At 42.4% G+C, this 72,089-nt stretch overlaps 3 protein-coding genes across 3 annotated transcripts in view; 2 read left to right on the forward strand and 1 right to left on the reverse strand.

The window, feature by feature from the left end:
• The window catches only part of LOC122005441 (LIMR family protein Os06g0128200-like), a 9,493-nt gene extending 7,348 nt beyond the window's left edge, over positions 1-2,145 (forward strand). The window contains exons 10-14 of the mRNA XM_042560475.1: positions 59-173; positions 275-340; positions 1,509-1,619; positions 1,702-1,768; positions 1,853-2,145. Of these exons, the coding sequence (XP_042416409.1) occupies positions 59-173; positions 275-340; positions 1,509-1,619; positions 1,702-1,768; positions 1,853-1,900 (407 nt within the window). The 3' untranslated portion in view covers positions 1,901-2,145. The remainder of the gene's footprint in view (positions 1-58; positions 174-274; positions 341-1,508; positions 1,620-1,701; positions 1,769-1,852) is intronic.
• A 38,632-nt stretch (positions 2,146-40,777) lies between these two features.
• Positions 40,778-43,154, forward strand: LOC122005443 (zinc transporter 6, chloroplastic-like). The gene is made up of 2 exons (XM_042560476.1): positions 40,778-41,546; positions 42,750-43,154. Exons 1-2 carry the CDS (start codon positions 40,803-40,805, stop codon positions 43,062-43,064), a joined length of 1,059 nt encoding a protein of 352 aa, XP_042416410.1. The 5' UTR covers positions 40,778-40,802; the 3' UTR covers positions 43,065-43,154.
• Positions 43,155-47,730: 4,576 nt separating this feature from the next.
• LOC122004214 (mitogen-activated protein kinase kinase kinase 17-like) lies at positions 47,731-48,962 on the reverse strand. The gene has a single exon (XM_042559135.1). The coding sequence runs from the start codon at positions 48,940-48,942 to the stop codon at positions 47,731-47,733; it is 1,212 nt and encodes a 403-aa protein (XP_042415069.1). The 5' UTR covers positions 48,943-48,962.
• Between the last annotated feature and the right edge of the window lie 23,127 nt (positions 48,963-72,089).

Genomic DNA, 72,089 nt, shown 5'->3' on the forward strand with positions numbered 1-72,089 from the left:
TTACACTTTGTTTCACTATTTTACTTGTGCATTGTGAAACACTTTCCTTCCACACCAGGCCTGCTAGGTACTGCAGCATTTGCTTTTTTCTGCTTCTACCTACTCCTCGCGGTGATTGCCGGGGAGACAATGCTTGGACTTAAGTTGGTTTTTATCACTATCCATCCAATGAGGTAATTAACCATATTTCATTATTTCCCATTTCTCTTTATCTCATTCTGAACCTTATGCCCATTTTGTTCATCTTTCTTACATTGATATTAACCTTGTTCAGGTGGGGAGCTACTTTGATGAACTCCTTTCTCTTTAATGTTGGCCTCATTCTGCTTTGCTCCATCAGGTTTGTATCTTAGGATTTAGTGAAGCTAACCGTAATTCAGCTACATCTTGATTACTGATAACAAAAAAAATGTCCCTTTTTCTTTCCATCTTAATCATTAGGAAATTTTAAAAGTGCTTGAGCTCCTAGATTAACTTCCAGATTCGAAGATATTCTCTTGAATTCTTGTTAATTGGCAACATAGTAGATTGTCAGCTTCAAAATAGGCTGCTTATTGAGTCAATTAGGTCATGTTTTACTGATGTGCTCTCTTCAGCGATGAAATATTAATGAGTTTTGTTGTAAATCAAAGAAGATGGGTTTGCAAATTTGACATTATTGTGCTGATTCTGTATTTCCCCAATCTGTCGTACTGAGGGCAATACTTAAGTCAAGCTAGATGACATTATTGAGCCGAACAGTAAGAACTTGACTTGGTTATATATATATATATATATATATATATATATATATATATATATATATATATATATAAACGAGTCTTTAAACAAACATGTTTGCGAGTTTGCACCAAATATTGTTAAGCTCGAGCTCGGCTCGATAATGTTTTCGAGCTCGAAATCAGACTCGAGCTCGACTCGTTATCAATAGAACTCAAATAAATTTTTTTTCGAACCAAGACTCGAATAGCTCATGAGCGGCTTGACTCGTTTACACCCTTATATTTATGTAAAGCAAACTTCAGTCAAAACAGATGATATATTGTTAGAAACCAATAGTCGTTTTGTTTCTTGCTAAAACTTCAGGTTGATTGTCATAATTTGTATGGATGATCAAGTTGGTATCCCGAGAGACACGTTTAAGATGGTACGGACATGTACAGACGACCAATAAATGTTCCAGTTATACAATGTGAAATTATGACAAGCACGCATATCAAATGAGAAAGATGAAAACCAAAAAAAGACTTGGTTATCAACAATAAAACAAGATAAAATTTATTTAAGTATAGATGATATAGTAGGAGATAGAGCTCAATGGTGTAAAAGGATCCATATAGTCGATCCCACCTAGTAGGATAAAGCTTGGTTGTTGTTATTGGTCAAGTTGGTATCCCCATTTTACTTGAGATTCACTTCAAAATTATACAACATCCCTTTTACTCGGGCGGCAGCTGGTGTAGTGAGCATTTCTTCTGGTTTTAAACTTCTAATGACTACTTTTGCAGTGTCATCCAATTCTGCGCCACTGCGTTTGCATACTATTCACAAGCAACTGCTGCACAAGAAATTTTCGGACACACATTGCAATCTTTACGAGGAATCAAGTACCTATACAAGTGAGTCGAATCGTATTATTTCATTAAACTAACGCTGCTTCTCTGGACGTTATTAACATATCTCATGGTTCAACTTTGGCAGGTACAACGTGTTTCAGTATGGTTTTGTTATCCTGGCACTAATCACACTTTTCTCTTATGCCGCATTCGTAAGTTATACTGTGATACAACATATAGAATGATCTTGAATCTTACATTCGCCCTAGTTTTGAATCCTTGTTTTGGTTCGTCAGGGATGGAAAAAGAGGAAACCTAGCGGCCGATTCCAACTTTCAAGTTGATATGCTTTCGCTTCAGACCTTTGCATAGACCTTTCAATTTGTGAAACTGCCCTGCTTTGTCAGAGATGTATGAGATTGATGCTGCATGTATATGAAGCGACCCGCTGATGTTGTAAAAATAGCTGGAGAAGGTTTTGAATTACGTTATGATTAAATTGATTGCCTTTGGGGGTTCTTGTGATCATTTTATATATACATATTCTTGTATCCTTTGTATTCCTCGATCTGAATTTGCATGTTTGATATGGCTAGATTTGCGAAACGAGTCCAATACCATGCTCACTTGTTGCGGTTGTCATAGAGCAGGCACGCATATATTGCATTTACTCATAGAAGAAAACTTAACCAACTTGACACTTTTTGCAAATAGTCGAACAAATTTTGGCTCAAAGATTAGCTAGCCATCATTTCCTCATACTCATCGTGGAGATTATTGGAATATCATCTGATGCGGGGATAAGGGACCTATTCCAAGGTGGGGCAAGGTTATGGTGGAAATCAAAGTCAAGGTGTGGTTAATTCCCTTACATCATCGGTCGGTCGGGTGATCTCCTTTGCATGATTGGGATAAAGAATATCTGGTCCAATATCATCATAGCTCGGCCAAGAACTGAGCTTCTGATGCTCAGAAAAGCATGTGTCAATGAAGCACGGGTCGAGCGGCCAGCCTATTCGAACTTACATCAAACCATGGAACCAGCAAAGCGGGGTCGCGACCGAGTAGACTACATTCAGACACAGCTCCACTCGGCACAATAGCAGAGCTCGGATAGTGGAAGGTCGGCCGAGCGGTCATCCCGCTCGGCCCGAGAACGATAGCGTCCAGACGGCTAATGGTTGGCCGAACGGCTTACTCGCTCGGCCCAGTAACGTACAAAAGGAGGATCTGACGATATCCTTCTAAGAGCCCGTGCCCCCGACAGACGGCATGGTTGGTGACATGGTGAGGCAAAGGATCGTATGACGGAAGCTTCCACTGTCATATCAGAGATGTGCTCAACTCGTTGAGGTATTGTGTCAGGGACACTTTACTGATACATCTTCTCAGGGGAAGCCTCGAGAAACGTGCATGCACGCTACAGGAGCCCTATATAAAGGGGTCTAAGCTTCGCCGGAGGTACGCGCACATTCCTGTTGCTATTGTTCTTCTACTTCTTCGTTCCACTGCTTCCACATTGCTGGTGACTGACTTGAGCGTCGGAGGGCCAACGTCGTGGGACCCTTCCTTGGCTCGGCGCTGACATAGTTGTGGTTGCAGGTCCATTTCGCTCGGAGTCTTCGCACAGTCAGCAGGAGCGCCACATCCCCAGCATCCGTCGACTCGACTTTCGGAAAGGATCTGTGAGAACGCAACCTGCATCCAAGTCGAGAAGATGGAGGACGTTGGACGACTTCACACCGTGGTGCTCACCCAAGAAGAGCTCAATCTGCTTGTACAAGCTCGAGCAGCAAAGATAGGCGAGTAGCAGCAGCAGAAGGCGCTGGCCGATCGGCTGTCCCAGTAGGCAACGTTGGCATCGGGCGGTCGAGCGGCACATGAGGACCGGCCGGAACAACTCTCCATCTGGGGACAGAATAGAGCACCGACCGGTACGCATGGGGAGGCACCACCAGCGTCGATACCTTTCCACCGGGCTCTGTTCCAAACTCCCTCGGAAATCGCTCAGGTGAATCAAGAGCAGTGATCCTCTTCGGATGAAGTGTCCGTTCGGGACGCGCGGAAAGGGAAGGCACCCCGAGGCGATGCGTCTCCCGAATAGATTAACCGCCAGTTCTCCGAAGCAATATTGCAGGACCGACTGCCAAGACACTATGCTCCACTAGCGATCGGAGAGTACAACGAGTCGACTGACCCGAACGATCATTTGGGTAAGTTCGATAACGCGACTACACTTCACCAATACACAAATGAGATTAAGTGTCGAGTCTTCCTCACCACGCTCTCCTTCTTGGCACAATGTTGATTCAGGAGACTGCCGGATGGATCGATACAAAGCTTCAAGGATTTCTGAGCGACCTTCCTACACTATTTCACGAGCAGTAGACGCTACCAAAAAATGAGCGTCAGTTTGTTTTCTTTAAAGCAAGGACCAAGATAGGCTCTCCAGGCGTACATCTAGCGCTTCAACTAGGTAGCCACTGATATCCTTTCGGTCTCATCTGAGACCATGATGAATGTGTTCACTCAGGGGCTCGTCGAAGAAGACTTCTTCCGACCGCTCATCAGGAAGCTGCCCCGGGACTCCGACCACATGCTCAAGAAAGCTAACGAGTACATAAATGTGGAAGAAGCCTAATCAACAAGAATGAAGGAGGCACCAGCCGAACCCTCGGTGCCAACCGAACGTCGGCTGCCAAGCAACCAACAGCCACCAAGGGGACCCAGAGCCGAAGGAATGCGGCCACACCAGGAAGCGAGGGCGCATGCCGTGCAACATGTGGCTCCCGAACGGCAAAAGGTGTCAAAGGGCAAGGTATGGACACCTATGTTCTGTTCCTTCCACCAGTCGGCATCGCACAACACACTCGACTAACACGGCCTGACGCTGATCGCCAGACCGGTTCCAAGAGGATATCGTCGCCGATCTCCCTCTCCCGACCAACGACGCAGGCATCAATCTGTCGGGTGATGGGAAGATGCAAGAAGATCTCCCGAACGACAACAACATCATTAGCGAAGGGAAAATGCTGATCATCCCCAAGCCTTGCTCGAACAAAACAGGCCATCCATTCGGGAGGAGGAAAATAGAAGTAATGTCGCTCGGGGAGAAATAAACATCATCGTCGGCGGACCAACTAGCGGTGACTCCAATCGAGCTAGGAAGACATACGCTCGATGGCTAGAAATTCATGCAGTATGTTGCAGCCAGGAGAAGGTGAGCGGGCCTGAAATCAGCTTCAGACCCTGGGACCTAGAGGGAGTAGAAGTCCCTCACTATGACACCCTCATCATCCGAGCGATAATCGCAAATTATACCATTCACCAAATTTTTGTTGACACAGAGAGCTCGGTAAACATAATCTCCAAGAAGGCTTTCAATCAGCTCCAGATTGATTGAGGCGAGCTACTGCCAATGACGACCCCACTGTACGGGTTCATGGGCAACGAGGTTTTGCCGATCGGCCAAACCAAGTTGGCCATATCGCTTGGAGAAGAGCCGCTCAGGAGGACCAAGATCACGAATTTCATTGTGGTAGACACCCCCTCAGCTTACAACGTCATACTGGGCCAACCAACCCTCAATGAGTTCCGGGCAGTAGTTTCAACCTACTGCCAAAAGATCAAATTCCCGGTAGACGACCGGGTCGGGGAAGTTAAAGGTGACCAGTTGGCCGCCCGGCGTTGCTTTGTCGAGATGGTCAAGACCGAGGCCAAGTCCGCCCGGAAAACTCCCCGGCTAGAGGTAAGCGACATCACCGAAAAACCCTCTACCCAAGCCTATGAAGAAAAAGAGGAAGTCCAAATCCATCCCGACCGAGTGGAGGCAACAACTTTCATAGCGTCTGATCTGGAAGCCGAGCAGAAGGCGGAGCTGATCACATGTCTACAGCAAAACCACGATGTATTCGCGTGGTCGACGCACGAGCTTCCTGGGATTTCCCTGAGCGTCCCGCAACATGAACTTCACGTCCGACTGACCCTCGGCCGGTAAAGCAGAGAAAGAGAGACTTCAGCGCCGAACAAAACCTGATCATCCGGGCAGAAATAGAAAAGTTGCTGGAGGCCGGCCATATACGGGAAGTTCAATTCCCGTGCTGGCTCGCAAATGTCGTGCTGATCTCCAAGCCGGGCAACAAGTGGTGAGTCTGCATCGACTTCCGGGACCTCAACAAAGCGTGCCCGAAGGACTTTTACCCGCTACCTCGGATTGATAAGATGGTAGACTCCACTGCAGGGTGTGAGCTGATATGCATGTTGGACACATATTAAGGATACCACTAAGTGTCGCTCGCCCGGGCAGACCAAGAAAAGGTCAGCTTCATTACGGCCGATGAGATGTACTGTTACAATGTTCTACCGTTCGGACTAAAGAACGACAGAGCTACTTACCAGAGACTGATGAATAAAGTGTTCCGATGGTAGATCAGTCGTAATGTGGAGGTATACGTCGATGACATATTAATCAAATCCCTCCGAGCTGTTGACATGTGTGCGGATATCAAAGAGACCTCCTAGAAACTCATGGCATACAGGATCAAGCTGAATCCAAACAAGTGTCTATTCAACGTAAAAAGCGGGCGATTCTTGGGCTACGTCGTCACCGAGCGGGGCATCGAGGCAAACCCCAGCAAAGTAAAAGCACTACAAGACATGCCGCCGCCTAGAAATTTGAGGGAAGTACAGCATCTCAAAGGCCGGATAACCGCACTATCTTGGTTCATCTCCAAATCATCCGACCGGAGCTTGCCATTCTTCAAAATACTGCATTGAGCCACCAAATTCCAGTGGGATGAGGAGTGTGATAGGGCATTCAATGATCTCAAGGCATATCTCAATTCTCTGCCTGTATTGGCTAAGACACTTGTCAGTGAGCCCCTCCGAATTTACCTGTCGTCGACTAAGCATGCGGTCGACTCGGCCCTAGTTAAGCAGGATGGTGAGGAACAGTCGGTGTATTTCCTAAGTCATATATTGAAAGACTCTGAGTCCCGCTACACTAGTCTCGAGAAGTTGACCTATGCGTTGGTACTCGCCGCTCGGAGGCTTCGCCCATACTTCCTCGCTCACTCCATCATTGTGATGACCAATATTCCCTTGGGGAGAGTGCTCCTCAATCCAGAGGCGTTTGGACGGCTGATCAAATGGACAACGGAGCTTAGTGAGTTTGACATCCAGTACCAACCCCGAACGACCATCAAAGCGCAGTCCTTGGTGGATTTCATCACCGAGGTACAAAATCCTGAGCCAGAAGTCGTTTGGAGGGTATATGTGGATGGTTCATCTACTCGGTAGGGGAGCAGGATCGGCGTATTACTCATCTCCCCCCAAGAAGAGTGGATTCAGTTGTCCGTTCGGTTGAACTACAAGGCAACAAATAATGAAGTCGAGTACGAGGCACTAATAGCCGACCTACAAGCCGCCCGGCACGCAAAGCCATCAAAGTCCTCATCCACTCAGACTCCCAATTGGCCGCTCAGCAGCTGACCGAGACGTTCGATATAAGTAATGCCCAACTCAAGCTCTACGTCGAAGGCTTCGAGAAGCTTTAGGCCCACTTCTTGGAGGTCGACATACAGAAGATCCCCCGGTCGGAGAGCCAGGCTGCAGACGAGTTGGCCAAATTGGTCAGCTCAATATCGTCAATCGTTATAGCACAGTCGATCAAACAAGTCTCTTTGGTGGCACACATCGATCGGATGGAAGGGCTCGCATTCCCGAACGTCTGGAGGACTGCGCTGGTAGAATTCTTGCGGTCGGGAGTGACCCCCGTCCGACTAGGAGGAGGCTCGGTTATTAAGAAAAAGGGTCGGCCGATTCACATTAATCGGGGACCAATTATACAAGAAAGCCTTCTCCCGACCTTTGCTCAAGTGTGTTGGATCGGAGGACGCCGACTACATACTACAAGAAGTGCACCAAGGATCCTATGGAGGACATCTAGGCGGCCGCTCATTAGCAAGAAAGATTCTGCCAGCGGGATATTTTTGGTCGACCCTCCAGGAAGATGCCGCTCGGACGGTGTCCACCTGCCTATCATGCCAAAAATATCATAGCTTCTCGCACCAAACGACCGAAGAAATGAAAACATCCATGATCTCTTGCCCGTTCGACCAGTGGGGCATGGACATTGTGGGGTCTTTCCCCATGGTGATCGGCCAGCAGAAGTTTCTACTCGTGGTCATAGATTACTTCTCAAAGTGGGTGGAGGGCGAGCCGCTTGCAAGGATAACCGAGCAGATGGCCATAAAATTCATATGGCAGAACATTATCTGCCAGTTCGACATCCCTCGCCGGCTCATCTTGGATAATGGAAGACAATTTACCGGCCAAAGGCTCAGAGAGTGGTGTGAAGGATATGGTTGTTGGCCCGCGTTGGCCGGCTAGAAGGGGGTTGGATAGCCATGCAAAAGTAAAAGAAAACTACCCTTCTCAAACTCTCAAAATAATACTTGCATAAAATAAATAAACAGAAAATAACAAAAAGAAGAGGCATCAGATTTGACTTGTTTATAACCGGGGAGGTTGTTAATCCAAGGAATGTGTCGCACTAGTATCTCTTTCAGGCGGAAAAGCCTCTTATAGCAATGACACACAGAAAAATAGAAGCTAAACTCTAAAGAAAGCGTACAAGTGTTGGAAATCCTAATTGCTTGAGTTGTTCAGCTTCTTGGACCAAGGCTATATTTATAGCCTTGGTCGGGACGCCTGGAAGGGTTTCCGGCGCCTAGGAGGGGATAAAACTTTATCCCTTCTCGCATAGATCGCGTTTGACCATGATCTTGATAAACTCTAAGTTCGGGCGCCCGGAAGGTTTCAGGTGCCTCGGACTGGTCCGAGCGGCAGAATGGTTCCGGGTGCCCGGACCAAGAAAGTCAACAGAGTTGGCTTTTTATGGTCCAGGCTCTCTGTTCTGATTCTGTTCACCTCAGTCCAGATTTTCCACTCCGTTTCACTTGGGTGATTTCAACCAACTGAAATAAGGCTCACTCGAACCTAATTTCGGACATCTCGAGCAAGCTTCCGCTTCGACTTCTCGTCCCTCGGAATCATCGCATGCTTCTTTCTCGTCCGCCAACGTACTCATCCGCAGCTCTTCGTCCCTTGGTTGCACCCGGTGCCGACCTTCTCGCTAGTTGCGTCTCTTGCTCCTCGAGCAATCTTCCGCTCCGGCTTCTCGTCCCTCAGAAACAACGCACGCTTCCTTCTCATCCGCTGGTGTACTCTTTCGCAGTGCCTCATCCCTCAGACACACTCTCCCGTGCCGTCCTTCTCGCTAGCTGCGTCTTCCGCTCGACTCCCTGTGCTCCTAAGCACCTCCACACTTAGACACAAGGTTAAAATACCACAGGACCTAACTTAACTTGTTGATTACACCAAAACAACCTTGGGGTTCCAACAATCTCCCCCTTGTTGATGTGAGCAACCCAAGTTAAGTTAGGGTAACTAAACATAAAAATAAAATAACTAATTTTGCAATAAAGTGCAAAAAGAAAGAAAAATAGTAGAAAAATTTGGTCTACCTCCCCCTAGACTTATACTTTTCCTTCTCCCCCTTTGATCACATAAAAAATGGGGTTCCAACAAAAATCTAAGGGTTAAAACTTAGAAAATTTTGAAAATTATTTCAATTATTTTTAGAAAACATTTCTAAGTGAAAGAAAATCTCAAAAAAAAAATTTCTAAGTTAGAAAAAAAACTAAGTTAAACAAGTTTGTATGAAAAAATATTTTGAAAAAATTCTAAGTTTTTACAATCAAAATTATTTTTGAGAATTTTCTAATCAGGAAACTTAAGCAAGAAAATTTTTCTAAGCAATTTTTTTTTAATTTAAAAAAATATTTGAAAGACTTTCTAAAGCATTATTTAATTTTAACTTTAATGCTTTATCAGAAAGTTAATTAAACATTTCATTTCAATATTTTGGCTTCTAGGCAGTGGCGAGACACTAGGCCTTCTTGGTTATTGGAGCAACAACCACTTTCTTAGACAAATCCTCATAAAGAAATTAAATGTTATTTTCTCGTTGAAATTGCTAAATCTAATTAATAGTTCAGGTTAGTGATGCTTAAATTTCCATTTTAGTTTGTCATAATTTCTCAAATTTAAAACAGGAAATTTTGTGTTGGGACCGAAAAGTAGCTAGAGGGGGGGGGGGGTGAATAGCTCGTCGCGTGCTTGTTTCTTCAGAGATATGCAGCGGAAATACAAGAAACAAACACACGCAACGCTAACAAGGATGGTTTACTTGGTATCCATCTCACAAGAGGTGACTAGTCCAAGGATCCACACTTACTCACACACCCTCCACTATAAAACACTCATTTATGGTAACTACCAAAGGCGGAGAAGCCCTACAAGACTCTCAATACAAGAAGAAAGGGAAAGGTAATGAAATACAAGCACAAGCTTACAATGAGTACAAAAGCCCTAACCCTAGCTTCTTCTTCTTGCTTTTGATCCGCCTCTTGACTTGGAAGAACCTTCAAGAACTGACGATCTGGAGCTTAGTGAGAGCTGTGGAGTTGCTGGTGAAGATCGTGATAGAAACAGTAGAAGTTCTACCGAAGAAGATGCACGCCAACGACCTTTATCTGCGCCAACGGTCGGATCCCGATTGATTGGATTGCTCCCAATTGATCGGGGAGGCTTTGGATCGATCCACGGATCGATCCAGAGCGCCTCTGTGCTCTGGAAATACGCCTGGATCGATCGGCTGATCGATCCAGGGCTTATCGCGACATACAACACCTTCCCAATCGATCAACTGATCGATTGAGACCTCTGGATTGATCGGCTGATCGATCCAGAGGCATTCTGTGCGCTCGCAACTTCCTCCCAATCGATCCACTGATCGATTGGGATGAAGGCTTCTCGCAGGGACACCCCAATCGATCGACCGATCGATTCGGCTTCTGGTTTTTGCCCAAAACCAAGTCCCAAGCCTCCCAAACAAATATCCGGTCAACCTTGACATGTTGGTTTATCATGCCTAGCATTCGGTCACCCTTGACCTGCTAGGACTCCCTCACCAAGTGTCCGGTCACTCCCTTTGACCCACTTGGACTTTTCTTCATCTTGCCAAGTATCTGGTCACTACCTTGACCTACTTGGACTTTCACCAGATGTCTGGTCAACCTTGACCCATCTGGATCTCCTTGTGCCTGACTTCACCCACCAAGACTTCCAATCTGCCTAGCTTCACTCACTAGGACTTCTCTTCTGCCTGGCTTCACTCACCAGGTCTTTCACTTAGCTTCACTCACTAGGATTTTCACCTGGCTTCACTCACAGGACTTTCACCTATCTTCACTCACTAGGATTTTCACCTGGCTTCACTCACCAGGATTTTCTTCTGCCTGGCTTCACTCACCAGGACTTTCACCTAACTTCACTTACTAGGATTTTCCTCACTGCCTAGCTTCACTCACTAGGTCTTTCCTTCTGCCTAACATCCCAGTTAGGACTTCCCAGTCAAGTATCTGGTCATCCTTGACTTACTTGACTCTTCTTCAATCAACCTTGTATTGTCAACCATCGAAACCCAAACCAAGACTCAAGCTTGGTCAACCAAGTCAACCTTGACCTGAGGGATGTTGCACCAACAATCTCCCCCTTTTTGATGTTTGACAATACCAACACTATCACTTACAATACTACATGTAAGTTAGGCTAATCCCATAGCCTAAACCTTCTTCATGCCACTAGGTAATGAATACATAAGTTAAGCCCTTCATTCTCCCCCTAAGAGGGCAAACTCCCTCTAGGTAATGAAAGTCTAACTTACTCCCTTTCATTCTCCCCCTATTGGCACACATCAAACCATGCCCCATTTTTGGGCACACATCAACAAATTCACTTGTTGAAAACTCTCCCCCTGAAGAGTTGCTCATCGTTGTTCACAACTTCACTCGTTGTGATCAACACGATAATGAAGGTCCCATACCCTTCATTATCATTAACCCTACATTCTCCCCCAATGTAGGCAAATGCCCATCCTTGAGCATTATCCACTGGAAACCACTTGAACAATGAGGATATCCACTCCCCATTAAAGTTCAAACGCTCAACCTTGAGCATGTTCTTAACGGAAGGTTAACCACCTTCCAAGGTTCATGAAAAATAATTTTCATGTCTTTAAAGAGTCCCTCCCCCTAAAGACATGGTGGTAACTTCTGTCATTGCACCAACAATGACTTGGAATCCCTAAAACTTTAGGAAACCCAATTTTAGAAGTTTTGAGGTTCAAATATTCAAAATTTGAAACAAACCTCAACTTAAACTTCAACTTAGCCTTCCTTAACCAATCCATCCTTGTTTTCCACATGAAAACACCTTTTTTATGTATACAAATATATTTTCAGGGGTTTGGAATGGTTACCTAGACTAAAATAGGTTCAAAGATGCTGAAATCAGGCCTTCCCAGCCAAAATCAGCAACTTGGATCGATTGGAGTTGGGTTCCAATCGATTGAACCTTGCTGAATCGATCCACTGATCGATTCAGGAGGGATGGATCGATCGGTGGATCGATCCAGGAAGCTTCCGTTCGCGAGAAGCTTGCTCTCAATTGATCGCCCGATCGATTGAGACCCTTCAATCGATCGGGTGATCGATTGGGGTCTGATAATTGCTGAAATTCACTTTCTGTGAATTTGAGAAGCCCCTAGAAAAATCTACAAAATTTCAAAAATCGTAAAAATTTGTGTAGACATTATTTAGGGTATATACTATCAAGGAAAAATAGTTTTCTAAGAAAATACTTCATATTTTCAAAGATTGACACAAACTTGAAACCTTGCAAAAACTTTAGTGTTTTCTTCAAGTTTGTGTTTAACTATTGAATGGTGATTACTCTCAAAAGATAGCCTTCACCAAGGTTTTCCAAAATTATTTTAAAAACATTTTCAAAACCAATATCCCACCATATTCCTTGGGCTTAATGCACATGACTTGTACATTAGCTTTCCCAATGATGGGAAAACACATAACTATGTATTTTGATGAACTTAAAACTCAAAAGAATGCACTAAATCAACATCTTGAGTTTTGTTCATCATCCTAACATCTCACTTGTATCTAATGTACACTAAAACACATACAAGTCATCTTATTGGTCTTTGTGAGATGTAAAGTTTGGTTTTGCCCTAATCTAGGGATCATGCATATCTATCTAGACATTTTGTGGATATTGAACATCCGCTTAGGATGTTACTTGTTAATACCACTTGTTGACAACACTTGTTGAACACACTTGTTGATAAATGCCATTTGTCCTTGCTTTTAAGGAATTAAACATAAATTATGATAATGTTATGGCATACATCAAAATGAAATAGTTTTCAAAAGAAAGATTCCTATAATTACATGATGTATGTATGACATGACATGATATTTTTACATTTTTCATAATAAGTCATGAATGGAAAATACAAAACTAAATATGGTGTCATGGCATGTGATGGGCAAACATAACATGGCAAGGTTTAGCATAAATAAAATTACCTAGATTACCTATCTAAGTATCCTTAATCTTAGCTAACTTAAAAATTAAACCTAGATTGCCCAAAAGTGCTTCAAGAAAATGCCAAAACCTATATTGGCATTTCTAATTCTCTTGATTAATTTTTGCCAATTGAAATTAAGCATATTCCTCAAATATTGGCAAATTTCATTTTTTCACAAGAGTAGCACTTTAAATTAAGGCTTAGCTTGCCTTTAATTTCCTAAGAACATACCAAAATCCCAACTTGGTAGTTCTTATGTTTTCTCAAATTGTGCCAATTTAAAATAAAATCAATACTTCTCCAATTTGGCACATTTTACTCTTTCAAAGAGTAAATCATAAATCCATTTCATTTTCAAAGGTTAATAATAACCTTGAAAATGCTCCTTGAGTGTCAATTTCTTCAAAGTCGGGTTAACTGCCCTTCTTCTTAGAGTTGACACTCTCTAGCCCATCTATAGGGTAGAGAAGATGCTCCTAGGAACCCAAAACCTATTGGTGCTCCTTGGATGCTCTAGGTATTCATTAGGGATAACTTCCCTAGATACCTTCCTAGTGACCTTGTTTGGCTTCTTAGAAGCCTTGGTCACTTTTTCTAGGTCAACTCTAGGGATTGCTTCCCTTGTGACCTTGTTTGTGGCTTTCTTAGACTTCTTAGAAGCCTTAGTCACATTTATTGTAAAAATACTCTTAGGGATGACCTCCCTAGTATTTTTGGCTTGCCCACTAGACCTAGGATTGATTCCATAACTATATGGAACCCTATGATAGGAAATTACATCCTTCTTGGCCTTTGATTTGTATCCCAGACCTCTATGGTAATTGAATGACTTTGATACTCCTAGCCCTAGATTTTTACCCTTAGACCCTTGTGTCATATTTGTGATTTTTCTAAGGGTCTTCTCTAAATTATCAAGTCTTGACCTCAAGACTTGATTTTCCTGCCATAATTCTTCAACCTTAGGTTTTTCACTAAAACCTTGATTTTTCTTCTTAGTAGGCAAATACCTAGAATCCTTAGGGTTCTTGCCTAAATTTCTATCTACCTTTTTAAACCTAGGTTGAGAGGTTTTAGCATGATAAGCTATATGTTTTTCCTTAATGCTATCATGCTTCCTATTTTCATGGTAAATAGCATTAAAATGATATAGATTAGAATTAGCATGATTTTTACCATAATTTAAAGGGGTAGGCTCAATGAAAGTTACCTTTCTTTTTACCTTGGAGGCTCCCCCTTGAATTGAGCTTCCTCCTTGAGCCTTGACCACCTTCTTCCCTTTTGGGCATTGACTTCGGTAATGCCCCTTTTGATTGCAAGAGAAGCACACAATGTGCTCCTTGCTCTTCTTTATTGTGGGGATGATCTCCTTGGGCTTTATCTTGCCCTTTAGTGCCACTTGACCCTTTTTCTTGGCCAATTTAGAGCACTTGCTCTTGTAGTGCCCTTTTTCCCTACACTCAAAACAAATAATATGATCTTTATTATTTATTGAAATGTTTATACCTTCATGTGTAGGGACGACACTTGCTCCTCCATTTGACTTGGAAGTAGAGGCTTCCTCTTGATCCGAGGATAATACTCCACCATTTGATTTTACTTGACTTGTGGAGGTGGAAGCCTCTTCCTCCTCTTCTTCTCTTGACCCGGATGTAGAAGCTTCTCCTTCTTCTTGATCCGGCGTCACCAATGATTGCTCCCCCTCAATCCTAGAGATGGAGGCTTCATCATCTTGTACATGGAATAAGGAGTATGCTCCCTCCTTGTTCCCTTCATTGCATTCCCTCGAAGATGAAACTTCTTCTTGGACTTCTTCTTCTTCAGAAGTTGAGCATCTCTCAACTTCGGAATCCTCCTCTTGGTCTTGCTCCAATGAGTCGCCCTCTTTGGATTCCTCTTGATTCGGTACAGTGGAGGGGATCTCATGAATAGTTGCCAACTTGCTCCAAAGCTCCTTGGCATCTTCAAATTGTCCAATTTGAGCCAAAATGTGGCTAGGCAATAAGTTGACCAAAAGCTTGATCACTTTATCATTTGCCTTGCTCCTTTGAATTTGCTCCGAGCTCCATTTGCTTTTCTTGAGGACTTTTCCCTTGGAGTTCTTTGGAGCTTCGAAACCTTCCATAAGAGCAAACCATTTCTCTATCTCCACCATCAAGAAATTCTCGATCCTTGATCTCCAAAGATCGAAGCTTGTAGATGTGTATGGTGGAGCCACCCTCGTGTCAAATCCAAATCCATCTTGGAATTGCATCTTGAAGTTGAGCTTCTTGAATTCTTTGACTTTTGATGAGGTTGCTCCAACTTCTTCACCCTCTAGCTTTGCTTGTTTTGTTTACCCCTTTCCGGCGATGATTCCGGTGAAGAGCGACCTGGCTCTGATACCACTTGTTGGGACCGAAAAGTAGCTAGAGGGGGGGGTGAATAGCTCGTCGCGTGCTTGTTTCTTCAGAGATTTGCAGCGGAAATACAAGAAACAAACACACGCAACGCTAACAAGGATGGTTTACTTGGTATCCACCTCACAAGAGGTGACTAGTCCAAGGATCCACACCTACTCACGCACCCTCCACTATGAAACACTCCTTTATGGTAACTACCAAAGGCGGAGAAGCCCTACAAGACTCTCAATACAAGAAGAAAGGGAAAGGTAATGAAATACAAGCACAAGCTTACAATGAGTACAAAAGCCCTAACCCTAGCTTCTTCTTCTTTCTTTTGATCCGCCTCTTGACTTGGAAGAACCTCCAAGAACCTTCAAGAACTGGCGATCTGGAGCTTAGTGAGAGCTGTGGAGTTGCTGGTGAAGATCGTGATAGAAACAGTAGAAGTTCTACCGAAGAAAACGCACGCCAACGGCCTTTATCTGCGCCAACGGTCGGATCCCGATCGATTGGATTGCTCCCAATCGATCGGGGAGGCTTTAGATCGATCCACGGATCGATCCAGAGTGCCTATGTGCTCTGGAAATTCGCCTAGATCGATCCAGGGCTTATCGCGAATTACAACACTTTCCCAATCGATCAACTGATCGATTGGGACCTCTGGATCGATCGGCTGATCGATCCAGAGGCATTCTGTGCGCTCGCGACTTCCTCCCAATCGATCCACTGATCGATTGGGATGAAGGCTTCTCGCAGGGACACCCCAATCGATCGACCGATCGATTCGGCTTCTGGTTTTTACCCAAAACCAAGTCCCAAGCCTCCCAAACAAACATCCGGTCAACCTTGACATGTTGGTTTATCATGCCTAGCATCCGGTCACCCTTGACCTGCTAGGACTCCCTCACCAAGTGTCCGGTCACTCCATTTGACCCACTTGGACTTTTCTTCATCTTGCCAAGTATCCGGTCACTACCTTGACCTACTTGGACTTTCACCAGATGTCTAGTTAACCTTGACCCATCTGGATCTCCTTGTGCCTGGCTTCACCCACCAAGACTTCCAATCTGCCTAGCTTCACTCACTAGGACTTCTCTTCTGCCTGGCTTCACTCACCAGGTCTTTCACTTAGCTTCACTCACTAGGATTTTCACCTGGCTTCACTCACCAGGACTTTCACCTAGCTTCACTCACTAGGATTTTCACCTGGCTTCACTCGCCAGGCTTTTCTTCTACCTGGCTTCACTCACCAGGACTTTCACCTAGCTTCACTTACTAGGATTTTCCTCACTGCCTAGCTTCACTCACTAGGTCTTTCCTTCTGCCTAACATCCCAGTTAGGACTTCCCAGTCAAGTATCTGGTCATCCTTGACCTACTTGACTCTTCTTCAATCAACCTTGTATTGTCAAACATCGAAACTCAAACCAAGACTCAAGCTTGGTCAACCAGGTCAACCTTAACCTGAGGGATGTTGCACCAATATTTTGAACATGCAGAAAATTATATTTGTTTCTTTAACATGTCATTTTCTCTTGTTAGTTTGTCGAAATTATTTAATCGACTATCTGTTACTAGAGTTTCTTTAAACTCACTATACTTTGCTTTATTTTTAATTGCTAATTCACAAAAATACTTTGATAATATAATTTTTAACTCGAAAAAAATCTTTCGACAGTATTTTAACCGAATTAAGCAATTAGTCAGGAGGTGGAGACCGTACATAACTTACCTTATCGACTTTTAATGCTCCCCTGTTGAGTTACTTTCTTCCGAAGACTCTCCCCCTTCATCAATGCTTATCTGGGATGAGTTTTCTGTATCCTTGGGATGGAATTCGGCTGTTAGGGTTGTCCCGACAATTTCCTCTGTCTCAGATTCTTCTGATGACGACTCGGTGTCCATCGAGGAGTCGACTTCAAATGGTTCTTCGTAGAGCTTCAAGAACTTTTCCCAAAGTTCTTTTACGCTTCTGTATTTTCCGATTCTTTCAAGATCCTGGGTAGGTAGTACACTCAGAAGGCGAGATTCAGCCTTATCGTTTGTCATGAATTCATCGCGCTGCTCGTCAGTCCATTGATGCTCCTCAAGTTCTTCTCCTTTTGTATCCTTTAGAGCTTCATAACCATACGCCATTATTAATAACATATTAAAATCAGTTTTAAAATAAACCTGCATTCGTCGCTTCCAAAAACCAAACTCCCCCTCGAACGTTGGTGGGTAGATGTTCGTTCTGGCCATCTCGTTCCTTCAGTCGGCTATTAGTCCTCTTGAGGCGTCTTTGATCTGATACCACTTGTTGGCCCGCGTTGTTCGACTAGAAGGGGGTTGGATATCCCTGTAAAAGTATAAGAAAACTACCATTCTCGAACTCTCAGAATAACACTTGTATAAAATAAATAAACAGAAAATAACAAAAAGAAGAGGCACCAAATTTGATTTGTTTACAACCGGGGAGGTTGTTAATCCAAGGAATATGTCGTACTAGTATCTCATTCAGGCGGAGAAGCCTCTTACAACAATGACGCATAGAAAAATAGAAGTTAAACTCTAAAGAAAACGTGCAAGTGTTGAAAATGCTAATTGCTTCATTTGTTCAGCTTCTTGGACCAAGGCTATATTTATAGCCTTGGTTGGGGCGCCTGGAAGGATTTCAGGTGTCTGGAGGGGATAAAACTTTATCCCTTCTCGCATAGATCGCGTTTGACCGCGATCTTGATAAACTCTAGGTCTGGGCGCCCGGAAGGGTTTCGGACGCCTCAGACCAAGAAAGTCGACATAGTTGACTTTTTCTGGTCCAGGCCCTCTGCTCCAGTTCCGTTCGCCTTGGTCCAGATCTTCCGCTCCGGCTCGCTTGGGTGATTGCAACCAACCGAAATAAGGCTCACCCAAATCCAATTTCGGCCTTCTCGAGCATGCTTCCACTCCAACTTGTCATCCCTCGGAATCGTCGCGTGCTTCCTTCTCGTCCGCCAGCGTACTCATCCGCAACTCTTCGTCCCTCGGTCGCACCCCGTGCTGACCTTTTCGCTAGCTGCGTCTCTTGCTCCCCGAGCAATCATCCGCTCCGATTTCTCGTCCCTCGGAAACACCACACACTTCCTTCTCGTCCGTCGGTGTAAACTTCCGCAGCGCCTCGTCGTCCCTTAGACACACTCTCCTGTGCCGTCCTTCTAGCTAGCTGCGTCTTCCTCTCGACTCCCTGTGATCCTAAGCTTCTGCACACTTAGACACAAGGTTAAAATACCACAGGACCTAATTTACTTGTTGATCACACCAAAATAACCTTGGGGTTCCAACAATCTCTCCCTTTTAGATGTGAGCAACCCAAGTTAAGCTAGGGTAACTAAACATAAAAATGAAATAACTAATTTTGCAATAAAGTGCAAAAAGATAGAAAAATAGTAGAAAAATTTGGTTTACCTCCCCCTGGACTTATACTTTTTCTTCTCCCCCTTTGATCACATAAAAAATGGAGTTCCAAGAAAAATCTAAGGGTTAAAACTTAGAAAATTTTGAAAATTATTTCAATGATTTTTAGAAAACATTTCTAAGTGAAAGAAAATCTCAAAGAAAAATTTCTAAGTTTGAAAAAAAACTAAGTTAGACAAGTTTGCATGAAAAAATATTTTGAAAAAATTCTAAGTTTTTACAATCAAAATTATTTTTGAGAATTTTCTAAGCAGGAAACTTAAGCAAGAAAATTTTTCTAAGTAATTTTTTTTTTAATTTTAAAAAATATTTGAAAGACTTTCTAAAGCATTATTTAATTTTAACTTTAATGCTTTATCAGAAAGTTAATTAAACATTTCATTTTAATATTTTAGCTTCTAGGCAATGACGAAGCACTAGGCCTTCTTGGTTATTGGAGCAACAACCACTTTCTTAGACAAAACCTCATAAAGAAATTAAATATTTAATTTTCTCACCGAAAGCGCTAAATATAATTAATAGTTCAGGTTAGTGATGTTTAAATTTCCATTTTAGTTTGTCATAATTTCTCAAATTTAAAGCAGGGAATTTTGAACATGTAGAAAATTGTATTTGTTCCTTTAACATGTCATTTTCTCTTGTTAGTTTGTCAAGATTCTTTAATCGACAATCTGTTGTTAGAGTTTCTTTAAACTCACTATACTTTGTTTTATTTTTAATTGCTAATTCGCAAAAATATTTTGATAATATAATTTTTAACTCGAAAAATTCTTTCGACAATATTTTAACCGAATTAAGCAATTGGTCAGGAGGTGGAGACCGTACCTGACTTACCTTGTCGACTTTTAATGCTCCCCCTGTTGAGCTGCTTTCTTCCGAAGACTCTCCCCCTTCATCGATGCTTATCTGGGATGAGTTTTCTGTATCCTCGGGATGGAATTCGGCTGTTAGGGTTGTCCCGGCAATTTCCTCTGTCTCAGATTCTTCTGACGACGACTCGGTGTCCATCGAGGAGTCGACTTCAAATGGTTATTCGTAGAGCTTCAAGAACTTTTCCCAAAGTTCTTTTACGCTTCTGTATTTTTCGATTCTTTCAAGATCCTAGGTAGGTAGTACACTCAGAAGGCGAGATTCAGCCTTACCGTTTGTCATGAATTCATCGCGCTGCTCGTCAGTCTATTGATGCTCCTCAAGTTCTTCTCCTTTTGTATCCTTTAGAGCTTCATAACCATACATCATTATTAATAACATATTAAAATCAGTTTTAAAATAAACCTGCATTCATCGCTTCCAAAAAGTGAACTCCCCCTCGAACGTTGGTGGGTAGATGTTCACTCCGGTCATCTCGTTGCTTCAGTCGGCTGTTAATCCTCCTGAGATGTCTTTGATCTGATACCACTTGTTGGCCCGCGTTGGCCGGCTAGAAGGGGGGTTGGATAGCCCTACAAAAGTAAAAGAAAACTACCCTTCTCAAACTCTCAGAATAACACTTACATAAAATAAATAAATAGAAAATAACAAAAAGAAGAGGCACCGAATTTGACTTGTTTACAACCGGAGAGGTTGTTAATCCAAGGAATGTGTCGCACTAGTATCTCCTGTTAGATCTGTTGGTGCAGCGGAGACCGGCAAGAGGGGGGTGAATTGCTGAAAACAAAAATGAAACTACCCTCCTCGGATTTCAACTCAGAATAAATGCAGTAGTAAAATAATAAAGACAGAAAATAAAAGCAGAAACAGAAGTTTAACCTGGTTACAACCAAGAGGGTTGTTAATCCAGGGCAGTGAAAAGCGCACTAAGAAAATTCTCCTTCTCTGAAGGCGGAGAAGCCTTTTATACTCTAATTGCTCAGAACTACTGCTAGGAATTGCTTATGGATTGATTGCTTGAGTTGTTGTTGAATTCCTAGTTCCAGGGGCCTTTATATAGCTCCTGGAAAGTCTATCCCGAGGGTCCAAGGCGCCTCCAACAAGGTTCAAGGCGCCTCCAGCTCGGTCAGCGGATAAAACTTTATCCGCAGCATAAACGGTCAAATTTGACCTGTTGAAGGCGCCTTCAACAGGGTTGAAGGCGCCTTCATGATGGAGGCACCTCCAAGCCTGCTGGAGGCGCCTTCAAGCTGGCAGCACAGTTTCCAGCTTGGTTTTTCCAGCTTCCGACCCTCCGTTCTTTTGGGTGATTGCGGCTAACCGGAATAGGGCTCACCCGAACCCAATTCCCGGCCTTCTCCTCGAGCAGCCTTCCGTCCCGGCTTAACGTCCCTTGAACGCCGCGCACGCTCTTCACGCCCACCGGAGTATTCTTCCGCAGCTCTCTCGTCCTTCGGACGCACCGAGCCCGTCGGCTCCCTTCCCGTGCTGTCCTTCTCGCTAGCTGCGTCTTCCGCTCGACTTCCTGTGCTCCTAAGCTTCTGTACACTCAGACACAGGGATCAAACACAGTAGGACCTAACCAACTTGGTTGATCACATCAAAACTACCACGGGGTCCAACAATCTCCCCCTTTTTGATGTGTATCAACCCAAGTTCAAGTTAGGGTAAAAATAGACATAAACAGTAATTTTAAAGAAAAATTACTAAACTAACAAGTTAAGATTAATTTTTGCAATTAGTAAAATTACAACACTTTTTATATAGAGAAAAAAAAATTAATTTAAGTTTTCTCTAACTCCCCCTAAGCTTGTACTTTTCTCTCCCCCTTTGATCACAGCAAAAATGGGGTCGTAAAAATTTTCAAGTAAGATTGAAGTTTTTGAAAAGTTTCTAAGGTAAAAATGAATTTTGAAAAAAAATTGCTAAGTTGAAATGAACAAAATTTCTAAGTAAAAAAAACCTAAGTAAATGTTCAAATGTTCCCAAAAAAATTTCTAAGTCAAGTGAATGAACTTTTAGAATTTTCCAGAAAAAAAAAATTTGAAGGAATTTTTTGTTTATGATAACAAGTATTTAATAAACTTTCAAAGCATTATTTAATTTTTGTTTGATGCTTTTTCAGAAAGTTAATTAAACATTTTCTTTCAATATTTTAGCTTTCAGGTCGTGGCAAGGCACTAGGCCTTCTTGCTTATTGGAGCAACAACCACTTACTTAGACAAAGCTTCCATAAAGAATTTCAATGTTTAATTTTCTCACTGAAAGCGCTAAGTCTAACATTTCAACTAAGATCAAATATTATGATTTTTAAATTTCCATTTTAACTTCTCATAAGTTCTTAATTCACAGTTTTTTAGAATTATGGTAACAAATATTGAGCATGTAAAAAATTATACATTTTCTATTGTTAGTTTGTCAAAATCTTTTAATTGACAAATTGTGTCTTCTAACTCAATATTCTTTAATAGTTTTTCAGTTTTTAATTTAAAATATTCTTTCGACGAAATAATTTGTAATTCACGAAAACCTTTCGGCAATATTTCAATTGAAACAATTAATTTGCCAAGAGGTGGAGACCATACCTGACTTACCTTGTCGGCAGTTAATTCTCCCCCTGTTGAGTTGTTTTCGTCTTCTGATGTTTCTCCCCCTTCATCGATGCTCATTTGTGATGAGCATTCTAGGTCTTCAAGTTGGAGTTCGGTTACTGGTTCTATCTCGGCACTTACCTCAGTTTCGGACTCTTCTGACGTCGGATCAGTGTCCATCGAGGAGTCGGATTCAACTTCAATTTGTTCGTCATGGAGTTTTAAGAACTTTTCCCAAAGTTCTTTTGCACTATTATACTCTTCGACTTTGTCGAGATCTTCATTTGGTATTGTGGTTAGAAGATGAAATTCAGCCCGTGCATTTGCCATAAACTCGTCACGTTGTTTCTCGTTCCAGAGGTATTTCTCGAGCTCTTCTCCGTTTGCTTTCTTTGGTGTTTCATAACCAGATTTCATTATTAAATAAATAGAAAAATCAGAGTTAAGGTATACCTCCATCTTTTGCTTCCATGAAGCGAAGTCTCCGTCGAACTTCGGGGGATGGATGTTCGCTCCGGCCATCGTCTTAATCGTAGTGCTTCAGTTGCCAGTTAGTCCTTCTGAGGCGATCAGGCTCTGATACCACTTGTTGGTGCAGCGGAGACCGGCAAGAGGGGGGTGAATTGCTGAAAACAAAAATGAAACTACCCTCCTCGGATTTCAACTCAGAATAAATGCAGTAGTAAAATAATAAAGACAGAAAATAAAAGCAGAAACAGAAGTTTAACCTGGTTACAACCAAGAGGATTGTTAATCCAGGGCAGTGAAAAGCGCACTAAGAAAATTCTCCTTCTCTGAAGGCGGAGAAGCCTTTTACACTCTAATTGCTCAGAACTACTACTAGGAATTGCTTATGGATTGATTGCTTGAGTTGTTGTTGAATTCCTAGCTCCAGGGGCCTTTATATAGCTCCTGGAAAGTCTATCCCGAGGGTCCAAGGCGCCTCCAACAAGGTTCAAGGCGCCTCCAGCTCGGTCAGCGGATAAAACTTTATCCGCAGCATAAACGGTCAAATTTGACCTGTTGAAGGCGCCTTCATGATGGAGGCGCCTCCAAGCCTGCTGGAGGCGCCTCCAAGCTGGCAGCACAGTTTCTAGCTTGGTTTTTCCAGCTTCCGACGCTCCGTTCTTTTGGGTGATTGCGGCCAACCGGAATAGGGCTCACCCGAACCCAATTCCCAGCCTTCTCCTCGAGCAGCCTTCCGTCCCGGCTTAACGTCCCTCGAACGCCGTGCACGCTCTTCACGCCCACCGGAGTACTCTTCCGCAGCTCTCTCGTCCTTCAGACGCACCGAGCCCGCCGGCTCCCTTCCCGTGTCGTCCTTCTCGCTAGCTGCGTCTTCCGCTCGACTTCCTGTGCTCCTGCACACTCAGACACAGGGATCAAACACAGCAGGACCTAACCAACTTGGTTGATCACATCAAAACTACCACGGGGTCCAACAAGATCAAGATGCGCTAGAGGGGGGGTGAATAGCGCTCGTGGCTTTCACGTATTTCGGATTCGTAAAACTGTCGAGTTAAAGCAGCGGAAATAAAAGACAACAAACATTAACACAAGTATTTACTTGGTTCGGAGGCTAGGGCGACTCTTACTCCAAGGCCCGCGATCGTTGATCGCTTTCTGTGGGCAACAACTATATTGCGCAAAGAGAGTACAAATATGTATTACAATAAGTGCAATAATAAAAAACAATTATACCGACGACAGAATCGAAATCTAGGAGCTTTGGGTCGTCGGGGACTTGTGACAGCACTTCAGGGCGTCTTTTAGAGCAACACGTTGTAGTAGAAGCACTTAAGAATTGATGATCCTGCTGCTGTCTCGAACACCCCTTTTATGTACTGTTGGAGACGCCTCCAACAAGCCGAGTCAGCCGCGTGGATCAGAACGGACTTGGTCGCAACTCATCCACTTGAAGGCGCCTTCAAGCTAATCCAAGGCGCCTCCAGCACTACTTCACGACCAGCTCACATTCTGCACCTGAGGTGCCTCCAAACTCCATGGAGGCGCCTCAGATACTGTTCATCTGAGGCTTAGCTTGTTCCTTTTGTACCTGCAAGACATGTTAGTCCCAAACCAACAACATACCCTGCAAGACAAAGTTAGAACAGATATAATCAAGTGATCGGCAGTCGTAAGACTGTCCGGGCCTGACTTCGGATTTTCGACCGGAAACCCTAGGTCGACCTGACGCCTACTGTTCCCTCTGCGAGAAATGCGTCCTCACCTACTCCCCTCAGGAGAGATTACTTTATGCTAGTCCAGTCCTCCAGACCGACTGGACTTTCTGCCTAGGGTTACCACCCCCTAGGACCTAGGGTTACCACCCCCTAAGGTTTTTTTCCACCTAGGATTACCTCCCCCTATGACCTAAGGTTACCCCCCCCTTAGGATTTTCACCACCTAGGGTTACCACCCCCTAGGACCTAAGGTTGCCGCCCTTTAGGGTTTTCCTCCATCTAGGGTTACCACCCCCTAGGACCTAAGGTTACCACCCCCTAGGATTTTCCTTCACCTAGCGTTACCACCCCCTAGGACATAAGGTTACCGCCCCTTAGGATTTTCCACCTGCCTAACCGTAGTTAGGACTTTCCTGAAACCTCATTTAAGCACGTTAGACAACAATTAATCTTAACTTTGAACCCTTAGCCATTATCAAAACTCGGGTTCGATCGTCGGATGCTTCCTGCACAAACAATCTCCCCCTTTTTTATTATGACAACCGAAATTCAAAGTTAAGAAAAAAAAATACAATAATAATCTTTAAAGTTTAAGTAAGAAGCATAAGCAAGCTTAAGTTAATGAATGAAACAAACTTAAGCCTTCAACGATGTAAGACTCCCCCTTAATAAGAGCCCTCTAATTTGAATTTGAATTTGAATTTTAATTTGAGTTCTGCTTTGAATTTTCGTACTTTTGAATTTTCATACTCTCCCCCTTTGCCATACATCAAAATAAACAAGGGGTAACAGGGAATTTGTGATTAATGGCCTTAGCTTTAACTTTTCAAAAAATGTTTAGAAAAGATAAGGGCCTTAATATAAATAGAGGGATAAAGACTTAGCTTTTTGAAATTAATAGTCTTGTAAAACGTTAGCTAAGTAAATGTTTAAGGATTCACAAGAGATCTTTTAAGATAACTTTAAAAGAATAAGTTTGAAAATGACTTTAGCTAAGGAAAGCAACATTCGAAAAAGTACGTAGATAACTTTTGAGAAGCCTTTTTTGAGACACGTTAGCTAGATTCGAAAACTTAGGTAAATTATTTTGAAAAGAGTTTAGCTAAACTTGAGCAACTTTTTTGAAAAATACTTAATTCCATTTGAGATAGGACTTTTCTCAAAATTAGCTAAGTTTGAAGACATTTTCTAAAAAGTACTTAATTCTTTTGAGAAAAATATTTAGCTTAGCTAGTTTTGGAAACGACTATAGAAGTCACTTAGCTAAAATGTTAGCAAGCTTTTCGAAAAACATTTAGTTGAAAACATTGAATTTTGAAAAATCCTTTAAAAGATAGTTTAAATTCAAAAAGATGTTTTAGCAAAAGTTGAAATAACTTTGAAAATGTTATTAGAAAATATAGCTAAAGTTGAAAAGTACTTAGCTTTGATTTTGAACTGAGAAAATACTGAATTTTAAATTTGTAAAGTTGTAACTAAGGCCATGTTCACATAATTTCAAGAAGCCCCAAAGTTCAAGCATGAGTATCTTAAGAATATTAAAATTAAACACTTAATTTTCTTGCCCACATGTCTAACCAGTTAGCTACTAGCTGATTACTTAGAGAGCAATAGCTTTCACTTGGTTAGTCAAATTAAGTCAATTGTTCCAGTTAGATTTGACTAGGTCTGGATGACTTAATTTAATTAATGTAAGATTGGTTTTTAACGCCCAGACTTACTGCGATGCACAGAAATAAGCATTCTGAAGTCTAAGCTATACCCTATGCATCTCACGTCATTCTAAGTTTTGCAAATACAAACAAGTTATGTCTAGTGTGCTTGTGAGATGCTCTGGCTGAAACTAGGGGGAACATGATTTCTAGGGTTAGTGCCTAGGCTAAATCCAAATTTTGAAGTCTAACAAAATTGGGATTTTGAAAACATTATTTTTCCTAAAATTTTGAATGATACAAGAATCAAGCTGATTAAAGATAAGGAACATAAGGTCTATTCTACAAAGCACATTCCTATTTGTCTTCTAAGTGCACTGAACTCAAGTTCAGGTAAGGGCTTTGTGAATATGTCAGCTAGGTTTGATTTGGACTCAACATAGTTAAGTACAATATCACCCCTAGCTACGTGATCCCTTACAAAATGGTATTTTACTTCTATATATTTAGTTCTTGAGTGGTGAATTAGGTTTTTGGTTAGATTAATTAAACTTATGTTGTCAATTGAAATTTTAGTGTTCTGATATTTTAATTGGTAGTCTTTTAGAGTATGCATCATCCATAATAGTTGAGAAACACATTCTCCTAGGGATATGTACTCAACTTCAGTGGTTGATAGAGTAACATAATGTTACTTTCTACTTGACCAGCTTACTAGACACTGCCCTAGAAATTGACAGCTACCACTTGTGCTTTTTTATGTCTAGCTTACATCCAGCATAGTCTGAGTCAGAATAGCCAGTTAGATCAAGAGTGCAAGTTCTAGGGTACCATAGTCCTACATTTAGGGTTCCCTTAATATATCTAAGTATTCTTTTAATATGAGTTAGGTGTGACTCTTTTGCACAAGATTGATATCTTGCGCACATACCTACTGCAAAAAGAATGTCTGGTCGACTTGCAGTTAGGTAAAGTAGACTTCCTATCGCACTTCGATAGTACTTCAAGTCTACTGGTTTTCCTTCTTAGTCTGAGTCAATTTTAATATTAGTGGCCATTGGTGTGTTAATATTCTTCGAATTTTCCATTCCAAAATTTTGAATTAACTTCTTAGCATATTTAGTTTGAAAAATATATATTCCATCTTTGGTTTGTTTAATTTGTAAATCTAAGAAGAAGTTCAGTTCACCTACCATACTCATTTCAAATTCATTTTCCATTAATTTGGTAAATTCTTTTAAAAATCTTGAGTTGGTTGATCCAAAGATTATGTCGTCTACATAAATTTGAGCAATAAAAATATCATTCTCTAGGGCTTTTACAAACAGGATTGGATCTATCTGACCTTGGTTGAATCCTTTTGATATTAGATAGTTAGACAACTGTTCATACCAAGCCCTAGGTGCTTGTTTTAGTCCATATAGGGTCTTCTTTAGTCTAAGGACATGGTTAGGATTTTCTAAGTCTTCAAATTTTGAGGGTTGACTAACATACACTTCTTCTTTAATAAATCTATTTAAAAAGGCAGATTTTACATCCATTTGATAGAGCTTGAATCCTTTATGTGCTGCATAGGCCAGCAGCATCCTAATGGATTCAAGTCTAGCTACAGGGGCATAGGTTTCATCATAGTCTAATCCTTCTACTTGATTGAACCCTTTATCTACTAACCTCGCTTTGTTTCTAATTATTTCTCCTTGATCATTTAATTTGTTCCTAAATACCCATTTAGTATCAATTATAGTTTTATCAGTGGATTTAGGTACTAATTCCCAGACCTGATTTCTTTCAAATTGGGCTAATTCTTCTTACATTGCTAAGGTCCAGTCTGGATCGGGTATGGCTTTGTCTACAGTTTTGGGTTCAATTTTGGAGATTAGGGCTATTTGGCTAAGGTTTCTGTAGGATGATCTAGTTCTAACTCCTAGAGTTGGATCACCCAAAATTTGGTCAGATGGGTAATTTGTGTTTGTTCTAGTTGGTCTTACATTTGGGTTAGCAATTGGTTCTTAAGATTCATTGGGTTTAGGTTGAATTTCATCATCATCTTCTGTATTTGTTGAGTTAGCATGTTCTGGATTATTATTTTCATTTATTATATTGGATAGATTATTTTCTTCATCAAATATTACGTTTATTGTTTCTTTAACTTTTAGAGTATTTTTGTTGTATACTCTATATTCCCTACTGGTTATTGAGTATCTTAAAAATATTCCTGGGGTTGTTTTTGATGAAAATTTTCCTAAGTAGTCTTTAGTGTTCAAAATGAATGCTTTACATCCAAACACTTTTAGATAGTTAAAATTAGGGATTTTATTATAGTATATTTCATAGGGTATTTTATTTTGAAATTTATTAATTAAAATTCTATTTTGTATATAGCAGGCTGTATTAATTGCTTCAGCCCAGAATTGATTAGATAAATTATATTCGTTTAACATGGTCCTAGCGGCTTCTTGTAGGGTTCTGTTTTTACATTCTACTAGACCATTTTGTTGGGGGGTCCTAGGGCAAGAGTATTCATGTTTATACCCATTAATTTCACAAAATTTAGTAAAGTTACAATTTTCAATTTCTCCCCCATGGTCGCTTCTGATTCTTTTTATTTGAGTGTCTTTTTCATTTTCTATTAATTTACAAAAGATTTTAAATATTTCAAAAGTTTCATCTTTAGTTTTTATAAATTTTACCCAAGTAAATCTTGAGTAGTCATCGATTATTACTAAGCAATATTGATTTTTGCTTAGTGATTTGGCTCCATGCGAATCAACCAAGTCTAGGTGAAGGAGCTCAAGTATTGAAGTTGTTTTATTTAGGTTGGTTAACTTATGGTTTGACTTGGTTTGTTTACCTTATTGGCAAGCATCACATGTTGAATTAATGAATTTTAATTTGGATAGACCTCTAACTAGACCATTTTGACTCATTTTTGAAATGAGTCTAGTATGAGTGTGACCCAATCTCCTGTGCCACAGCTCAGTTTCCTCGTGTTGTGTCAAGAGACACTCTATTGAGGATGTTGGTAGGTTAATTGTGTATGCATTATTTCTCCTAACGCCCTTAAGTATAATTTCAGGGTTATAAGCATTTTTAATTGTACACCCAGATTTGGTAAAGTTAACTAAGTAACCATTATCACATAATTGGCTGATGTTGAGTAAATTAAAGTTAAAATTTTCAACTAATAAAACTTTTCGAATAATAAAGTCTGAATTGAGTTCGATGTTACTTCTTCCGATTACCTTAAGTTTACCGTCGTTGCAGAATGCAACTGAGCCTAAATTATTTAACTTGAGTTTTGTGAACTTCAATCTATCTCCAATCATATATCTGGAGCATCCACTATCCAACATCCATTGATCCAATTCCTACACATAAAGTATCTGAATTGGAATTATTTTGACGAAAAGATAGTTCGATTGAAGTTAGCTCCCTAATGAGTGATTGTTTTATTGATTTAATCTAATTGGATTTAAATAGGTTTAATCAAATTGGTTAAGGTAATTTGTGAACTTTTTTTTAAAAATAATTTTTAAATGAGTTTTCAAAACAATTTTAAATAAGTTTAAAACAAATTTTAAATAAGTTTAAAACAATTTTTAAATAAGTTTTTAAAACAATTTTTAAATGAGTTTTAAAAATAAATTTTTAAATAAATTTTTAAAATAATTTTTAAAAAATTTTAAATAAGTTTTTAAAATAATTTTTAAATAAGTTTTTAAAACAATTTTTAAATAAGTTTTTAATCTGATCTTAATTGTTAATTTGATTTAATTTTTGATTATTAATTTAAATTGAATTTTAATTTGAATTATTAATTATTAATTTAAGTTGAATTTTAATTATTAATTTAATTTGAATTATTAATTTAATATGAATTATGATTTAATTTAATTTGAATGATTAATTTAATTTGAATTATTAATTATTAGTTTAATTTAATCCTTAGTCATCTCACCTGATCTAAATTTCAAATCAGGGAATCCTATAATTTTGTGAGATGAATTAGGTTCAATTATAGAGTTTGGTTTAACTTTGTGTTAGATTCAGGTTTAGTTTTGGGCTCAACAAATAAGCATTCTTTGGATAAACTTCTGGGTTATGGTGAGTCACTTGGACATCATTAGAGTAACCATGCCTTCGAGGTTTTCCAAATAGTCCTATCCACTGAACTTAATACACAACCTTTGTCTAACTGGTTAGGATCCATAAAGGGTAGCTTCGGTTAGTTCCACTTAGCCAATGCACCAGGTCGAAGTCATATCTTCCTAGACATGTATAGACTAAACTTCCCTAACGTACTATCATCCAAAATTTCACCATTACCATAGGTCAAGTTAAACTTATTCCCTTTCTAATTAGTCCTAATTACCCCGCCGAGTAGCTTGGTTTGGGTTACCCTGTCGAGTAGGTTAGTTTTGGAGGTGCCAGCTATTCCGGAGCCTCCCCCTACATTATTGATAATTTTATGTATTTTTATTTATACATTAGATTTATATTTCTTTAATGGTTTAATTTATAACTTAGATTTAAGTTTTTAATTTTAATTTAACTTAATTTAATTTTTAATGATTTATCTTTTTATTAATACAACTTTTCTTTTGGCTCCCCTGGATCATAGCCTCGATATGATCTATCAAGGTAGTGTACTTGATCCTTGGGGACCCAATATTGACCAAGTCCAACTTTATTAACTAAGTTGGACTTAGGTACCCATGCTTGGACTATTTTACTATTTGGTCTATTCACTAAAGATAGATAGGATCGATATTTCTTTTTGGTTTTAAAACCTAATCCAGATTTGTTGTAAATGGCTCTTTGTGTCCCAAGAATTAGGTCAAGGTTCTTGGAGCTCAAAGAAAATCGTTCCAATGTCTTCTTCAAATCCTTAACCTGAGTTTTCAGACTAGAATTTTCTTCCTCAAGCTTTTTGACTTGAGTTGAATTTCCAGTCTGAACTGGGTCAGGCAAGGGTTTGGAGTTAGTCACTTCTTTAAGGGTTTCTACCTCCTTTAGAAGTGACTTGACCCGAATGTTTGATTTTGCTAATTTTTGAATTAAATAATTTACTAAATTATGTAAACGCGGGATACTTACAGCGGAGTCAAGCCCTTCAAAAACAGATACGGATCCGTGGCTTCTCTTGGACTCGGCTTCCGATTCGTCCTCGCTTCCGGATTCGTTGGTGTGGTCTCGGGCTATCAACGCGAGAAAACTCGTCTGCTCGAGTTCTTCGTCATCGTCTCCCTCGGAAGAGGACTCGTCCCATGTCGCCTTCAGGGCCTTCTTCCTCCTTGGTTTCTTCGAATCTTTCTGGTTTGGGCGGTTTGCCTTGGTGTGCCCCTTCTGATTGCACCCGTAGCACATTACCTCGAACATCACCTTTGGTTGAACTTCCTTGGTTTGAATTGCCTTCTTCAGGTCCTTCTTGTTGAAACCTTTCTTTTTCTTGTACAGTTTCTTTACCAGGTTGACGAGTTTCGTTGTTAGCTCGTCATCTTCATCGTCTGAGTTAGGTTCTTCTTCTGACTCCGGTTCGATTCTTTGTCGTGATCTTGGATCGCGTGTTTTACTTATACCTGAATTCAAAGCTATACCTTTCTTGGTTGGCCGTGCATTAGTCTGCTCATGTAATTCAAATTCAAAAAAAAAATCATCTAATTTAATTAAAGATAGGTCCTTAGAAACCTTGTAGGCATCTACCATTGATGCCCACAAGGTATTCCTCGGAAAAGCATTAAGTGCGTACCTTATTACATCTCTATTTTCCACTTTTTGCCTGATCGCGTGAAGGCAGCTAAGGATATCTTGTATACGTGCGTGAAGTTGACTAGCCGTCTCACCTTCCTGCATTTTTAGGTTATACAATTTATTGAACAACAAATCACGTTTACTTACTTTGGTTTCGGAGGTGCCTTCGTGTAATTCGATAAGCTTTTCCCATAGCTCCTTGGCGCTCGAGAATGGGCTGACGCGGTTTAGCTCCTCCTTCGTCAATCCGCACTGGAGAGTGCATGTTGCTCTGGCATTTGCTTCCACCTTCTTAATTGTTACTGGATCTCAGTCTTCGTAGGATGTTGGTTTGCCGTCTCCGTCAGTTGGTAGTTCGAGTTCAGTCTTGACGATCATCCACATCTCGAACTGGATCTTCAGGAAAATCTCCATTCTGCCCTTCCAGTAATCGAAGTCTTCTCCGGTGAAGAGCGGAGGATGGACGATGCTGTAGCCTTCTTGTTGGGCCATTTAGAGGCACACACGAAAAAAAATACAATATGTTCCAAGACTAGGTCTTGGATTAGTAGTGCGGGAATAAGGTTAATAACGAACTCGAGTGGTGTTGCACCGACTTCGAGCAAAAATCGATTCGAACGGTAAAAGAAATTGGAATTTAGCAATAATACTAATTCCAAATGACTCCGAAAAATTGAAAAACACCACGAAAAATTGCTTGATTAGTGGTTGCACCAAATCAAAGCTACCCCGCTCTAATACCAATTGTTGGATCGAGATGCGCTAGAGGGGGGTGAATAGCACTCGTGGCTTTCACGTGTTTCGGATTCGTAAAACTGTCGAGTTAAAGCTGCGGAAATAAAAGACAACAAACGCGAACACAAGTATTTACTTGGTTCGGAGCCTAGGGCGATTCTTACTCCAAGGCCCGCGATCATTGATAGCTTTCTGTGGGCAACAACTATATCGCGCAAAGAGAGTATAAATATGTATTACAATAAGTTCAATAATAAAAAACAATTATACCGACGACAGAATCGAAATCTCGGAGCTCCGGGTCGTCGGGGACTTGTAACAGCACTTCAGGGCGTCTTTTGGAGCAGCACGTTGTAGTAGAAGCACTTAAGAATTGATGATCTTGCTGCTGCCTCGAACACCCCTTTTATGCACTGCTGGAGGCACCTCCAACACCATCCAAGGCGCCTCCAACAAGCCGAGTTAGCCACGTGGATCAGAACGGACCTGGTTGCAACTCATCCACTTGAAGGCGCCTTCAAGCTAATCCAAGGTGCCTCCAATCTCTGGTCCAAGGCACCTCCAGCTCCATCCGAGGTGCCTCCAGCACTGCTTCGCGACCAGCTCACATTTTGCACCAGAGGCGCCTCCAAGCTCTATGGAGGCGCCTCGGACACTATTCATTCGAGGCTTAGCTTGTTCCTTTTGTACCTACAAGACACGTTAGTCCCAAACCAACAACATATCATGCAAGACAAAGTGAGAACAGATATAATCAAGTGATCGACAGTCGTCAGACTGTCCGGGCCTGACTTCGGATTTCCGACCGGAAACCCTAGGTCGACCTGACGCCTACTGTTCCCTCTACGGGGAACGTGTCCTCACCTACTCCCCTCAAGAGAGATTACCTTATGCCAGTTCGGTCCTCCAGACCGTCTGGACTTTCTTCCTAGGGTTACTACCCCCTAGAACCTAGGATTACCACCCCCCAAGGGGTTTCTCCACCTAGGGTTACCTCCCCCTAGGACCTAAGATTACCTCCCTTAGGATTTTCACCACCTAGGATTACCACCCCCTAGGACCTAAGGTTGTCGCCCCTTAGGGTTTTCCTCCACCTAGGGTTACCATCCCCTAGGACCTAGGGTTACCACCCCTAGGGGTTTCCTTCACCTAAGGTTACCACACCCTAGGACCTAAGGTTACTGCCTCTTAGGATTTTTCACCTGCCTAACCGCAGTTAGGACTTTCCTGAAACCTCATTTAAGAACGTTAGACAACAATTAATCTTAACTTTGAACCATTTGCGATTATCAAAACTCGGGTTCGATCGTCGGATGCTTCCTGCACCAACATCTCCTTCAGGCGGAGAAATCTCTTACAGCAATGACGCACAGAAAAATAGAAGCTAAACTTTAAAAAAAGCTTACAAGTGTTGGAAATGCTAATTGCTTGAGTTGTTCAGCTTCTTGGACCAAAGCTATATTTATAGTATTGATTGGGGCGCTTGGAAGAGTTTCATGCGCCTGAGAGGAAATAAAATTTTATCCCTTCTCGCATAGATCGCGTTTGACCGCGATCTTGATAAACTCCAAGTTCGGGCGCTCGAAATGGTTTTTGGGCGCCCGGACCAAGAAAGTCAATAGAGTTGACTTTTTCTGGTAAAGGCCCTCTGTTCCGGTTCCATTCGTCTTGGTCCAAATCTTTCGCTCCGGCTCGCTTGGGTGATTTCAACCAACCCAAATAAGGCTCACCTGAACCCAATTTTGGCCTTCTCGAGCAGGCTTCCGCTCTAGCTTCTCGTCCCTCCGAATCGTCGCGTGATTCCTTCTCGTCCGTCAGCATACTCATTCGCGGCTCTTCGTCCCTCGATCGCCCCGTGCCAACTTTCTCCTTAGCTGCATCTCTTGCTCCCCGAGTAATCTTCTGCTCCGGCTTCTCATCCCTCGGAAACACCGCATGCTTCCTTCTCGTCTGCCGGTGTACTCTTCCGCAGCACCTCATCCCTCAGACGTACTCTCCCATTCCGTCCTTCTCGCTATCTGCGTCTTCTGCTCGACTCCCTGTGCTCCTAACCTCCTGCACACTTAGACACAAAATTAAAATACCACAGGACCTAACTTAACTTGTTGATCATGCCAAAACAACCTTGAGGTTCCAACAATGGTATCCAGCAAGCCTTCACTTCTGTGGCCTATCCACAGAGCAACGGGCAAGGAGAGGTCACTAATCGGGAAATCCTCCGAGTCTTGCGCTCTCGGCTCGATCATATGGGAGACAGCTGGGTTGATAAACTTCCTAACGTGTTGTGGCCGCTCCGCATGACTCCTAAGGAAGGGACCGGGGCAACTCCCTTCCACCTGGTGTATGGCGGCGAAGCGGTCATCCCCGTCGAAGTCAGAGTTGAATTCGATCAGATATAACACTACAGCGAGGGCAACATCGAGCGGAGGCTTCTAGAGCTAGACTTAGTGGACGAGGCGCACGCAAGAGTTGTCGTCCGGTTGATGGCATACCGGCAGATGATGAAGCAAAGCTACAATCGAAGGGTGATCCCAAGATCGTTCCAGATCGTCGACATGGTATGGAAGAAAATGAAGTCGGTCGGCGACGCCACCAAGTTAGAAGCTCCATGGGATGGACCCTTCAAGGTCATAGAGAAGCTTCACTCGGGTGCCTACTACTTAGAGGATGGGGATGGACGACAACTGGAAAGGCCGTGGAGTGCAAACCATCTCCATCCTTATCGAGCCGGATGAGAGGTGCGCTGATATAATAATCAATGTGTCTTTGCATCCTTGTACTCTTTGAATGTAGGACAGAAATAAGAAACAAGGATTGCCAAGCTCTGTGTCAAACCGTGCATCAAATCGTCGAGCAATGACGTTAAACTCATGTCTCCATCGACGGTCGAGTGACGACCTTAAATCCATGACTTCGTCAAATCATCGAGCGGAGACGTTAAACCCATGTCTCCATCGACGGTCGAGCGGCGACCTTAAACCCATGACTTTGTCAAATCGTCGAGCGGCGACATTAAACCCATGTCTCCATCGACGGTCGAGCGGCGACCTTAAACCCATGACTTCGTCAAATCGTCGAGCGGCGACGTTAAACCCATGTCTCCATCGATGATCGAGCGACGACCTTAAACTCATGACTTCGTCAAATCATCAAGCGGCGACGTTAAACCCATGTCTCCATCGATGGTCGAGCAGCAACCTTAACTCCATGACTTCATCAAATCGTCGAGCAGCGACGTTAAACCCATGCCTCCATCGACAGTCGAGCAGCGAGGCGATGTTAAACCCATGTCTCCATCGACGATCGAGCGACAACCTGGCGATGTTAAACCCATGTCTCCATCGACGATCGAGCAGCAACCTTAAACCCATGACTTCGTCAAATCGTCGAGCGACGATGTTAAACGCGTGTCTCCACCAACGGTTGAGCGGCGACCTTAAACCCAAGTCCTCACCAAATCGTCGAGCGGCGACTTTAAACCCGAATCTCTAATAATGGTCGAGCGACGAGCTTAAATCCGAGCTTGTGCTTACGGTTGAGCGGTTAGTCATAGATACAAGATTAGGGGCACTTACAGTCAAAGACAAGAAAACAGTATGACAAGAAATACCTCGTCGAACGGGCATACATATATTAAAACCAAAATTTTTCAAGCCTACATTTACAGGATAGAGATAAGAGCTCCGAACATGTGAGCTCACATTAAGACTTCAAAAAATTTTACAATGTTCAACCTCATTCAAGATAATCAAGAGCGTCGTCAGGTAGTAAGTCGGTCATCTTACCTCGATTGATAATGCTATCCTTGAAGGTCTCGAGGAGATGACTGTCCGCTTTGAGCTGGTTGATCGTCTCATCTATCGCCAGGTTGCAGAGCCGAAGATACCGAGCGACGACTTTGTCATTAAACGCGTCCGAGCAAATATAGTTCTAGCGCATTATTACAAATCAGCTCAGCTCGGCGTCCTGATAGATCTTCATCGACACTCGGGAGCCCTCCAACTCAGTCTTTGCCTTCTCTAGCTCATCTCGGGTCAGCTTCAGTGCTGCATCCTTAGCAGAAAACTGGCCCTGAAGCTCAGTTTCCCTCTCCGTCCGGCTCGCTCGATCAGTCACCAAAAAATCTTCAGCGTCTTTGAGCTCGCTGGCGAGATCTCGGGCCTCCTTGTTCTTCAGTTCCAGGTCCTCGATGACCCGATTCTTCCTAGCAATGGCTGACTCGATCTTCTTGTCAAACATGCTGACTTGCTTCTTGAGTCGCCCCAGCATCTCCTCGTGGCCGGAAGATTTAGCTCGTTCGGCCTCGAGAAGCTTGGTCATCTTCTCCAGGTCGGCCTTTAGTCTGGCCATCTCCCTCGGATCGATAGTAGGTTGGCTGTTAAGACCTGGAGTTTCCTGAACTCATCCTCCAAATGAGCTAGCCTATGGCACATGGCCAGACTCTCCACCCAATACTACAAGCAGGTAAAAAGGTTAGAACCGATTGGAAGAAAGATAATGACAACAAAGAGCTTACCCCAGTTGACATTTGGGTATGGTTGTTGGCGAGTGTGCTCGAAGGCATCATCGCCGCTCAGGCTCGGGCTTCCTCCCAGACTTGAGCGAGTGGACCCCGTATGATGATTTGATGCTCAAGAGCGCTCGACTGGGTGCTTGGCTCGCTGTACTCCTCCGTGGGCAGGTGAAGGATCGCCGTGACGAATCGTCGGCCGCTCAGAGCCGAGTGGGCCGAGGAGGCTAGGCGAGCGGTGCGAGATGCAAATGTAGGGATGATGGCAGATCGCCGAACCCTCGATGGTCGTGATGACGGCATAGAGTCTAGGGTGTCCGCGGCGATAGGCTCTTGCGACCACTTGACTACCGATAGAGTCCGGTCGAAGGATACCTCGGGCGTAGTCATAGGAACCGCGGAGGGATTCGAGGTGCCGACCTTGACCCTTGTGGCAGATCCAACCATCGAGGTAGCAGAGCGAGAAGACTCCGTGCAACACCTTTTACGCCTTAGCAACGGCTCGCTAGAGGAACCCGAGCTCTCCGAGCGGACGACGGGCACTTGCTCGGGTGGTGGCTGCACGCTGCCGACAACCTCGACACTGGGGGCTTGGCTAGTTGCCCCCCACTCGCCAGGGCGGGAGTCGCTGTGCTCTCATCTTGAGAGCTGATCGGTTGTAGGCCGTGGTTCGCCAATTCCTCCACAACAACCGCCTCGATCTTGTCATTCTGAAGCTTCGCAAGGCCGGCCATCCGAGCACGCAGCATAACTTTGACTGCAAAAGAAGCAAAAAAATCAGTTAGAATCAAAAGAAAAATGTGCAAGGAACCTCTTACCTAGGCTGGTTGATAGCCCAGTGTGGATCGGACTCAGGCAAAAAATGTACAGCACGCCCTCAAGCAGTAGCTTGTGGATGTCATATTTCTGGGCGGCTAGCATGGAGGTGGCATGAAGGTAGTCCGAGCGGCTCTTGTACTTTTTCAGATTCGGTTGAGGTGGTAAGCCGACCTGCCAACGAGTCCGGAAGCCCTACCGTTCGGAAAGACGCATAAAGAAGAAATATTCCTTCCATTGTTTGTTGGAAGTTGGCATTTTGTCAAAGAACACTAGCCCAACCCGAGACTGAAAGAGAAAGGTTCCTAGTTCGGATTGCTTGGGATAGTAAAAGTAGTGGAAAACGCGAGGGGTTAGAGGAATACCGTGCAACCGAAACAGCACAATGACGCTGCATAGGAGGTGAAATGAGTTCGGCATGAGTTGTGGGAGGGGAAAGCGAAAATAATTACAAACTTCGATGATGAAGGTATGAATAGGGAATCGGAGACCGACCACAAATTGGTCCCTGAACAAACAGATTGTGTCGGTCGACGGATCATTTGGCCGATCGGACGAGGAATGCAAAATGATCTCATGATCAGGGGGAATCTCAAAAGCATTTTTGAGACTCTCGGTGTCCCACATCAAACCTGGTCTCCATGGTAGTATACCAAAGACCAGGAGAGGGGTCGGCCGACCAGAGCCTTCCGATCTAGGTCACGGGAACCGGAGCGTAGATCCGGCCGCATAATTCAAACCGCTAAACGTTACATCAACACCTGTCGCTTCGGACATGCGGTGACTGCGGCGGCGACGCGTGGCATGCCCCCATTGGTTCGCATTTAATGGTCGCCATTAACAAGCGTGGGTGCGTACTCGGCCTTAATGGGGGCGATCTGCACGAATTCCGAAGGGATTCAGGTGACATCAGCGTTGACCGCACTCGTTCGAAGACACCGAAGGAGAAAGTCCCAAGTATAAGTACTCGAAGCACTGATCAACCTCAAGGTTCAGTCCTATAGCCGACCGACAGTCTTCGACAGACCGACAGGAGTCCACCAGTATCCCGGTCGATCGACCAACTGATCTCCAAACTTTTTGTCCAGTCAGTCGAACTTGCAGCTTCCTTCGAATAGATTTGAGAGGGAGGCATGTGATGCGGGGATAAGGGACCCACCCCAAGGAGAGGCAAGGCCACGGTGGAAGTCAATGTCAAGGTGTGGTCAACTCCCGTACATCACCAACCGATCGGGCGACCCCCTTTGCCCGACCGGGATAAAGAATGTCCGGTCCAACATCATCATATCTCCACCATGAACCGAGCTTCTGATCCTCAGAAAAGCATGTGTCGGTGAAGCACACGCCGAGCGGCCAGCCCGCTTGGACTTACATCAAACTGCGGAACCAGCAAAGCAGGGTCGTGACCGAGTAGACTACATTCAGACACAGCTCCACTCGGCACAACAGCGGAGCTCGGACAGTGGAAGGTCGGTCGAGCGACCATCCCACTCGGCCCGAGAACGATAGCGTTCGAACGGCTGATGGTTGGCCGAACGACTTACCCGCCCGGTCCAGTAACGGACAAAAGGAGGATCAGACGATATCCTTATAAGAGCCCGTGCCCCTGACAGACGGCATGATTGGCGGCATGGTCAGACAGAGGATCATACGATGGAAGCTTCCACTGTCACGTCAGAGATGTGCTCAACTCGTTAAGGTATTGTGTCAGGGACACTTTACTGATATCTTCTCAGGAAAAGTCTCGAGAAGTGTGCACGTCTTGGGAAACGTGCACACGCGCTATAGGAGCCCCATATAAAGGGGTCCATGCTTCGTCGGAGGTACGCGCACATTATTGTTACTACTGTTCTTCTACTTCTTCGTTCTACTGCTTCCACATCGTTGGTGACTGACTTGAGCATCGGAGGACCAACGCCGAAGGATCCTTTCCTGACTCGGTGTTGACGTGGTTGTGGTTACAGGTCTGCTTCGCTCGGAGTCTTTGCACAGTCAATAGGAACGTCACATCTCCAACATCCATCGACTCGATTTTCAGACAATATCCATCGACTCGACTTTTGGACAGTATCCGTCGACTCGACTTTTGGACAGAATGATTCTCTTATCGTTTGATATTTTGCTTTAGATCTTCAGCAGCATGTTGTATTTGTAGTGCAAATGGCTAGTTAAAGTTATTACGTTCCTCACTTCCATAGACGATTCCAATTTTGGATATTCTATGAGAGATTATATATTTATAACTGATTTTTGAATCATTTTCTGTTTAGAAATTTAATTGAGAGAATTAAAGTTGGAGGTAAATTTATTTAATCAAATCCAAACTCACACGGCGTATTATTATAAGTCACACACGAAACAGCATTTGTGGTAAGAGATCAGCAATTTTGCATTTTTTTTAGATAAACCAATATTTGTTTTCTTTGATTAAAAAATTAGAATTTTATTTTAAATGAAAAATAATAATTTAATTTTTTAAAACTGCAAATTTAAGTGGTCAATAGGTTAACGCATACCGCCATATACAGCGATTGGCTTTAAAACACGAACTAGTCCACCAAATCGCGCCACAGAGAACACGTTGACTCGTGCCATTCATACTCAAAACGGTACACCCACAAGTAACCCATCAGATATCTTCGTGGGCCCCACATATAGTTTGAATGTGGGACGTTATAGGAGTGAGTACAGTTTGGACGTGTGCACGAACATATTCCGTCGCTGGCCCACTGACCCACTGGCCCCACTCCATGGGGAAACATTTAAGACACGACAAAGGGGCGACCGACGAAGTCACACGGCAGCGGGCGGAGAACCATGTCGGGGTGCCCCGCCGGAGACGTGAGCCGCGCCCAGTGGTGCCGCAATGGCCCGGCGGCGAAGAACCTCAAGATGGTCTCCATCGGGATCATCCTCGTCACCAGCGCCTTAGGGATCTCGTCGCCGGTGGTCCTCGCCCGCCTCTTCGAGGGCAAGCCCGCCTACACCCGTACCCTGCTCCTTATCAAGTGCTTTGCCGCGGGCGTTGTCCTCTCGACCGCGCTCGTCCACGTCCTCCCCGACGCTTTCGCGGCGCTCGCCGACTGCCAGGTCGCTGTCCACCACCCCTGGCGCGACTTCCCCTTTTCTGGCCTGCTCACCCTTTTCGGCGCCCTCCTCGCTCTCCTCGTCGATGTGGTAGCGACCTCCCATGCCCACGGATCGTTCGGCTCTAAAGGGAGGCAGCAGTACCAGCGCCTTGAGGAGGGCATGAAGCAGCGGTCTGAGGCGCCAGTGGCAGAGGTGGCGATGAGTGGGTGCCACAGGAACCATGGGGGCGATGAGCGCGAGGAGATAGGAGAAGAAGAGGAAGGGGAGCAGGGGAGCGAGGAGGAGCGACTGGAGAAGCTGAAGCAGCGGTTGGTGTCGCAGGTGCTCGAAATCGGGATTGTCTTCCATTCGGTGATCATTGGGGTCACGATGGGAATGTCGCAGAACCAGTGCTCAATTAGGCCACTAGTCGTCGCCCTTTCCTTCCACCAAATCTTCGAAGGAATGGGGCTTGGTGGATGCATAGCGCAGGTAATAATTATTTTTTTTTTTTTTTTAAAACAGAATTTTGTGGTTTCCCTTCAGTTTATGCCCTCAATTGTTAATCTTATGGTCGTTGCCATCAGTAGATGATTTTAATCTAGGAATCAAGAGATTAGACGACTTTGGGGGAATTGCATCAAGACAATAAAAATCTACATCTTTGTATGCTTATATCAAACTTAAAGTGTCTAGTTAGGAATCAAGAGATTAGACGAGTTTTGGGGAATTGCATGAAGACAATAAAACTGCATCTTTGTATGCTTATATCAAACTTAAAGTGTTTAGTTAGTATGGTCAATATTCAAAAGGAAACATATTGAATTTGTTTGTTTAAAATTTGAGCATGTCCTATGTAATATCCTCCTAAAACCTGCCATTCTATAAAGAAATTTAACTCAATTGTGGTTTACAAGTAGAAAAAATTTTTGCCCCCTAATATTGACGAGTGCATACAACAGTCTATTGTCTATTAAAAGACTTTAAATCCGTGTGCAAACACGTCAGAACTTTAACTTTACCACTATTCACTTTTTATGCAATAAGCCATCCCTATCTTAGCACCTTCCAACCGAATGGGCATTGTTGATTTTGGTTTTGATCACTTTCATTGCAGAGTCCATCTAGAACTGGCACCAATGCTAAAGGACCTTTAAAATTTACCCATAGTCTTAGAAAAGAAACAAGATGATTCCTACTCACTCTTTTTGCAAAAGAATGGCCTGACTGGATCTTTAGACATAATGGCCATTGGCCAACATCCACTTGTATAATATCTACTTTTGAGGTGTTCCTTCAATTTTGTCTAGTAAATCACTGATTTTTTTTTATACAAGATAACAACTAAGAGTTGGAATCTAGCGTACGGCAACTAAATTCACAAGGGTACCATATCAGTGCTCTCTATCCACTAACCAATTCTACTGTAGTTATATGTAGATTCTCTTTCAATACCTGGAAGTCCATTGTTAATTGACAATTCCTTTAATATTGATATCTTGCAGGTGGGATAAAATGTTTTCTTTACTTGTCCTTTTTTTGTTTCCAATGTATGCATATTTCTTCATTGATCATCTATAGCTATGCGTACTTGCATTTTATCTAATTTAAATCTGCACAAGTGCATTGACTGGTACAAGCTTTGATGATTCCATACCATCTGGTTGAATGATCTGCGGCATCATTTTCTTACAGGCAGGCTTCGGCTTGGGGACAGTGGTGTATATGTGCCTTATGTTCTCAGTGACTACTCCTTTAGGGATAATTTTGGGAATGATTGTTTTCTATATGACCGGCTATGACGACAGCAGCCCTAATGCCCTGATATCTGAAGGATTGCTGGGCTCCCTCTCTGCGGGAATACTGATATACATGGCACTTGTGGATCTAATAGCAACAGATTTCTTTCACAACAAGACAATGTCCTCTATCCCTCAGATGAAGAAGGCATGTTATACAGCATTAGTCTTTGGGTCTGCTTCTATGTCTGTACTTGCACTTTGGGCTTAGTAGCATTGTAAAAGAGATGTTTTATTAGAATCAATATGTGCTTCAAGTTATCAAAAAGGCAATCCATCACACAAGATGTTTTTCTGAGAAGGCAAGTAGGTATGTTGATATAAGAAATTTCATTTTATGCTATGCTTTTGCAACTTTGTGTCATCCTTAACAACTTCCTATTAAGTATTGTGTAGAATGACCACAATAACAGTGCCATTTTACATGTGTGCATGAAGAACAACATTTCTGGAAATTAGGAAGGTAAAGCTGTGGGTAGTAAAGAATGATAACCTGCATACATATAACCATTGTTTTCAATGAGTTGCAATTTTAGTTTGTGTAATCTGTGGAGCACATTAATCTAATTCTTTTATTTTCCCTTGTTCCTGGAAGTTGTATGAAGCATTGTCAAAATAACTAAATGTTCTTCCAGCCTTCATGCTGACTGGGTCTATGGATATGTTTGTGATTATAATTGGACAGAGTAGAGCTTAATTTCCACTTGAATGATTGGAACATTCAGGGTGGAGACTTTCATATTGGAAGGTTCTATCAAATACTAATCCCTCGATCAATTTAACCGATCCGGAGAATGATTAGTAGGATACCACGTTGATAAAAAGAGGTCAGTGAATCTGCTGAGGTGGTTTCGAAGGTCAAATCGTTGTCTGGCTACTTGGGCCTCTCGGCTCCTTAGCCTCTCGGGTCTCCCGACTCCCTATCTCTTGGCTCCCTGGCCTCTTGAGTCTCCCGATTCCTTAGTTGATGTTTGGCTACTCGGGCCTCCCGACTCTTCAGACTCTCGAGCCTCCCAACTCCTCAGCTCTTGCGCCTTCCTACTCCTTAGCCTCTTGGATCTTCCGGTTACATAGCTTCTCGGGTCTCCTAGCTATCTAGTTTTTTGGATAAGAATAATCATTGCATAAATCTTGGCTATTTTAGAAAAAAGACAACAGTATGAATAAATCTTACATTATTTAAGAAATTAAATAATGACAGCATGAAGATCGGAACGAGGGTCATGATGACCAGTCATGGCCGGTCCCAAGCCCGGATAAAGGAGGAGGGTTGCGTTAGGTTGCCAGCCAGCGTCAAACTATGGCAAAATTTCATGAATGAATCCATTAAACTATTGTGCTAATGCTAGGTTGTTCCCCGGAAGGAACGCGTTGCAGGGTCCGACTGTAACGTCTCGGCAAGGACCGCTACATCTCCAGAACTCGGGTGTAGTGATAAATATGCAAGAGTTCGCGTTACAGGGTCCGACTGTAACGTCTCAGCAAGGACCGCTACATCTCCATGAGAACTTGGGTGTAGTGTTAAATAGGCAAGAGTTCTCACACCATAGGTTAGATAAGAACAAATATGATAGGAAAACTAATAATCTAAGATTTGGAACATGGAATATAGGAACTCTCACTGGTAAATCAATGGAGGTAGTAGATATGATGATTAGGAGAAAAATTAATATTTTGTGTGTACAAGAGACAAAATGGACAGGTGAGAAGGCAAAGATGATAGAGAACTCGGGTTTTAAGTTATGGTACACTGGAAAGAGTAAAACAAGAAATGGAGTGGGTATTATTGTAGATAGTTTGTTAAAGGATGAAGTTGTAGGAGTAGTTAGAAAAGGGGATAGAATTATAACCCTTAAGATAATAGTGGCGAAAGAAACTATGAACATAATTAGCGTATATGCACCACAAGTAGGATTAGATGAAGCTACCAAATTAAGGTTTTGGGAGGACTTAGATGAAATATTACAAAATATTCCACCAAATGAAAGGATTTTAATAGGAGGTGATCTAAATGGCCATGTCGGAGTGAAAAATGAGGAATATGAGAGAGTACATGGGAGTTATGGGTTTGGAACGAGAAATGAGGAAGGGAAAACTATATTAGATTTTTCGATAACATATGACCTTATATTAGCTAATACATTTTTTAAGAAAAGAGAAGAACACTTAGTCACATTCAAAAGTGAGAATAATAAATCGCAAATTGACTTTCTTATGGTTAGGAAGAAGGATAGAAAGATTTGTAAAGATTGCAAAGTCATCCCTGGGGAAAGCTTAACTACCCAACATAGGGTAGTAGTGTTGGATATACGCCTCAAACATAGTATCAATAGAAAGAAAATATATACAATTCCTAGAATTAAGTGGTGGAAGTTAAAGGATGGGAAGCAACATATATTTAAAGAGAAGGTAGAAGTACAAGCATTAGGTGAAATATACGATGACTCTAATACAACATGGGATAAGATGGTATCAAAGTTGAAAATAGTAGCTAAGAGTATCCTCGGTGAGTCAAAGGGGCATGCACCGCTAAGTAAAGAATCTTGGTGGTGGAATGAGAAAGTACAAGAGAAAGTGAGGGAAAAACGAATAGCTTATAAGGAATTATATATTTGTAAGAACGAGGAAAATTTAAAAAAATATACAATAGCCAAGAAAGAAGCTAAGAAAGTAGTGAGTGAAGCAAAAAATGAAACTTTTGAACGGTTATATAAAAAATTAGATACAAAAGAAGGGGAAAAAGATATTTATAGAATAGCTAAAGTGAGAGAAAGAAAAACAAGAGATCTTAGCCAAATAAAATGTATTAAAGATGAATGTAATAGGGTATTAGTAAGCGATGAAGAAATAAAAGAGCGGTGGAAGAGGTATTTTCATCAACTTTTTAATGAAGGTTTAGGAGACCAACTTAACTTAGGTAATTTAATTAGGTCAAATGAGCATCGAAATTTTAATTTTTATCGTAGAATTCAAACTTCAGAAGTAAAACAAGCTTTAAATGAGATGCACAATGGAAAAGCCGTTGGACCAGATGATATTCCGATAGAGGTATGGAAGTGCTTAGGGAAACAAGGTATTGAATGGCTTACAAAATTATTTAACATGATATTGAAAACGAAAAAAATGTCTGATCAATGGAGGATAAGTACTCTAGTTCCCTTATATAAGAATAAGGGAGACGTACAAAATTGTGCAAACTATAGGGGTATTAAACTAATGAGTCATACTATGAAACTTTGGGAAAAAGTAATAGAAAAAAGATTAAGGAAGGAGACCATAGTGACAGAAAATCAATTTGGGTTCATGCCTGGAAGGTCGACAATAGAAGCTATACATCTTCTTAGACAATTAATTGAAAAATATCGAGAGCAAAAACAAGATCTATACATGGTATTCATTGACTTAGAAAAGGCATATGATAGAGTCCCAAGAGAAATTATATGGAGAATTTTAGAAAAGAGAGGTGTTAGCGTAACATATATTGAACTAATTAAGGATATGTATGAGGATGTAACGACCAGAGTAAAGACTTCAGGCGGAGTAACTGAAGCATTTCCAATAAAGATAGGGTTACATCAAGGATCAGCTCTAAGTCCCTATCTTTTTACATTAATTATGGACGAACTCATCAAGACACAGTACCGTGGTGCATGTTGTTTGCAGATGATATTATTTTGGTAGATGAGACACGTGAAGGAGTAAATGCTAAGCTAGAATCTTGGAGGGAAACACTAGAAGGGAAAGGTTTTAAGCTTAGTAGATTAAAGACGGAATATATGGAATTTAAGTTTAGCAATATTAGAAGTAATGAAACAATTGTTAAGATAGGAGAGGACGAGTTGCCTGGAACCGAGAAATTTAAATATTTAGGATCATTTTTACAAAATGATGGAGGGATTGAGAGAGATGTCTTACATAGAATACAAGCAGGATGGGTGAAATGGAGGGGAGCGTCGAGTGTTTTATGTGACCGTAAAGTACCTCTTAAACTTAAAGGTAAGTTCTATAAAACAGCAGTTAGACCTGCTATGCTATATGGAGCTGAATGTTGGGCTATGACTCGAGCACATGAGCAGAAGATGAGAGTTGCAGAGATGAGGATGTTAAGGTGGATGTGTGGACATACGAGGATGGACAAAATAAGAAATGAGAGCATTAGAGAGAAAGTAGGAGTTGTATCTATTGAGGAAAAACTCATAGAGACACGTTTAAGATGGTACGGACATGTACTTAGACGACCAATAAATGCTCCAGTTAGGCGATGTGAAACTATGATAAACATGCATATAAAACGAGGAAGAGGAAGACCAAAAAAGACTTGGTTAGCAACAATAAAACAAGATAAAATTTATTTAAATATAGATGATGATATAATAGGAGATAGAGCTCAATGGCGTAAAAGGATTCATACAGCCGACCCCACCTAGTGGGAAAAGGCTTGGTTGTTGTTGTATGAAGATCGGAACGGAAGGAAAAAGTCTATCAATCTTGATTATTTTAGAAAAAAAATAACGACACGAATAAATCTTACATTATTTAGGAATTAAATAATGACAATATGAACATCAAAACGGAAGGAAAAGGTATATTTTCTCTCTATAAAAGATGATTATTTTCAACCTCTAAGGTATGCAGACACATACGCATCACTACATATATTGAAACCCTAATATTCATCTTCTAATTTGGCGTCGAAGTGGCTGTATCGGAGTACCCCTGACTGTTATTATTGTTTGTCTCCGTCCAAGATTCTAATACGTCATCGTCCTCGTTATCATTTGGTGATTGATGATTAAATTCGTGACAGAGTGAATTCACCGATGATTCATCCGTCGACGCTCGTGGCCAGATTATTAACCTTGATCAGTATTTTGCAACTAGGCCTGTTTGAATTTGCTCAAATGTGGAATTCTATTAATTTTCATGAATAGACGTGACCACAAATGGTACAAGCCCAAGATCAAACCACTGGCAAAACACCGCCAGCAATAACTCTGGCAACAATGGCAGAAGCAAGAAACAGAGCAGCTCTGTTCTTTGTTCTCCTCTTCCTCTGCTTCTGTGCCCCTCGCCAGCTGCCATCCTTCGCTCCGCCACCAATCCAGCCGTCTTCCTTCCCATGCCAATTCCCTCATTATTTCCCTTGCGCCGGCGATTGTCGCATCACTATGCTCTTCTTGATCGTGGCTAATGCATTCGAATTCCTCGCCGGTATCGCCTTCTTCGTCGCCGTCGTTGTTCTTAGTCCACTCGAGAACGCCTCTCGGCGAAGGTTCTGTTTCCTTGCTCTGTTTCGCCAAAAAAGGATGGCTCAGTAACTGCTCCGCCGTCCACCGGTCTCTCGCGTCCCTTCTCAAGCACCTGGCCACGAAATCCCGGCCAATTTCTGACAGCTTCGCCGGCAACTCGGGTGTTCCCTCGCCGTAGCCAATCCTGAGCATTGCTCCAATGGCGTCTTCGCCCCCTAAATTCGGCCACGGGGGCGCTCCTCCCGTCGCCATCTCTATCACTGTGCACCCGAGCGACCACACGTCTGCCGCCGGCGTCGGGCGCTCCCCCCTCGCCACCTCTGGCGCCATCCACAACGGCGTCCCGCCACGCGCGCAGCCGCCGGAAGCCGCTCCGACCCTCACCGCCACGCCGAAGTCCGCGAGCTTGGCCGCCGGGCCGCGTCCGCCTCCGCTCAGCAGCACGTTCCGGCCCTTGACGTCGCAGTGCACGACGCCGGCGACGTCGTGCAGGTACCGCAGCGCGAGCGCCACGCACTGCGCGTACGCGCGCACGCGGGGCTCGTCGCCCATGGCGGCGTCCGCCGCCGTGCCGCCCGGCATGAACTCAAGGTGCAGGTTGCGGCGACCCCCGGCGGTGTCGTCGCCGAGGTAGGACACGACGTAGGGAGAGCTGAGGGACTTGAGGATTTGGACCTCGTTCTCGAGTGCGCGGAGGGAGGCGAGCGGGGAGGAGGTCAAGCCGACGGACTTGACGGCGAAGACATGGCCGGTGGAGCTTTCGACGGCGAGGTGGACCGCCGCATGGGCGCCGACACCGAGTGGGCGACCCCTGACCCAGCTCGTGGCGACGCTTTCCATCTCGAGAATCGAGAGCGAACTTGCTGCTGCCCTTTTCTTCCACTAGAACCGCCGAGGAACTACTATTTATAGTTGGTTTTGCAGAGTCTTTAATTACATCAGCAAAATTAAAATATTATTTATATATCGAAATGATTTTATTTGATGAATCGAGAGAAGGATCCAAATTAGGCCTCTCATAAATTCTCTTTTATGGAAAGTGAAGATATGTAACTTCATCAACTCGACTAACTACTACCCTTTAAACCTTTCTCCATCGGGTCGGGTCGGATCGGGTCGACTCCGCTCGCGATCATGACTGGCAATCTCATTGCTCACCGATTTCATCTAAGCCTAAACCAAATGGATGGACACCATTCACCTGTAACCTCATGGGCCCCACTATTCATGGTCATTCCGATCGAAGCCAGACAAAGCAGCGGCAGAGCTAAAACGTATCGAAGGCGATGACTGTTAATCCTCGGCACTCGCTTTCCTTCTCGATTCATTCATTGTTTTTCCGATTCAGGTTAACTGCCTGATTTAGAGTTGATGCATTTCCACAGACACCTCACGTGCTTGATCGAGCTGGAGCGAACCATTTGCCGAACACTGCACGGGCATGGAGATACAGCCTCCGCCCACATGAGATGATCGGGTCAGAGAGGAACGCATGCAATGAACGTGTCGTTATTGTCGATGTATATGATCTCGTGGATTGTATCGTACCATGTTTGATGTCTCAACGGGGATTGATTGTCCGTGCACGTGCTGGTCGTTGTCATTGTAGCAGTGTAAACAATTTTTTGGCCTTTTTTTTTTTTTTTTTTTTTTGAAGAATTCTAGAGCGATTAGGTTAAAAGAATTTTTTCTGAAACAAAAAAAAAAAAAGTGGAAGATGAGCGAATGAGAAGATAAGAGCCCTTTCGATGTCATATGTTAGTTCATTTGGATAGCACGAACTCAGCAGCAGTAAAATTAAAGAAGATGGAGCCGCCTTGTTGCCCCACCGCAGGCGTATGATACAGTGGTGAATGCCCATTCAGTAGATTTGCAGGACATTTTCTTCGAGATAAAAATTTTAAAAAATAATTGCTAGATGTTGATCCGTTTGTGAGCGAACTAGGAAGATGTCCACCTACTTCACATGATTACAGATTATGAAGATAATTATAGAGCCACCTTGTAGACAAAAGAGAAAGCAGAGTGGCCATTTGGTCGACAGTATTCTAGATATCAAGCATTATTGAAAAAATCTTTTCACCACAACAACTTGAATGATAAATCTGAAAACACTTTTTTTAAAAAAAAAAAAAATCTGCAGAGTGAGTATTCATAAAATTAGGAGTAAGACGGGGAAGCCCACAAGAACTCGCCCTTTTTCTGCAGTTACACTAAGATTGTAAAGAAGGGCACATCACTTTCTTTGCCAAGGTGAGCTAAGCATGGCATGTGGGTGAAGGAAATGGAATCTCGCTCTGCTTCCAGTATCTGCCACCAGCTGCAACACCTTCATTTTCCATCACAAGTGGCTTCCAAGGTTGGACGTGAGAAAAGAATGGATATCTTCACAGGAAATAGTGACTTCTTCATGGATTCCATGCTGTGAAGATATGCATTGCATTTCTGTCTGCAGCTGTAGCATGTTTTCCTGCTCTGAAGACAATGACAAGTTTGTCTGAATCCTCCTGAAAATTTTAACACATTTTATCAGTTCCGGAACCAGAAAAAATGTTTTGTGATGATTCAGATTGAATGATGGCTGTTTTTGTTGACACTATCGACAAATGAGCAACTGGAGAATTGTCTTTTATGTCGATGAAGTCGCCAAACACCAAGGGAAGGCCGGACTGTTAGGAACGCTTGTGAAACTTGAGAAAGAGAGAGTTAGAATAAAGGTCGGGGCGTCTGACTCAACCACTCCAACACTCAAGTCAAGTCTCCGACGGGAGAGAGGAAAAAGAGAATGAAAAATGAAAGAAAAAGAATAGTTATTGAGACAAGAGATTATAGTTTTTCCACGCATACCCCTTTTTGTAAGATGAATTATCTTTTATATATTCCACTGCGGGAAGAATGGTACCCATGCTTTCCGTACTCTTATCCTGATCGATGGGATGCTCCGTACAAGTATAGAAGGTGTCACATCACCATGTTCTGAGTTGTGTACACTATATCCTTCTAGTTACGTCATCTCAAGCTTTGAGAGTCGTGCCATCCCATATCTTGTTGACCCCACCTTCTACATAAATCATGCTCTTGGTACAACAAGGCTAAGTCTAGTAAGATGAGTCGGAGTGACTAAGTTGAGTTATTGAACTGAAGGAATCGGCGTGGACGAGCCGAGTAGCATGGCCGAGCCGAGTAGCATGGCCGAGCCGACTAGTGGAGCTTCTCATCTATGGCCATCGTCATCCGAGTAAAGGTGGTTGAATTAGAGGGATTGGCATGGCCAAGCTGAATGGCGGAGCTTCTCGTCTCAGGTCAACTGAGCCAAAGGGGAGTCTCTTGTCTCGGATCGGCCGAGCTGAATGTCGGAGCTTCTCGTCTTGGGTCAGCCGAGTGGAGGTGGTCTTGTTGACCTATCTTGACTTTGGCCCCATCTCAGCATGACTATTGCCCTTCTTAATTCACACGAAGGCTTCTAATACTCCCCACATCACAAGCCTCCCCACCAAGTCTAGTTGAAGGAGGTATGAGTTCGATTGACTAGACTGTTGTGTTGTGACGGGATGGGATTATCACATCTACATACTTTTGTACCATTCCATGCCTTCGTTAGTAGTCAAAGAGGACACATGATGAGATTGTGAATCCACTATGTGATCCGAGCGCCGCCGCACATTTATGACACCATACTCTATCAACCTTGATCTTTGAGTCACGCATGTCGCTATGTCTGACAAGACTCTTACAATAAACCTTTTAGAGATCACGTCTATCAATGTGATTTAAATAGTTGAGGCGATCGAAGAGTCATTCGGATCACCATAATTAATCAGATTGAGTTGATCCACTTGCTTGATCCAACAATGCGGAAGACATCCTGCCTTTTCATGTTTGGGATTTGATGGTCGCAATCAAGCAAGCAAAAGTATATTTTATTAGGTTTGGAGGGAGCAATGCTACTTTCATCATCTTCATTCGTGTCTCCCAGCACTGCACTCCTCTTTGTCTATGAGTTCTCAACTTCAGGTGCCACTGTAAGTTCCCTTTCCGTTCCTCTTTCTTTTTCTTTTACCGAGATCATGGTCGTTGGAGAACTATCGAGCCCTTAATATTAGTCGTGTAACGATCACCCTTCTTACTACTACTACTACTCTCTAAGGTGACCGTTACTTAACTATTAACTCTACTTAACCGGTGTGATCAAAACCACGAGGAACCCTACCAAAAATTTTCGGCAAAATCTCCCATGTACCGGTGACCAAATTCATCAATACATGCAAATAATAATCATCAGCCACATGCGGCTGGTATATATACTTCACAACAACGCAGTAATAACAATCTAAAACAAAGATGAACTCAAATGACATGAACTATAAAGTACAATCAGTCCACTAAAACATGGAAAACTTAGTAATAAAGAAAGAAAACTAAAAGAACTCTTTTCTAGTCCCAAGACTTCCATAGTCCTGACATCACACACCATCCGCACCACCTTGTCGCCTTCCTTGCTAGATCTTTTCCTTTCTTTTATCTGCAGTAAGAGGAAATGCAGTCTATAAGCAAAATTTGCTTAGTAAGCGCTATCTAACTCACAAAAACACGAATATGCATATATACAGAATGAACTAGAAACTATATGCTCTAAAAGAAAGTAAAGCATAAATATATCTGCTCATGTCAAACTAATAGCAAATAAAAGCTAAGGAACCTACTCATGTAATTCTAATAGCTAATCATGCTACACAAGGATAAAACTGCATGCTGGAAAATAAAGCTAATCATGCTAAATAACTAAGCAGGAAACAAATAAAACTAATACTGCATGCTTCAAATTAAAAGAAGCTAAACTTACTGACTCTAAGCATAAATGAGGCTTGTTTCATTTGTTTCAAAACTTATACTTTATTACTTTAAAATAATAATCAACTTCTCTTAGGCCCGGCATTGTACCAATTTGCGTGCATCCTTAATATGAGTCGAGGTAGCTAATCCCGAAACTACTAAGGTACTTCTAGGCGATCTTGTGCCTAGGGGCGATCTAGGAGCCCACCCAATGGACCTTGTGTCCGGTACATGTCATGAAAAAGTAAAATACTTATTTTCTTTTTAACTATAACTTCCTTATAATAAAATGTCTTGACATTTCTTTGAGCACTTGATGTGCTGCTGATCCCAATACTTAAAATTTAGGGATTCTATCAAGACCTTGGTCTTTTCTCTACTCATAACTTCTCATAATCCCCTAAGAGAGCTTACTAGAACACTGTAAGTATATCTAACAAGTAGGAAATTACAAATAAATGAGCATGCTATAAAAATAAAGCAAAGAAAAGCAAATCTGATTTCTTTAAGCATGCTACAATAAACATAAATCTAAGGAAAGCAAATCTGAACTCTCTAAGCATGCTACAATAAACATAAATCAAACTTTGCAGAACCAGATTAGTCATGCTGGAATTTAGGTAAGGTTGTCCGAAAAAAATAGCAAGGAGAGTCTAAGCCACAAATGCTAATATGGAAGGCCTGTCCCTACTCCTGGATTAGCAAAGAAAACTGAAAACTGAAATACTAACTACACAACGGAGATCAAAGATAATCAATTCAAAACACTAACCCTTTTTAGCTATTTCTTCTTATTAAGGATACAGCATGAAGAAAATTACTGAGTTGCTTAACCACATGTCATTCTAAACAATTCATTCATTTTCCCTAACCCAACCACAATAGACTGCTAACACTACCATTCATTCACAATTATACTGTACTTTATTAAGCTACTGGATCTAAAATTAAGACTTCATTTATCAAATCATACTAACCATTCTTAGGTGATTGAGACGTTATTATTATGGACTTTAACACGTGGTTAGGCCAAGTTCAATTATTCCATTGAAGTAGTAGTGGTAGGACATGTTCTCCCTCAGGATTATATTTGATATAATACCATTAATATTGTTATCAAACCAACCCAAAACTGATAAAACTTGTAAAGGAAACATGAGCATTCTGATCACAGTATCACCATCTCATCAACATCTTTTATCTCTGATTAAGGCTTTCAACATTTGGTATGCAACAAATTAACCAGATCATCATCATCAATGATATTAAACCATGCTTATCATAGCTATTTGGACTCAGCTATATAGGTTTTATCCCTCCATTAAGCCCATTGAGTCGTATGAGACTATACTGCTAGTAATATTCACATCAACCGAATTTAATCCCTTTTGGCAACAATTCATCTAGATAGGAATCAGGATTCATCAACACAGAAATAAACCAAACTACATGCTCCAAATTTATTTAAAACCTCTTCTCATCTCCCTGATGAACTCCACGGCAGAAACAAAAAAAGAATTGCTACTGGAAAACTCATGCAAAGCTTCGGGAACAAGGAGAGGAACAAGGAATAAACCTCGAAGCTATCCTACTGCAGGTGAGTAGCAACTTACCTTCGCGTTCTTGAACTCACAACCGTCAAGAAGGGTTTCTAGGTTCTCGGAGGCTCGCAATCTCGGCACCTTCCTCACCTCTATGCGCTCTCCTCGACGAGAGGATCACGTATTGGTGGAGAAATTCCGGAGTTAATCACTCGCCGGCCTCCGGAAGTGAACCCTAGCCTCTTCCCTATTTTTCGCCCGAGTGGAAATCGCCATCGGGAGAGGAAGGTAGGAACGGTTTAGGTCTCGGGAAAAAAAAATTAAGCCTCTTTTGTAACTAGGGTTTTTATTATCAACTATAGCTTATATATTTGTCGCTGCCTATCTAATTAGCACCGACCGCTAGCCCAGTTGGTCAGCCGGCTTTTAACCGAATCAAAGATTTGGGCTTCGATTCCTCCGTCGCGTCCTCTTTTTCCAATTTATTTTAAATGTTCCAACTATAGCTTAAATACTATTTGGTTCGGATTTTACTAAGAAATCTGCGACTGGTCTGCTTAACCTATTTTAAATGTTCCAACTATAGCTTAAATACTATTTGGTTCGGATTTTACTAAGAAATCTGCGACTGGTCTGTTGGTTAAGCGAATCTCTACTTAACCCGAGGTTCACGGTTCAAATTTTGACTTGAATATTTTTTTGTCGAAACTTCCTTCGTTTAGTAAAAATACCAAACGACCTCAAAAAATTACATAAAAATACTCTAAAAATTCCTAAAAATCTCTAGAATATTTTAAAAGCATTTCCAAATATTTTTTAGGACATTTAGAACTTGAAATAGGGAAAATTGGGTTGTTACAATTCCACATACCTTATATAAAGTTCGTCCTCGAACTTAGAATAGTTCTGGATATTTCTGTCTCATACTGTCCTCACGCTCCCAAGTGACTTCCTCGTGTTTCTGGTTCTGCCAGATGACCTTCACTAGTGGCACTTCTTTGTTTCTTAGTTTCTTGACTGCTCTGTCCACTATCTGTGTAGGTCTGCTCTCGTAGCTAAGATCCTCTTGGATCTGCACTGACTAAGGCTGAATCACTTGGCTAGGGTCGTGGAGACACTTCTTTAGCATGGAGACATGAAATACATTATGTATTGCCGACATGTCCTGTGGTAAGTCCAGCTTGTATGCTATTTTCCCAATCCTTTCTGTGATCAGGTAGGGTCCTACATAACGAGGACTTAATTTGCCCTTCTTATCAAATCTCATCACTCCATCGGAGCAACTTTGAGAAAGACTAAATCCCCTACTTGGAATTCAAGTGGCCTACGACGTGTGTCAGCATAACTCTTCTGTCTACTCTGGGCAGTCTCAATTCTCTGTCTGATCTTCTGGATAGCCTGAGTAGTCTCATCTATCAGCTCTGTCTGAATGCCCAGTTCCACTTCCATCTCTCTTCTTTCACCTACTTCTTGCCAGCAAATGGGTGATCTACACTTCCTGCCATACAACGCCTCATAAGGTGCCATCTTGATGGTGGCTTGATAGCTGTTGTTGTAGGCAAATTCAACTAAGCATAGATACTTGCTCCAACTTCCCTTGAAATCTATTGCACAAGCTCTAAGCATATCTTCTAGAATCTGATTTACTCGCTCTGTCTGTCCATCAGTCTGAGGATGAAAGGCTGTGCTGAACTAGAGTTTGGTGCCTAGTGCATACTGCACGCACTCCCAAAAGTGTGAGGTGAAGCATCCATCTCTATCAGAAACAATAGATTTAGGAACTCCGTGAAGTCTGATCACCTCCTTAACATATAATTGTGTCAACTGCTCTATAGAGTGGAACATCTTGATGGCTAGAAAATGAGCAGATTTAGTCAATCTGTCCACTATCACCCATATCGCGTCATATCTATTTGTGGTTCTTGGGAGACCTGTTATGAAGTCCATGGATATGTCTTCCCACTTCCACTCTGGGATTGGGAGAGGCTATAAAACTCCTCTTGGTCTCTGGTGTTCTGCTTTGACCTCTGACATGTCAGGCAGGTACTGACATATTTAACAACATCTCTTTTGAGTCCAGACCACCAGAACCTCTATTTCAGGTCTTGGTACATCTTGGTAGAACCAGGATGCATGGAGTAAGGTGCACTATGAGCTTCCTCTAAAATTTTCTTTCTCAGCTCTTCATCATTGGGGACACAAAGGCGGCTCCCATGATAAAGAATTTCACTGTCTGATACTCGAAACTCCGAATTTTCTTCATTCTGTATCCCTTGCTTGAACTTCTGGATATCTGGATCTTCACTTTGCTTTCTCTGTATATCCTCAAGTAAGGTAGACTCTAAGGTCAATGCAGAGAGTTGCCCATAAATAATTTCCATTCCAAAGTCTGACAACTCCTTCTGCAGTGGTAGGGCTAATGATGACAAAGACATCAGGGATGCACTCGATTTTCTGCTTAGTGCATCTGCCACTTTATTAGCTTTGCCTGGGTGGTAGAGGATTTCACAGTCATAGTCTTTGACCAACTCTAGCCACCTACGCTGTGTCATATTTAAGTCTTTCTGGGTGAAGAAGTACTTAAGACTCTGATGGTCTGTGAAGATTCTGCACTGAACTCCATACAAATAATGTCGCCAGAGTTTCAGCGTAAAGACCACAGCTGTCAGCTCAAGATCATGAGTGGGGTAGTTCTTCTCATAGTCTTTGAGTTGCCTGGAAGCATAAGCTATACTTTTCCTTCTTGCATGAGAACAGCTCCTAGACCCATCTTAGAAGCATCACTGTAGATGTCAAAACTCTTGTCACTTTCTGGAACTGTCAGGATGGAGCACTGGTCAGTCTCTTCTTGAGCTCTTGGAAACTCTGCTCACATTTGTCTGACCATTCAAACTTTTTGTTCTTTCTGGTCAAGGCTGTAAGTGGAGAGGCTATCCTGGAAAAGTCCTCCACAAATTTTCTGTAGTACCCAGCTAAACCAAGGAAGCTTCTGATCTCCCTAGCGTTCTTGGGTCTACTCCAGTTGTTGACCGCTTCTATTTTGGCTGGATCCACTTGGATGCCTTCTTTAGAAATAATGTGACCTAGAAATGTCACCTGATCTAACCAGAACTCGTACTTTGAGAATTTAGCATAAAGCTTCTTTTGTTGAAGGGTCTGCAGGACTATTCTCAAGTGCGTGTCATGCTCCTCTGGAGTTCTAGAATAGACTAGATTGTCGCCGATAAACACAATGACAAACTTTTCAAGGTATGCTCTGAACACTCTGTTCATTAAGTCCATGAAGACTGCAGGCGCATTAGTCACTCCAAAAGGCATGACTACAAATTTGTAGTGTCCAGATATGGTCCTGGAAACTGTTCTGGGTGTATCACATTCTTTCACTTCCAACTGATGATACCCAGAGCGCAGGTCTATTTTAGAGAACACTGTTGTCCTCTTTAGCTGATCAAATATATCATCTATTCTGAGAAGAGGGTACTTGTCCTTAACTGTTACTTTGCTCAGCGCTCTAAAATCTATGCACATCCGCATAGACCGTCTTTCTTCTTAACGAACAACACTGGAGCTCTCCAGGGTGAATGACTAGAACAGATGAAACTCTTGTCAAGTAGCTCCTGAAATTGTTCTTGTAACTCTTTTAATTCTGCTAGAGAAATTCGGTACGAAGCTTTTGAAATTGGGCTGGTGTCAGGAACCAATTCAATTTCAAACTCTCCTTCTCTATTGGGAGGTAGTTCAAATAGCTCTTCTGGGAATACCTCTGGATACTCGCAGACTACCCCGAACATCTTCCTGCTTGGTTTTTCTTGTTCTTCTGTATTCACAATGTACGCAAGAAAACCAGTACATCCTTTAGCTAACATCTGGTGAGCTGTTAGGGAGGAGAGGAATTTCTGGGTCTTCCTCTTTGGTACTCCCGTGAACTCAAAGAATGGTTCACCTTCTGAATCCTATAAACTCTTCATAATGCTTATTGGTGATCCGTTGGCAGAATAATTCTTCGTGAAACTCTTTCTCGGAGTCAGTCCAGCTCATCTGATTGACTATTCTCTTGCTCTTAACTCTCTCTCTCCCACCACATACGAGCATTTCCTGATAGGCAAAAAGAGGCACACTTGACCTTCTCGACTTCTGACCAGTCAAGAAGCTCCATGGTGCTCTCCAGTGTCTTGAACCAAGCCTGAGCATCCTAGGGCTCAGTCGTGCCCGAGAAACTTTCTGGCTTCAGCTTCAACCACTGTATCAGGTAGGTTTCCTGTCTTCTAGGTGCTGTGGAGACTTCAAGAGCGGCTGGTGGAACCTCAATCACCACTGGAGTCTCCACATTGATGGTTGGAGGAGTGGGAGGAACTGGCTGCTGATTGGCCATCAAATTGGCAATCACTTGTTGCTGCTCTACTACTTGTCTCTGGAGTTGGGCAACAACTTCAGAGAGATTGGGCTCAGTTGATCTAAGCTCTTCATTCTCCTGATCTTGGTTCTCAGTACGAACAGTACGAGGACGTCCTTTTCTTAACATCTAATTATGCAAAGAAAAGGACTTGGTATATTCTCTATCCTTTCTAAACAAACTTAGGTATATGGATAAAAGAGAAACAAAACTTCTATCGTACTAAGCGCATATAAGCAAATACTCTATACAGCAAATAATAAAGAAAACATAAAAGGAAAACTTAAATACTTTCTTACTTGAAGACGGCAAAGCTGGTGCTAATGTGTGATGCTGGAGAATGGGGACTGCTCTGATACCAACTGTAACGACCACCTTTCTTACTACTACTACTCTCTAAGGTGACCGTTACTTAACTATTAACTCGACTTAACCGGTGTGATCGAAACCACGAGGAATCCCTACCGAAAAATTTAGGCAGAATCGCCCCTGTACCGGTGACCAAATTCATCAATACATGCAAATAATAACCATCAGCCACATGCGGCTGGTATATATACTTCACAACCACGCAGTAATAACAATCTAAAACAAAGATGAACTCAAATGACATGAACTATAAAGTACAATCTCAAACGTTTACAGTCCACTAAAACATGGAAAACTTAGTAATAAAGAAAGAAAACTAAAAGAACTCTTTTCTAGTCCCAAGACTTCCATAGTCCTGGCATCACACACCATCCGCACCACCTTGTCGCCTTCCTTGCTAAATCTTTTCCTTTCCTTTATCTGCAGTAAGAGGAAATACAGTCTATAAGCAAAATTTGCTTAGTAAGCGCTATCTAACTCACAAAAACACGAATATGCATGTATACAGAATGAACTAGAAACTATATGCTCTAAAAGAAAGCAAAGCATAAATATATCTGCTCATGTCAAACTAATAGCAAAGAAAAGCTAAGGAACCTACTCATGTAATTCTAATAGCTAATCATGCTACACAAGGATAAAACTGCATGCTGGAAAATAAAGCTAATCATGCTAAATAACTAAGCAGGAAACAAATAAAACTAATACTGCATGCTTCAAATTAAAAGAAGCTAAACTTACTGACTCTAAGCATAAATGAAGCTTGTTTCATTTGTTTCAAAAATTATACTTTATTACTTTAAAATAATAATCAACTTCTCTTGGGCCCGGCATTGTACCAATTTGCGCATATCCTTAATATGAGTCGAGGTAGCTAATCCCGAAACTACTAAGGTACTTCTAGGCGATCTTGTGCCTAGGGGCGATCTAGGAGCCCACCCAATGGACCTTGTGTCCGGTACATGTCATGAAAAAGTAAAATACTTATTTTCTTTTTAACTATAACTTCCTTATAATAAAATGTCTTGACATTTCTTTGAGCACTTGATGTGCTGCTGATCCCAATACTTAAAATTTAGGGATTCTATCAAGACCTTGGTCTTTTCTCTACTCATAACTTCTCATAATCCCCTAAGAGAGCTTACTAGAACACTGTAAGTATATCTAACAAGTAGGGAATTGCAACTAAATGAGCATGCTATAAAAATAAAGCAAAGAAAAGCAAATCTGACTTCTTTAAGCATGCTACAAAAAACATAAATCTAAGGAAAGCAAATCTGAACTCTCTAAGCATGCTACAATAAACATAAATCAAACTTTGCAGAACCAGATTAGTCATGCTGGAATTTAGGTAAGGCTATCCGAAAAAAATAGCAAGGAGAGTCTAAGCCACAAATGCTAATTGTTGGTGCAACATCCCTCAGGTCAAGGTTGACCTGGTTGACCAAGCTGAGTCTTGGTTTGAGTTTAGATGTTTGACAATAAGAAATTGATTGAAGAAGAGTCAAGTAGGTCAAGGTTGACCGGATACTTGACTGGGAAGTCCTAACTGGGATGTTAGGTAGAATGGAAAACCCTAGTGAGTGAAGCTAGGTGAAAGTCCTAGTGAGTGAAGCTAGGCAGATTGAAAACCCTAGTGAGTGAAGCTAGGTGAAAGTCCTGGTGAGTGAAGCCAGGTGAAAGCCCTAGTGAGTGAAGCTAGGCAGATGGAAAACCCTAGTGAGTGAAGCTAGGTGAAAGTCCTGGTGAGTGAAGCCAAGCAAGGGAAAATCCAGATGGATCAAGGATGATCGGACATCTGGTGTTGGGAAGTCCAAGTAGGTCAAAGGATTGACTGGATACTTGGCACGAGGAAATACACATAGGTCAAAGGGATTGACCAGACATCTGATGGAAGTCCAAGTAGGTCAAGGGAGTGACCAGATACTTGGCATGAATAGAAAAGTCCAAGTGGGTCAAAGGGATTGACCAGACACTTGGTGGGAAGTCCTAGCAGGTCAAAGGAGTGACCAGATGCTAGGCATGATGTACCAACAGGTCAAGGTTGACCGGATGTTGGTTTGGTAGGCTTGGGACTTGGTTTTGGGCAAAAACCAAGTACTGGATCGATCAGTGGATCGATCCAGGCCTTTTCTAGCGAACAGAGAGCCTCTGGATCGATCCGTGGATCGATCCAGATGTCCCAATCGATCAGTGAATCGATTGGGACGCTGTTGCTTCGCGCGATAAGCGCTGGATCGATCCGTGGATCGATCCAGGCGTTTTTCCAGAGCACAGAGGCGCTCTGGATCGATCCGTGGATCGATCCAAAGCCTCCCCGATCGATTGGGAACATTCGAATCGATCGGGATCCGACCGTTAGCGTCGATAAAGGCCGCAGGCGCACGATTCCTTCGGCACCTCTTCACCGATTCACTCCAGATCTCTCGCCAGCTCCTCCACAGCACTCACAAAGCTCAGATCGCCTGTTCTTGAAGGATCTTGGAAGTTCTTCAAGTCAAGAGGCGGATCAAAGCCAAGAAGAGAAGCTAGGGTTAGGGTTTATACTCATTGTAAGCTTGTAAGCTTGTATTTCTTATATCTTTTCCCTCTCTTCTTGTATTGAGTCTTGTAGGGCTTCTCCGCCCTTGGTAGTTACCATAAAGGAGAGTTTTACTTAGTGGAGGGTGTGTGTGTTGGTGTGGATCCTTGGATTAGTCACCTCTTGTGAGGTGGATACCAAGTAAACCAACCGTGTTAGCGTTGTGTGATTGTTTCTTTGTATTTCCGCTGCACATCTTTGAAGAAACAAGCAACGTCAAGCAACGTCGAGCAACGAGCGATCGCGACGAGCTATTCACCCCCCCTCTAGCTACTTTTGGTCCTAACAAGTGGTATCAGAGCAAGGTTGCTCTTCACCGGAATCATCGCCGGAAGGGTCAAGCATAACAAGAAAAGCTAGAGGGTGAAGAAGTTGAAGCAAATTCATCAAAAGTCAAAGATTTCAACAAGCTCAACTTCAAGATGCAATTCCAAGATGGACTTGGATTTGACACAAGGGTGGCTCCACCGTACACTTCCACGAGCTTCGATTCTTGGAAATCAAGAATCGAAAACTTTCTTATGATGGAGATAGAGCAATGGTTTGCTCTAATGGAAGGATTTGAAGCTCCAACAAACTCCAAGGGCAAGCTTCTCAAGAAAGCAAATGGAGCTCGGAGCAAGTCCAAAGGTGCGATGCAATTGACAAAGTGACCAAGCTTTTGGTCAATTTATTGCCAAGCACCATCCTTTGCAAAATTGGAGAATTTGAAGATGCAAAGGAATTATGGAGCAAATTGGCCAAGCTTCATGAAGAGATCCCCTCCACTGTACAAGAGCAAGAAGTATCCAGAGAGGGTGACTCTTTGGAGCAAGACCAAGAGGAGGACTCCGAGGTTGAGAGATGCTCAACCTCCGAAGAAGAGGAAATCCAAGAAGCTTCATCCTCAAGGGAATGCAACGAAGGGAACAAGGAGGGAGCATACTCCTTGTTTCATATTCAAGATGATGAAGCCTCCACCTCTAGGATTGAGGGGGAGCAATCCTTGGTGACGCCGGATCAAGAAGAAGGAGAAGTTTCTATATCCGGGTCAAGAGACGAAGAGGAGGAAGAAGATTCTACCTCCACAAGTCAAGAAAAATCAAATGGAGGAGAATCAAGGTCCGATCAAGAGGAAGCTTCTACCTCCGGATCCAAAGGAAAAGATGTCATCCCTACAAGCAAAGGTATAAATATTTCAATTAATAATAAAAATCATATTATATGCTTTGAGTGTAGGGAACATGGGCACTACAAGAGCAAGTGCCCTAAATTGGCCAAGAAGAAGGGCCAAGTGGCACAAAAAGGCAAGGTGAAGCCCAAGGAGATCATCCCCAACACAAAGAAGAGCAAGGAGCATATTATATGCTTCTCTTGCAATGAAAAGGGGCATTACCGAAGTCAATGCCCCAAGGGGAAGAAGGTGGTCAAGGCTCAAGGAGGCACTAGTCAAGGGGGAGCCTCCAAGGTAAAGAAGAAGGTATCTTTTATTGAGCCTACCCCTTTACATTATGGTAAAAAGCATGATAGTTCTAATTTTTATCATTTTAATGCGATTTACCATAAGAATAGGAAGCATGAGGGCTTTAAGGAAAAGCATGTGGCCCTACATGCCAAAACTACTCAACCTAAGGTTAGGAAGGTAGATGGACACTTGGGCAAGAACACTAAGGATAATAGATACAAGCCCAAAAACAAAAATGCTCATGGGTGTAATGAAAAATCAAAATCTAAGGATTTAATGATAGAAAATCAAGTCTTGAGATCAAGACTTGATAAAATGGAAAAGACCCTAAAAAAGATGGAAAATATCCTAAAAGGGAAAAATGAGCATAACCTAGGTTTAGGGGTACAAAAGCCATCCAATGGCCATAAAGGTTTGGGATACAAACCCAAAGCTAAAAGGGAGGGTTCCATATAGCTATGGAACAAACGCTAAGTCTAGAGGTCAAATCAAAGATACAAGGGAAGATATCCCTAGAAGTATCTTTGCAACCAAAGTGACTAAGAAAGTCAATAACAAGGTCACAAGGGAGGCTATCCCTAGAGTTGACCTAGAAAATGTGACCAAGGCCTCTAAGAAGCCCAACAAGGTCACTAGGAAGGTATCTAGGGAAGTTATCCCTAGTGAGTACCTAGAGCATCCAAGGAGCACCAATAGGTGTTGGGTTCCTAGGAGCATTTTCTCTATCCCATAAATGGGTTGGAGAGTGTCAACTCCGATTAGAAGGGTACTTAACCCAACTTTGAGGAAATTGACACTGAAGGAGCATTTTCAAGGTTTTGTTAACCTTTGAAAATGAAATGGAATTATTATTTACTCCTTGAAAGAGTAAAATGTGCCTAATGGTGGAAGAATTGATTCTAATCTTAAATGGCACATATTGGGAAATTCAGAAGAACTACCAAGTTGGGATTTTGGTATGTTCTTAGGAAATTTAAGGCGATCCGGGCCTTAACTTAAAGGTGCTACTCTTGTGGAAAAATGATATATTCCAACATTTGAGGATATGCTTATTTTCAATTGGCATACATTAATCAAGGGAATTAGAAATGCCAATTTAGGCTTTGGCACTTTCTTGAAGCACTTTAGGGCAATCTAGGTTTAAGTTGTAAGTTTAGCTAAGATTTTAAGGATACTTAGATAGTTAATCTAGGTATATTTTATTTATGCTAAATCTTGCCATGATTGTTTGCCCATCATATGCCATGACATCATGTCTATTTTTGCATTCATGTTTTATTATGAAAAATCTAAAAAATACCATGTCATGACATTCATACATCATGTAGTTATAGGAATCTTTCTTTTGAAAGTTATTTTATTTTGATGTATGCCATAACATTATCATGCATTAGTTTAATTCTTGTAATTAAGGACAAATGGCATTTAACAACACTTATTAACAAGTGACATCCTAGGTGGATGTCTAATATCTCTAAAATGCCTAGATAGATATGCATGATCCCTAGATTAGGGCAAAACCAAAATCTACATCTCACAAAGACTATAAGGTGACTTGTATGTATTTTAGTGCACATTAGATACAAGTGAGATGTTAGGATGATGAACAAAGCTCAAGATGTTGATTCAGTGCATTCTTTTGAGTTTTTTTTTGGTTCATCAAAACACATAGTTATGTGTTTTCCCATCATTGGGAAAGCTAATGTACAAGTCATGTGCATTATGCCCAAGGAACATGATGGGATATTGGTTTTGAAAATATTTTTAAAATGTTTTTGGAAAACCTTGGTGAGGGCTATCTTTTGATAGTAATCACCATTGAATAGTTAGACACAAACTTGAAGAAAACGCTAAAGTTTTAGCAAGTTTTCAAGCTTGTGTCAATCTTTGAAAATATGATGTATTTTCATAGAAAACTATTTTTCCATGATTAAGTATGCCCTAAATAATGTCTACACGAAATTTCATGATTTTTAGATTTTTGTAGAATTTTTTAAGGGTTTCTGAAGTTGACTGAAATGGAATTTCAGCAAATATCAGAGCTCCGGTCGATCCATGGATCGATTGGAGTGCCTGAATCGATCTGTGGATCGATTCAGAAGGCAAGTCTCCCGCGAGCAGAAGCTCGCTGGATCGATCAGCCGATCGATCCAGGTAGTCTGAATCGATCAGTTGATCGATTCAGAAAGGTTCAATCGATTGGAACCCAACTCCAATCAATCCAAGTTGCTGATTTTGGCTGGGAAGGCCTGATTTCAACATCTTTGAACCTCTTTGAGTCTAGGTAACCATTCCAAACCCCTAAAATACATTTGTATACATACAAAGGGTGTTTTCATGTGAAAACAAGGATGGATTGGTTAAGGAAGGCTTCATTGAAGTTTAGGTTGAGGTTTGTTTCAAATTTTGAGTATTTGAACCTCAAAACTTCTAAATTTGGGTTTCCTAAAGGTTTAGGGATTCCAAGTCATTGTTGGTGCAATGACAGAAGTTACCACCATGTCTTTAGGGGGAGGGACTCTTTAAAGACATGAAAAATTATTTTTCAATGAACCTTGGAAGGTGGTTAACCTTCTTTGAAGAAAATGCTAATGTATGAGCTTTTGAACTTGAAATGGGGAGTGGATATCATCATTATTTCAAGTGGGAACTCAAGTGGTTAGAAAATGCTCAAGGTTGGGTATTTGTCTACATTGAGGGAGAAGTTAAGGATAAATGAAGGGTATGGGATCTTCATTATCGTGTTGATCACAACGAGTGATGTTGTGAACAACGATGAGCAACTCTTCAGGGGGAGAGTCGTCAACAAATGGATTTGTTGATGTGTACCCAAAATTGGGGCATGGGTTGATGTGTGCCCAAAGATGGGTTGATGTGTGCCAATAGGGGGAGAATGAAATGACCTGTGAATGGGTGTAAGTTAGGCTTTCATTACCTAGAGGGAGTGTGCCCTCTTAGGGGGAGAATGAAGAGCTTAATTTATGTGTTCATTACCTAGTGGCATGAAGATTGAGGCTATAGGATTAGCCTAACTTACATGTGGTATTGTAAGTGTTATTGTGGTATTGTCAAACATCAAAAAGGGGGAGATTGTTGGTGCAACATCCCTCAGGTCAAGGTTGACCTGGTTGACCAAGCTGAGTCTTGGTTTGAGTTTAGATGTTTGACAATAAGAAATTGATTGAAGAAGAGTCAAGTAGGTCAAGGTTGACCGGATACTTGACTGGGAAGTCCTAACTGGGATGTTAGGTAGAATGGAAAACCCTAGTGAGTGAAGCTAGGTGAAAGTCCTAGTGAGTGAAGCTAGGCAGATTGAAAACCCTAGTGAGTGAAGCTAGGTGAAAGTCCTGGTGAGTGAAGCCAGGTGAAAGCCCTAGTGAGTGAAGCTAGGCAGATGGAAAACCCTAGTGAGTGAAGCTAGGTGAAAGTCCTGGTGAGTGAAGCCAGGCAAGGGAAAATCCAGATGGATCAAGGATGATCGGACATCTGGTGTTGGGAAGTCCAAGTAGGTCAAAGGATTGACTGGATACTTGGCACGAGGAAATACAGATAGGTCAAAGGAATTGACCAGACATCTGATGGAAGTCCAAGTAGGTCAAGGGAGTGACCAGATACTTGGCATGAATAGAAAAGTCCAAGTGGGTCAAAGCGATTGACCAGACACTTGGTGGGAAGTCCTAGCAGGTCAAAGGAGTGACCAGATGCTAGGCATGATGTACCAACAGGTCAAGGTTGACCGGATGTTGGTTTGGTAGGCTTGAGACTTGGTTTTGGGCAAAAACCAAGTACTGGATCGATCAGTGGATCGATCCAGGCTTTTTCTAGCGAACAGAGAGCCTCTGGATCGATCCGTGGATCGATCCAGATGTCCCAATCGATCAGTGAATCGATTGGGATGCTGTTGCTTCGCGCGATAAGCGCTGGATCGATCCGTGGATCGATCCAGGCGTTTTTCCAGAGCACAGAGGCGCTCTGGATCGATCCGTGGATCGATCCAAAGCCTCCCCGATCGATTGGGAACATTCGAATCGATCGGGATCCGACCGTTAGCGTCGATAAAGGCCGCAGGCGCACGATTCCTTCGGCACCTCTTCACCGATTCACTCCAGATCTCTCGCCAGCTCCTCCATGTTGATACAGTCTGACCTGGCTGTTGTTTTGATGTTGACACTGATTTAAGTTTGTATCAGATAGTGTTTAAACTCAGAATGACTACTGATCGAGGTTGATCAGTTGGGAGGGAAAGTCCTGGTGAGTGAAGCCAGGCAAGGGAAATCCAGATGGGTCAAGACATCTGGTGAAAAGTCCAAGCAGGGAGCTTGGCACGGGAAAAGTCCAAGTATGGCGACTTGGCACAGAATGGTCAGAGAGGGCTCGGTAGCTCGTTCTCTGGACCGGACGAAGTCGGAGAGGGCTCGGTAGCTCGTTCTCCGGACTAGGTCAGAGAGGGCTCGGTAGCTCGTTCTCTGGACCGGATGAAGTCGGAGAGGGCTCGGTAGCTCGTTCTTCGGATTAAGTCAGAGAGAGACTTAAGTGGACTTTCAATGGCACATTGGATCGGTCGGTAGACCGATCCAGTGACACAAGAATCAGTGGATCGGTCGGCAGACCGATCCAGTGAAACTAAGTTCCACGGATCGGTCTGCAGACCGATCAGAAAACACTCAGTAGCACACTGAGTGCAATCTGATCGGTCGGGGAGACCGATCAGGAGAAAAGCCCGCAGAAGAGAGAAAGAGGTGGATCGGTCTGTGGACCGATCCACACTCAATCTGATCGGTCACTACGACCGATCAGAATGGCCTCAGACCGATCAGGCTGTTGCCTGATCGGTCCAAGGCACTGTGATCGGTCTGGTGACCGATCCACACATTCTGATTTGTTCGCCTTATCAACGATTCCTTCACTGCTTTTGATATATCTCATTCATTTATGTGATGTAATCCTCTGTGCTGTTAGCTTTTGAGTTTGCAGGTTAACAGGTATCATTCCAAGCCTAATTTCAAATTAAGTTCGTAAGAGGAATGCGACAAATGGTCTTTCTGTTGGTTTCAGCGGCGCATGGTGCATTTCAGGCATCAACGGATACTGCTGTGATCTGGCTGCGGTCTGCTTGACTCCTGGGGATTGGTTCGAGCTCAGAAGACGCCAGTGTTGACTGTGATATCATTGGTGTGAGTTCAGAGAATCAGAGAAGGAGGAAAAGGGATTGGCTGCAGCGCTGATTTGCGCAGTTTGGACCAGATCTGTGACAGCAGAGATCAGGTTTTGAGAAGCAGTAAAAACAGCGAGGGGGGAACAAGAACAGAACAAGAAAGCTTGAAAGAAAAGTCTGTGCGAAGTTCTTGAGCTCTCGGGTGAACTGCGATCTCTGTTTCTGCTACTGATCCTCGCGTGGTTGTAAGCATTTCTATTCTCCTTTGCCACCGAGTTTCTGTAAGTCTCGTGCTTTAACTTAGATATTTCTTGAGACTTTGTGGGAAGGTTACTCCACCTAGAAGGAGGATCTTTAGCCGGAATTCTTCCGGGGTGCGATCTACCGAAGATCAAGGAGTCGTCCACCTTACGGACACGCCGAGGAGTAGGGGCAAGTTATCCCCGAACCTCGTAAATCTGTGTATCAGTGTTTGTGTGTTGGTTTTCGTTTTGTTTTAGTTTGCTTATTCCGCTACGCTAACTAGTTTATGTGTAGAACTCTCTGCTTAAGTTTTTAAAGAGGCTATTCACCCCCCCCCTCTAGCCATCTAAGATCCCAACAAGTGGTATCAGAGCCTGGTGCTCTTCATTTCGGCTTAACAACCCAAAGAGCTAAACAATGGCCATGAAGGAGGGATTCAGCACCAACCGTCCACCCTATTTCGAGGGAGCAGATTTCCAATATTGGAAGGGTCGCATGGAGTATTACCTCAAGACCGACATTGCCATGTGGTTTTCCGTCAAGGAGGGTTTTACACCACCAAAAGATGAAGAAGGTAAGGAACTTGATTCGTCTAGGTGGTCTACCGAACAACTACGCAAAGCACAAGCCGATGCCAAGGCTATGGTCACCTTGCAATGTGGAATCGCCAAGGACCAACTCGTCAAGGTAGGTCCGTTCTCGAGTGCAAGAGACCCATGGAACAAACTCATCGAGCTCCAAGAGGGAACTCGAGATTCTCGGATTGCCAAGAGGGACCTATTCTTGAATCAACTCCAAAATCTAACTATGAAGGACAATGAAACGGTAAGTGAGCTTCATGGGAGATTCAAGGAGATCATCAACGGTCTACACTCTGTGGACAAACGAGTGGAGAATCGCGATCTCGTAAGGTATGCTCTAAAAGCTTTTCCTAGGAATGCCTTGTGGTCATCTATGGTAGATGCCTACAAGGTATCCAAGGATCTTTCCATTGTTAAATTAGATGAATTTTTCTGTGAGATGGAACTTCATGAGTTTGCTAACAAAGGTCAAAAAGAGAAGGGTATTGCTTTGTTTGCAGGACCAAAGAGCAAGGATGGAAGAAGGAAGAAGGAAAAGAAGAAAGAAAAGGAGATTTCCTCATCCACCTCTTCCTCAGAATCCGATGATGAAAGTGGATCATCATCAAGTGAGATGGCGAATTTCGTAAGAAGAATCATGAGAAGGAGCAGGAGATACAAAGGAAAAGGTAAACCTAGTGAACAAAATATTGACAAAACTAATGTTACGTGTTATGAGTGCAGCAAAAAGGGACACTATCGAAGTGAGTGTCCAAAACTTAAGAAGAAGGAGGAACGAGCCAAAAAGAAGGAGGAAAGAGCCAAGAAGAAGAAGGCTCTCAAGGCCACTTGGGATGAGTCCTCATCAAGCTCATCGGAGGAAGAAGAGAAGATGGAAAAGAGCACACGACAATTAGCACTTATGGCAAGGGAAGTTTCGGACTCCGGAAGTGAGGGAGATTCGAGCGACGCTTCAACCGCGGCTTCATCATCGTCGGATGATGAAGAGGTAACCTCTTCTCATATAGAAAAGTGTTATAAGACTATCACTCACTTATCTACATTGCTTAAAAAGTCAAAAACAGAAAATAAATTGTTAAAAGAAGAAGTAAAAACCTTAAGGACCCTTAGGGAAGATGAGGTCGATGACCTACATCTAGAAGTCCTTGAGGATGAGAACAAGGCGTTAAAGGGTGAGGTTGAGAAACTCAAGAAAATGCTTGAGAAATTCTCAACTAGCTCTAAGACTCTAGACATGATTCTAAATGCCCAAAGGGCAGTCTACAACAAGGCCGGGCTAGGGTATCAACCCAAGGAGTCGAGTTTCATTTCTCTAATGTCTAGAACTCAACATAGTAGATCACATGTTTCTAGAGCTCATGGAACTAGGAAAGGTATGACCAAGGCATGGGTTCCTAGGTCTTTCATTGTAGAAGCATTAGGTCCCAAGATTTGGGTACCTAAAACCTCTATCTTCCGTGTCTTGTAGGCATTGGTCGAGGGGGAGCATCTATCAACTTGGTTTGTTGATAGTGGATGCTCCAAGCACATGACCGGGGACAGATCACTGTTTTCTACCATTCAAAACAAAAATAGAGGTAATGTGTCATTTGGTAACAATGGTAGCCTTAAGGTTGTAGGAGTTGGAGACATTCATATATCCGAATGTCTCCATATCAAGAATGTCCTTCTAGTCAAGGGGATGACTTTTAATCTCCTAAGTGTCAGTCAATTGTGTGATACGGGTTACACAATTGAATTTCATTCAAGTCAATGTTTGGTTAAACACATTGACACACTTGACACGGTACTAGTAGGCACAAGGGTTGATAATATTTATCAAGTATCGTTTAAAAGTGCTACTAATGCTTTGATTAAGTGTTTCATGTCGAAAGAAGAAGAGTCTTGGCTATGGCATAGAAGGTTGGCACATGTAAACATGAAGAACATCCGGAAGTTGGCCAACCAAGGATTAGTGCGAGACTTACCCAGCATCAAGTACCACAAGACTAAACTATGTGATGCATGTCAAAAGGGTAAGCAAACAAAAGGTGTTCATAAAGGTAAAAGCACTGTAAGTACATCTACTGCTTTAGATTTATTGCACATAGACCTATTTGATTGCAGTAGTGTAATATCATTGAATGGAAGTAGATATTGCTTGGTAATCGTTGATGATTTTACTAGATACACATGGACTTTCTTTTTGAAACATAAGGACCAAACTATAGATATTTTTATTTCCTTTTGTAGAAGAACTGAAAATGAAAAATCTACAACAATTAAAACCATTAGAAGTGATCATGGTGGGGAATTTCAAAATCATAGGTTTCTAGAGTTTTGTCAAGAAAAGGGATATAGGCATGAGTTCTCTACTCCAAGGACATGGGGTTGTGGAGAGAAAGAACCGAGTCCTACAAGAGGCTGCACGAAGCATGCTCAATGAGTACTCACTACCGAGCTACTTATGGGCTGAAGCTGTGAATACAGCTTGCTATGTGCAAAATCGAGTTTTAATACATAGGTTTTTAGGAAAGACTCCCCATGAACTTTGGTTTGGGAAACCGCCTACAATTAAACATCTTAGGGTGTTTGGTTGTAAGGTGTTTATCTTGAACACCAAGGATCATCTTGGGAAGTTCACGGCTAAGGCTGATCAAGGGATACTGGTTGGGTACTCTCTTACCAGCAAAGCCTATCGAGTCTACAACAATAGGACTAAATTGATTGAAGAGTCCTCTGATGTACCTTTTGAAGAAATCCCTAACTTAAATGATCAACCAAGGGATATAGGAGAAATTCAATTTGAACTTAGAAATCTAAGTTTGAATGATCAAAATGAAGAACGAGTCGAAGTTGACTCTGATG

This window comes from Zingiber officinale, chromosome 7B, assembly GCF_018446385.1.
Source record: "Zingiber officinale cultivar Zhangliang chromosome 7B, Zo_v1.1, whole genome shotgun sequence".
Lineage (NCBI taxonomy): Eukaryota > Viridiplantae > Streptophyta > Magnoliopsida > Zingiberales > Zingiberaceae > Zingiber > Zingiber officinale.

Bases quoted from the DNA above. Each gene is read 5' to 3' on its own strand.
- LOC122004214 (XM_042559135.1), bottom strand. From the start codon at position 48,942: ATGGAAAGCGTCGCCACGAGCTGGGTCAGGGGTCGCCCACTCGGTGTC.
- LOC122005443 (XM_042560476.1), top strand. From the start codon at position 40,803: ATGTCGGGGTGCCCCGCCGGAGACGTGAGCCGCGCCCAGTGGTGCCGC. The intron at 41,547-42,749 runs GTAATAATTATT...ATTTTCTTACAG, and splicing joins TTGGTGGATGCATAGCGCAG to GCAGGCTTCGGCTTGGGGAC.